Raw genomic sequence first — 72,089 nt, 5'->3', positions numbered from 1 at the left:
GCATCAGCAGCAGGTTGTGTATGTACCTTACCTATTGCTGTCTTTATTTCACGTCTGTCAGGCAAAAAACGTGTGAATGCTGTTAAAAAAATATTCATTTATTATCAACATTTATTATTGCTTTTTACTCCGTTTACCTTTAAATTTGATCTCCTCTTACATATATGACGAATATGAGGAATTCTGGATGTCAGTTTAACTTAATTCCCAATTCTCTACAGCTTTTATAAGAATCTCTGTGAAGTTGCGGACTAAAATCACAGACTTGTTTTAGACATTCTTTCTGCCAAAAGGCTAATGAAAACGTTTTAACAGTAGAGTATAACAATGACCGAGACAGTAAAAATGGCAAAAATGTCATTCTCCCCATTACAGAAGGACAACAATTCGAAAAGATGGACTGGTCTAAATTACCATGGTCTGATTTTGCATAACCATCACCCCCCACGCCCCTTATTAAATGTGCAAATTCCATTTTTGTGTCCCTTTAAGGTGCAGCAACACATGGTTGGTTCCAGGATTTTGCTCTCATCGTGGGCATTTGCATTTATTTGCTATGATGTGGAGTATCAAAGCTGTGCCTTCATTAGCACTGCCGTCAGCCTCATAGAGTCCAGCTTTTGATTGCTGCAAAAAGCCTGAAGGAATTTGTATTGGACTTTGTAGCAGAACAGTCATGCAAGTAAGCGTGCCAAAAGGCAAACCAAAGCCCGTGGCAGTCAGCCATCATTTCTGAAGTTGAAATACAATTCTATGAATTTCCATATGTTCTAGTGATCTCAGCAAGCCTTACGGAAGAGAGTACGAGTAGAGAAGTATAGAAGACGTATTGTATAATAAGTGGAAAACAGAAGTATCTGCAACTCCGTCTGATGGTCAGCGGCTTGTCTGGCTGAAAATGAGACTGTAGTGCGGTAAACAACTCCAGGACCTTTCTAAGAAAGGTCACATTAACACATTTTAATGACAAACGCGTATATTTTTATGTCTCCCTTAAATGAGTTTGATGTTAGATGACAGCTCCCCCACAAATCCTCCACTGTCTCTGAGTTAATGTCTGCTTTTGGAAGATAATGAGGACTTATTGGTTATATGGGCCTGAAAAGCCATGTTTGCTTTATTATAATGACCTGTCAGGTACTGGCAGCCGTGAGCATAACAAATGCCATCGATCTGTGGAGCATTTAAGCAAGAGCGGATTTTGGCTGGGTCATCTAGATAGTAATGACCAAAGACATTTCTTTAATGCTTTTTTTATTGCGTATTTGGTCATAACTGGGTCCCTCTAGATGTGAGAATACATCGATGGGGCGTCACCCAACCTGGTTAGAAGAGCCGACATGATGTTCTCTTGTGAAAAATCCACCGAAAAGTATTAAAAATGATCTCCGTTGTGTTGCCAAGCTTGATTCAATCAGGGAGCTTATTTCCCAGGAGAAATAAAAGGGGGCTGTGGCAGAGCCATGAGACCACCACAAATTCCCACAAGCCTTAAGCATGGGCTAGATAAACGAGCTGGAATGAGTTCTGTATGAAGTCTGTCTCTCTCAGTGTTAACCATGCCGTCCCAAAGAGTGAATGCAACACCTGGCAGGTGACAATAGTAGCCTTCGAGGAACAGCAGTGGGATGCAGCTACTACGGCTGCAACTCATGTTTCCAGAATTGACTAATCGGATTATCGTCCGACTCTCCTGATGATGCTGCGGCATTTTTGTAATCGTAGACATCGCTACTCCTGCTTTTCTTCCTTTTCCGTAAATTACATTAATGTTCCGATCTCATTCTCTGCTGCTGTTGGCTGCTATCCGGTGTCAGCCAGAGGAGGAGGGGTTTAAGTCTTGGCTCTCAAAGTTTCTTCCTATTGCTCTTAGAGAGTTTTGCTCATAGAGGCTTGGATCTGGATTTTTCTGTAAAGCTGCTTTGTAACAACGCCTGTTATAAAGAGTGCTATATAAATAAACCTTGACTTGACTTGTTTATGGCTTTAATTCATTGGAAAGAATTATAACTGGAAAAGAAGTGCAGCCCATAGTCTATCAATAACTCAGTATACAGCACATCACTCTTTCAACATTTCAATCTTCCACCTTTTGCAAAATGCAATTTTAAACAAAACACCTATCATATCAAAATAAAAATAACAATAAACAATAAAAGAACAAGCACATGGACAAATCTTATATACCAAGCGCTATTATGGAGGTAGCTTGATTCTTCAAGAAACTTTGCGCTGCTATCCAGTTTAATGGGATAATAAATGATAAATTCATTAGTCTGTGTGGGCGGCAACATCAAGCGCCAATACTGTCATGCCAGACATTTATAAAGCTCCACTTCAGTGACCGAAAACATTTTCATGCAGTCATGAGGCCAAAATATGCTTTCAAAAATGTTTCTGTATCCATGTGAACAGAGCTGGAAACCAGACAAGGACATGCTGGTTGCAACTGCTGTTTTAAAGTGAAGTGTTCCCATATTTTTTATTTATTTTTATTTACTGCACTGCAGTCTCCATCATTTGTCTTTTCCCTCTTTCAGCCAGGTGATGTAAAGCCCTAGTAGCTGAATTCTTAAGCATTCCTAAATGGATATAGACTTGGCTACATGGTTCTATAAAACCAATACAAAATATAAACCTTAATAAAAAAATAGACCATCCCCCTTCCATCTCCTGTAATCTCTTCAGATTACCAGATTACCGAGATTTACAGATCACGTTGTCTTAGGTGTATCAGACAGACATTTTTCATGTCAAGAACCAGATTAAAACAGGGGCAGCGTATGCATGCACCCTCCGATCAGGGGGTCATGAAGAATCAAAGTGGAGATTTGAACACAAATGATGCCTCAGTGTGTGAAATCACGCGCCAACCTACCAGCACCGCATTTCCATATAATCTGCGAGAAGCACGCCCTTATTTCTGCAGATGTCAAGCATTTGATGGTTCGTGGGCCTGCTCCTAGACGGAGTTTGAGGTCAAGCAGTGAATTCACTGCCCACCTACTGACCAAAATGTATAGTGTTCCAATTATGACCACTGAAAAGAATAAAATGTGAAATAATCGAAACGTCTTAGTGCTGTCAGTAGTATAAAACTAAATCACATGACTGCAGCATTTGTTTATACCAATGCGCATGTGAAATAACTACATACACTTTTGTACTGGATTACTAGGGCCACAGATTTTAGTATTATTGTGTCTTAAACACAAATCATGCAAAACGGAATAATTTACAGATTTATCCTGGCCAATTTTTATTTATTTAATGTAGGAATCGCTGAGTACATATAAACCCTAACACGCAGGTCCTCCCTGTTCAGGCCTGGACGTGGTCTAGGAATCACTGACGTGAGTTCTCTGTAACAACTTCTGTAGAGAGATTGATTGACATTCTTTCGTAGCGACTGTTGCTAGGTTGGACAAACTTAAAAGAGCACTGGTAAAAATCCCATTCAATCTAAGGAGAAACTGCAGAACAGACTCAGTTTGTATCACAAAACCTCAAAACAAATGAAATCAAACCAAATCACGTTTATTGTCATGTCACATTTACTTATAATAAAGTGAGTGGAAATCTTACGTGGGTGAAGAATCATATCCCTTATAGAATTTATACAAAAATACAAAAAATAAATATATATGATATTTATCCACAATCTGTATGTGCAGCTAGTCTGAGAGAGATGATAATGAGATGCAGGTTCTCAGGGACTGAATACTGATATAGAAACTTCCAGATTGTACAGGACATGGACAGATGTCAGTTTACATGTGTGAGTACAGATGTGCTGGATTGAAGGTCCAGAGAATCACAGTGAGTCTGTTGGTGTGGATGAGGTGTGGATTGTCCATGGAGATCATCATGATGGTGATTCAGAGGTGCAGTGACAGGCCTACAGACCAATACACCAGCACTACTGGCCGTTCAGCAGCCTGATGGCCCAGGGAAGAAACCGTCTCAGAACCGGCTGGTTATGGGCTGTATTCTTCTGTACCTCCTCCTGCTCAGCAGCTGTGAGAACAAACAGTGCCTTGTTTACCACCCATGTGATGTGTTCGCTCCACGTCAGTTCCTCATTTGGAGCCGGTTATTCATTCAGCCTAATGAGAAACTGTAGAACGGACTCGGTTTATATCACAATACCTACATTTAGAGTCGGTTATTCATTCAGTCTAATGAGAAACTGTAGAACGGACTCGGTTTATATCGCAATACCTACATTTAGAGTCGGTTATTCATTCAGTCTAATGAGAAACTGTAGAACGGACTCGGTTTATATCGCAATACCTACATTTAGAGTCGCTTATTCATTCAGTCTAATGAGAAACTGTAGAACGGACTCGGTTTATATCACAATACCTACATTTAGAGTCGGTTATTCATTCAGTCTAATGAGAAACTGTAGAACGGACTCGGTTTATATCGCAATACCTACATTTAGAGTCGGTTATTCACCAGATCTGGTTTCCACTATTTTCCATCATTAACATTCCATATAAACTCAGAAGACTCGTGTAGGTTCTCTGGTGGTTCTGGATGGTGAATAAAGTGTCTATATCTGTGTTGTAGTCATGGCGACGCCTGGTTCCCATCACCACCACTGTAAAGACGTCTGAACCAGTTCACACCAATAGACAGACAGAAGAGAAAGACAGAAAGACAGAGACAGAAATAGAAAGACAGATAGATAGACTGAAAAACAGACACACAGACACTTAGACAAAAAGACAGAAAGGGACACACAGATACACAGATAGATAAACAGAGAGACAGACAGGAAGATAGATAAACAGACAGATAGACAGACAGGAAGACAGTGATAGAAAGACAGATAGACATATAGATAGACAGAGAGGCAGACTGATAGAAAGACAGAGAGGCAGACAGTAGACAGACAGACAGACAGACAGACAGACAGACAGACAGAGACACAGTCACTTAAATAGACAAAAAGACAGGGACAGACAGGTAGCTATACAGACAGATAGACAGACAGACACACAGAGAGAGGAAGACAGGGAGAGACAGATGTACAAATAGATAGACAGGCAGACTGATAGATGGGCAGACAGACAAATAGACCTGATTTTTCCTGATGTCAATCATGATATTGAGAGTTTAATTAAGATTCCAAGAGGCAAATTAATTCATCACACTTTTATTCATAAGAGTGCAGTTCAAATTGCCTTACAAAGTGCTAAATAAAAGCCAAACAAAAAGTACAATAAAAAAGGGGGGAAACAAAAAACAAATGAATTGAAAAGAAGTGTAAAGTCGAAACAGAAGGTATGAAAGATGCACAAGATGAAAAGAAGAGTCTGAGTTTAACAATTTAAAGACAAATTAGGGGCAAATCTGAGATCTTCTGGCAGCCAATTCCAGCTTCAAGCAGCAGGCGAGCTGGTTTACAGCAGCCAAAAGGACTTTCATATTTCATTTGCTTGGCTAAAATTATGCTAAATATGGTCAGTGTAAAAAAAAACAGAGGTTTAGGATTAAACAGGTGAAGGCTGACATCCTGCATTGCTTGGGGAATCAGTGGATTATCACGGGATTTAAACAGAATTTTGGACCCAGGTTTCTGACTTGGTCTTTCTATACTGGAGCTCTGAAGCATGCACTGACTTTCGGTCTTTCCTCTTCTCTGCCAACCAATACAACGTCTGTGTTGATTTAGCCTGGAGGAAATGCTGACCGATCCTTTAATACAGTTCAGGATCTGTTTCCACAGCACATTTTACAACAAGCGTCACAAATCAGGTTCAGAGAAAATCCAGGTCTGAGCCCCAAATGAGCAAGCCGAGGGCGACAGTGGCAAGGAAAAACTCCCTAAGAGCAAGAAGAAGAAACCTTGAGAGGAACCAAGACTCAAAAGGGGAACCCATCCTCCTCTGGTTGACTCAGGATTTGCTCTGACACAAAGTATCTATGGGACCCCAGTCATTTGTTGATAGAGTGAAGTAAACCTGGGTGTCGTCAGGATCGACATAAAGTGATTTTGTTTTCTGGCAGGATTCAGCCTAATGGGATCACATAGAGAGAGTATGAAGACATTGGAAGGATAAATAAACTTAAAAGCAAAAAACAGCTTATTTTCTAAAGCAGGAGAACATCTTGCTGAACATGGACGGTTTCCTAGGCTTCTCCTTTTTTGAAGTCGCATTGCTGGATTCACCTGCGCTTTTGAAGATGTTGATTTTTGGCATCTTAAGACGGAAGAAGATGCCCTTGCGCTTCTTTGAGGGTATGTTCTTCACTCCCTCAGTTTCAGGCTCTGCAGTTGAAGCATCTGCACCTAGATGCTTCTGTAGGGCAGTCATCAGGGCCTCATCAAATTCAGAATTTCTGGGTTCAAGGCCTTACCCAGAGAACCTTCCTCCCCAAACCTTTGAAGGAGCTCAACAGATGTAGCATGTAGAACTTCCTCTAGCTTTGCAGCACTAGAGGATGAAGAGAGCTCTCTGAGAATTCTCTCAATCAGTTCTTTTGGATTGTCGGAGCTCGCCTCTTTTGTCAGGTCTGATGAAGTTGGTTCCGACAGCCCCAGAACCCGAAGGACCAGCCAAGATGTGAGGCAGGCACGATGCTGTCTGTCCGACTTAGCCAAGTCAGGTGTCTCTTCATCATTTGAAAGCTCAGCATCCAACTCATAATCGGACAGCTCAGATATTTTGTCCATTATGCTGTTCCCAATGACATCAGAGAACAGATCAATTGTGTCAAAGACCTCCAAAGGGGGTCTTGAGGTCTCAAAACATTCAGGACATGCTCTGAAGGGCGTCAGAGTTGGAAGATTTTCAGTGGCAGCTCGAGGAGCAATGGAAGATCTGAGCAAACGTTTTACTGACTCATCTGCAAATTCACAGATGAATTCAGAAGCAAAGGACTGTTTCAGAAAAGAGTGGTATGAGATTTTCTCACAAAACCTTTGTCAGCATGAGCTGCAGCATTTTGGCGAACCTCTCAGCGGCTGCAGTCGAAAACAGGCCATCCACTCTTTCTGCTGCTGCAGATATGTCCTCTAGAGAGTTCAAATGATCTGAGCTCTGCAAACCCAGGGAGACCATCATGGTGTCCAGGAAAGTGGCCATTGAAACCATCTCTCTCCTCCTCTGTTCGTCAATAAACCAAGCTGATGGTTTGTGAAGGTTTGCCTGAGGAGTAGGACACCCAGGAAGCACAATAGCATGTTCCGGTAACAAAGTGGGATCAAACTTAGGTGCTTTCTGCAGACACACTGCAGAAAAATCCCTTAGGTGTTTCCTCGTCCTGTCGCAAGTAGTACATGCAATGTACCAGAGAATCTCAGCGACATCAACACCTGATTCCATCCAATCCATATTTTTATAGTGTGAATGGAGACGTTCAAAAATTCAATCAGTGACGGAATCGACCAGATCGAATGCCTTAAACAAGCAATCAGATGGAGTTTGTTCCACACAGCAATCTTTAGAGCTAGTGTGAGCTCGCTGTGATTGTAGAGAGCTGGTCCGAATATTCTAATCAGGGCTGGTCTTTGCACTATTCAACTGCCTAGGGCCTCACTAAGCCAAGCGTGCCAAGGAATTTAGATATACTCATGTTAAATAATCTCTTCCACAATATAAATACATCTGCTCATTTGCTATTGTAGCGATTTAATGCTGTGGTCATTTCGACGCAGCCCCAGCCCCCCCCCAGTCATGGGTAAGAGGAGCTATTCCATGTTATGTGATTGCACAAATGCATGAAAGCAGATTATATATGAACAAGGTCATTAAGTGATAATCTATATTTTGGGAGAGGGGTTCTGCGAAGTGTTTTTCTGGGTGTTGAGTTCAAGTTATCCAAGTGCAGCAGAGAAAGGCAAAAGGAGGTCACACCCAGAGCTAACTGTGTTTTCAGTGCAGCACAGGCTCAGCAGACTGTACATAATGCCAGCGTTCATGTTAGTATAGACAACTTCAATGTTGGGCTAATTACTCAAAGTAATCCATTACAAGTTACTAATTACTACTCTTAAGATGTAATGAGATTACATACCTATTACCTATCATCTTACCTATTACTTTCTGGAAAAAGTCATCTCATTATTATAAAAAAAAATAATAAATACTACCTACAACACTCGCTTACACAATAATTACTACATTGTGATTTTTTTAACATTCAACATTGTTGTATGCTATTTTTGTAATCAGATATGGTCAGAAAAGCTTATTGGGTTTATATCAAACCATTACATCACAGCGGTCATCAGGCAGAAGGCAGGATACACCCTGGACAGGTCGCCAGTCCATCGCAAGGCAGACAGACAGACACAGACAGTCACTCACACCCAGGGGCAATGTAACACATCCAACTGGCCTGACTGCATGTCTTTGGATTGTGGGGGGAAACCGGAGAACCCGGAGGAAACCCACGCAGACACGGGGAGAACATGCAAACTCCACCCAGAGAGGACCCCGGTCACCCGGCCGGGGATTCGAACCCAGGCCCTCCTCGCTGTGAAGCATGATAATGATAAATACCATTACACTGCCCATCCCTAATCCAGAGCGCCCCATTCCTGTCTTTCTAGAATGATCAATCTGCCCCAACTCTAATGAGCAGACCTGCTTGACACCACTCTGTCCAACACTCTTAGTCCACTACGCCCTTGAAGCAGAGCTAAGCGCAACGGCATGAGGAGTAATGAGTGAAATGGTCTCCACATAAGCAGCTGGTATTGTAAGCCTCGCTGTCTTCATGGCTCACATTATCCGGCCTTTATTTGGTGATGTCTTAAGGAAAGTGAGGCTCTTTCACTTTTCTGCTGGATGTGCACCCAGGGAACGTTAGCATGGCCAACTGGAAGACAGGTAGGTGGGCAGACAGACAGATGAACTTGCTATATTATATTTCACCTGGTATTCAGCTCAGTAAGTTTCTCTCGAGCAGAGAGTCAAACAGTTTTGTTAACCCTCTACTGCGCGCATTATGATAGCAGTTTAAAAACTGCATTAACCTTTCTTGTATAAAATGGTTCTTAATTATTTAATTATATAAGTATAATAATATATATAATGATTATTAATAACCAGTCCTGATTTAAAAAAAAAAAAAAAAAGTGTGTAGGGGTCCTTTTGGAGTACGTTGCCTTGAGGCAACATTGAGAGACAGTGGGAAATGACATAGCGCCCTGTTCACTGAAGTGGCGAGGCCTCGCTTTTGACTGGCTAAATCAATTCTGTTGTCACAGTGTTGCTTCTAGGCAACAAACAAAAAAATTTATTTCTTTAAGAAAGAGGTCTTAGAGGTGCCCACTAAGAGACAGGATGACAGAGAACATGCTATTTATTGACTAACTCCAACTCTTTCCTTTATAGTTGACCCTATTCTTGTCTTTAAATATGTATAATGTTATTGTAAAGTGAAGAAAATCCGTTTTTTGCCCTGAGGAAACTGTGCAATAGAGGTTTAAAGCTTTGTGGGCAGGACAACCCACATCGCTCTTATGATTGGTACTTATTAAGCTTTACTTCTGCACAGATCTGATAGAATGCAGCAGTCTTTCATTAGATACGGGTATTTTATTCACAGGCCATACTGTGTGTGTATATTGCTTGCTGTTACATCTCCTAGGGGTAAGACGAAGCAAGACCCACCCAGACGCCAGACCAAAACCAACAAAAAAAACTAAATGAATATTCATGATAGTAAACACATCAAATACAGATTTGACAATTTATTCAATTCAGTCATCAAAATTATTCCATGCAGGCCACGAAAACCAAAATACAAAGAAAGCATAACTTCAGGGAGGCCCGAGGCCCAAAATAACAAACAAAAGAGCCTAATAACAATAAAAGCAATCCTACTAACTTAACTAACGAGAGGAAAGAAAAAAATTACAAAAACACTAACAACAGGTCAAACAGAAAGGGCAGGCCACCCCGACGTTTCCTTTCAAGATAGACGCCAAAACTACAATAATGTCTTATTATTATTAGGCTGCAGCCTCCCATCTCTCCAAGACCTGTACGTCTCCAGGACTGTGGGGAGAGCGGAGCGGATTATAGCAGACCCTTCTCACCCCGCACGCGGACTATTTGATCCACTCCCCTCGGGCAGGAGGCTTCGGTCCATTCGGACCAGAACCTCCCGCCACAGGAACAGTTTCTTCCCCTCTGCCATTGGACTCAAGAACAATATATAATCACGTCACTTACCTCTTTATAACCCTGCCTTGGTCACTTTACCTGAATTGCACTACTCCACCTGCACTGTTGTATATAGTACTGTTGTACATGCCTTTTGTATTTTTATTTTTTATTCATTCTATCTATATTTAATATTTGCATAGAGTATTTATTATGTGGACTTAATTTTGCATGCCTATTACTACTTGTTTTTATGTTGCACCTTCATGCCAAAGCAAATTCCTAGTCTGTGAATCCCGTTCATTGACAATGGCAATAAAACTGATTCTGATTTACTGGCCCACAGACACCTGTAGGACAGTAAATGAGCAAAAACCGGTGTTTCGACTGGCGGGCAGCCAGGGGAGCGGAACCACGCGAGGCCGAATAAGAAAACTGCTCCGTATTGCTCCGACATCAAAGGCTTTTCATAACCGGCGCCAACAGGAACAGCCAATCATGCGCCGGGAAAACCGAGACGTCAAAATACTTGGAGAGAGAGAAAAGGAAACATCCAGACCCAGGAGGTAACAGTGCCTACAAGAGCAGAACTTACCACAGTTTTAGGCTCACTGCAAAAGTGCGTTGTATTTTCACTGCATTAAACTTTTAAAAATCTCATTCGCAACAAGTGAAAGGCTTGTTGTGATCTCATGGGCCGTCCGGGGTGTTTCAGCAGGTGATCCAGGCTTTAATCTCTGCTCTAGCTAAGGTTATGCAGCTTTTGTTCTCCCTCATATCTTGTCTCACCAGACAAAACCCTTTCAAACCAAGTGTTCCATAGTTCCACGTTCCCTTTAGGCTGGGCAAGAACGTATAAAGTCTCTATTTGACCTTTTATCAGAAGGTTATCAGTAAAAATACAATCTATGCATGGTTCTCTGTGATCTTCTTACTAGGACGGATACACTGGCATTTCCAAAGCCTCGTTTTTTTTTGCCTTTCCGTACATTTTTTACACTCGCTGCAAGTTCCCACACCTGTTCTTATCTGACCTTCAAAACACTGCACTTCAATTAATCCATTGCACTGAAGAAAGTGAGCTGCCACAGCTTGGGTACAGTGAGCCCTTGCAAGGCAGGAAGCTGGGTTCAAAGAGATAGAAATGACACCAAGGAATGGATTTCTGACAGCCTTCACAAGACCCGGGGGAAGAAAAGATAGACTACATCTACGGCACTGCGCTGTCTTTCTCTGCCCACAATGCTCCTGCTCTATGACATTTACCGACATGATTAATATAATTCCGAGACGGGCAGCCATAAAATCCTAATAACGGCTCAATTAAAGTAGATGGATTCAATGATCAATTGAAAGGTTAAGCCGCCTTAACTTTCTCGTGGCTAGATAATCCTATCGATCTGTTTGCATTTAGACTGACTCCAGGAGTGGCTGGAGGGACCGGAGGAATTTAAAGCCGAGTGTGTGTGCCGGGGCCATGCTAAAGCTCATTGCCCAAATCAACTCCAGCCATACGTCGCACTCTCCTCCTGCGCCTTCCATACTTTCACCTCGCCCTCTGTAGGTGACTGGTTTAAGACCACTACAATCTGATTAGTAGTCTGTCTTCTTGTCAGTTTCTGAAGACCACCGCACACCAGACCGTGTCTTTGTGAACACCCATATAAAATCGTGCTGATTTACCAGAAGACTTATAGAATGTCTTTGGCCTTTGCTGTAGTCTCTGGGTCAAATAGCAAGGTCAGCTATAGGATGTACACTCGCCAGCCACTTTATTAGGTACAGTTGCTTGTTAACACAAACAGCTAATCAGCCAATCACACGCCTGCAGCTCACTGCACTAAGGCATGTAGAGGTGGTCAAGACAACTTGCTGAAGTGCAGACCGAGCATCAGAACGGGGAAGAAAGGGGATTTAAGGGACTTTGAACGTGGCGTGGTTGTTGGTGCCAGACGGGCTGGTCTGAGTATTTCAGAAACTGCGTTTCAATTGGTTGATAGGGAGTTGTTATGGTATCCCAGTCAGTTGCTAGGGTGCTGCAAGGCGGTTGCTCTGGTATCCCATGCAGTTATTAAGTTGTAGCTTGAAAGTTGTCAAGGTATATGGTGTGTTTTAGTCGTTGGTAGGAAATTGCCAAGTGGTATGTGCATTTCAGCTTCATACACAAGCTAACATTTTGATGAGAGAGATTAATTGAGAGAAAGGAAAGCAAAATAACTGAAAACCCGAAGGACACTACACAGGACACACCGGGCCTTGTTGAAACCACTGCTTTTAATGAAGATGCACACAATAACAGAAGAAATAGTGCAAGTTTTATTCCACTGAATATCTACTAGTAGAGCTCAAAATAAACTTGACGGTTTTTTTATTGGCACACTTGCTGCGACACATCCCATTTGGAATAGCTGCTCTTTCAGCTGTGCCTACTGTAACTGCTAAGCCGCACTGCATCAGCAGTGTACAATAGCCTTTACTTTGTTGAGTGACATTGAAGTGTCACATGAAAGAAGTATTTAACAACAGTGTAAACATTCAGTTTTCCTGAGCACATCCTTCAACTGCTGTCCGCTGTATGGTCTCGTCGGATGAATGTTAAGTGGACTTTATGTTCATTTACTACTCTTTGTTGTTGGCAAATGCTTGGCCTTCTCTTGAGAATCATGATATAGTTTGCTTTATGAATAAAATCTCTCTCTCTCTCTCTCTTTCGGATGAGTTAAGAGGATATCATTTCTCATGACGGCAGAAACGTCATGTTGATGCACTTCATCGTTTTCTTCTTGTATTGTTCCTAAAATGTCACGATCAGTGAACTGACATTCTACACAGCGGCAATCGATGAAGTCAGACTTCCTCACCAGCCTAAAACTAGCAAACAAGCCAATAACAAAACATCAGAATGACAATAAATAAATAAATGACAAACACATTTTTCAAAGCATATTCCGGTGGGTCGTTCCCCACCTTAATAATATATGAACAGCTGAAGTGAGCGTGAGTGCAAATGCTCGCTCATCCTTCAAAAAGACATGAGCAACCTCTCGTCCCTTTCATGGGAGCGCACGCATTTATTTGCAATGTCCCATGGGCCCTTCAGCTTGAACTTGTTTAGTATCTCTCTGCCTTGAATCATCAATACTGAGGAAGCTGGAACTCCACTCTACAAAATACTAAGTACACTGCTTCAGCTTTGTTTTTCAGTGTGACCAGGTATGGCAACAGTTTACACTGGGTCCCCTCTTCAGTATAAAGGGCAGGAGTGCATATTCTCACGTATTTTATTAAGCTCCGATAAGAAGCCTCCTCATGACGGATAGGAAACACACAAATTATAGCAAATTCTTCAAAATCTTTTAAGACAGCAGCTGATTTATGAACATTTCATGATGGATGGACCAAAAGCTTTTAATTGTAAGTAAAAGTATTGATGCTATTAACTTTATTAATAAAGTTAAGCAACTTAACTTTAAAGTTCAGACGCTGTGCAAAATGTAAATAAAACCAAAATTCAATGACGTGCAAATCACTTAAACCCTATTTAATTGTGACGGGGCTGGACTGCAGACAGGCCAGTTTAGCACTCTTTCAATACAAAGCCATGCTATTGTGATGCAGGCAGAATGTGGTTTGACATTGCCGTGTTGAAATAAACAAGGCCTTCCCTGAAAAAAAGGATGATATCCAAGAGGAAATTCAAATTTTGATTTGTCGGACCACAGAACACTTTTCCACTTCATCTTAGTCCATTCTAAATGAGCTCCGGCCCAGAGAAGGTGGCAGCATTCTTGGATCCTGTGTCTAAACATTTTCTTCTTTGCTTTTTAGAGTTTTAATTAGCATTTGTGGATGAGGTGTTCAGAGGTGTTTGAGCCCATGCAGTGATTTTCTCCAGAGAATCATATCTGTTTTTAATACAGTGCTGTTTGAGGACCCAAAGATCATGGCCAGCAAATACTGATTTTTGGCCTTATCCCTTGCATACAGAGATTTCTCCCGATTCTCCGAATATATTAGTGTTATTGCATACCGTAGATGATGAAGAGCCAAACTTCTTTACAATTTTATGATGAGAAAGGTGCTTGTTGCACTATTTGATTGTGCAGTCTTTCACAGAGTGGTGAACCACTCATCATCTTTACTTACTTCAGCCTGTCTGAGATGACCAATAATTTTATTGACCTGCTTTTTTTTAAGCATTACAAAACTTTACCAGCCTATTGTTGCCCCCGTCCCAACTTTTTTGCAACGTGTTGCTGGCATCAAATTTAATATGGGCATATATTTAAAAAAAAAACAAAAAAACTCAGTTTAACATTTGATATGTTGTCTTTGAAGCATATTCAGTGGGGTTTTAAATAATGTGCACATTGTTGCATTTCATTTTTATTTACATTTTGCACAGCGTCTCAACTTTTATTATTACTTTTATGTCTAATATTTCCACCCTGTACTTTTCTGAATGATCGATCACAAAACAAATGAATTAACTAATACAATTCATACTAATAATGATTCAACGTTACATTAACACACATTAAAGTTAAGAATTCTTTTTGACAAAGACAAACATTTTCTAAGCCTCTTATCCTTCTGGGTTGCGCGGGGGTGCTGGAGCCTATCCCAGCAATCATTGAGCAGATGGCTTTGTTATAATAACAGCTAAACATCTGAGAGATTAGCTTGTGAAGCACGTTATTCAAAGGGCAATTCACTATAATTCAGTTCAGTCGTCTAAAGCTGCAACAACTAATCAACATTCCTGGCAACACTGATGATAAAAAAGTGTTGGCAACAGATCAAGATATCAGTTAGCTTCATGAAGTTTGCATTCCGTTTGCACCACATGATTGAAGGAGGTAAATGCAGAGTGGTGGACCCTGCAGTGTAGCATCGCACATGACCCAAAAAACCCAACGAAGGCAACGGAAACACTTCACTTTAATGGCACCTACAAAAGAGACGGTTTCCATAGACAATGTATAAAACCGAGGGCAGTGCAAACGTCAGACATGAGTATGAGAGATCATTAACACTGCATCCATGTCAGAAGACTAGCTCAGAGGTTTTAGTGTTTTTCTCCAGGTTTTCACTTCTCGTCCATATGAAAACAGAGATTTAGGCCACTGAGATTTTTTAAAACTCACTATTTCAGTATTTTAGTGTGGACTGAGAAACACGTATATGTGAACATGGCCCAGTAATTGCTGTTTTCCATGTGATGAGCTGCTTTAGGTATCTGACACAGCTCATGACTGGACTGTTAGTGCGTGATCTGTAACATCAAATTTCATTATAAGATGTCATGCACCACACAGAAGCTACTGAAGATATTTAATTTCTTCAACATTAGAGGAGCAATACAGAAAGCAGCGTATCTTGGACTGAACCTACAGCATGTGTGGTGTTCTCTCTGGCTTCATCTCCAAACTGCTCCACCTTCACTGTCCCCCTGATCTGCTCATTTCTAATCTTGTCCATCCTGGTCACTCCCAACGAAAATCTCAGCATCTTCATCTCCGCCACCTCCAGCTCAGCCTCCTGTCTTTTAGACAGAGCCACAGTCTCCAAACCAGACATCATAGCAGGGCGCACTGCTGTCTTGTAGACCTTCCCTTTCACTCTTGCTGCTGTCCTTCTGTCACACATCAGCCCTGACACCCGTCTCCACCCACTCCATCCTGCCTGCACCCTCTTCACCTCTTTTCTACACTGTCCATTGCTCTGGATGGTTGACCCAAGATATTTGAAGTCATCCACCTTTACGACCTCTACTCCTTGCATCTTCACCTTTCCACCTGCCTCCCTCTCATTCACACACATGTATTCCGTCTTGTCTCTACTGACCTTCATTCCTCTCTTCTCCAGTGCAAACCTCCACCTCTCCAGATTCTCTTCCACCTGCTCTCTACTCTCACCACAGATTACAATATCATCTGCAAACATCATGGTCCATGGAGCCTCCTGCCTGACCTCATCTGTCAACCTTTCCATCACAATTGCAAACAAGAAGGGGCTCGAAGCTGATCCCTGATCTAACCCCACCTTCACCTTGAAACCATTGGTCACTCCAACTGCACACCTCACCACTGTCTCACTATCCTCATACATGTCCTCCTGCACCACCCTAACATACTTTTCAGCTACACCTGACTTCCTCATACAGTACCACAGTTCCTGTCTTGGCACCCTATCATCTGCCTTCTCTAGATCCACAAAGACACAATGCAGCTCCTTCTGACCTTCTCTGTACTTCTCTACCAACACTCTCAACGCAAACATTGCATCTGTGGTGCTCTTTCTGGGCATGAAACCAAACTGCTGCTCACTGATCTGAACCTCTCGCCTTCGCCTTGCTTCAACAACTCTTTCCCATACCTTCATGGTGTGGCTCATCAACTTTATACCTCTGTAGTTACTGCAGGTCTGCACATCATCCTTGTTCTTAAAAATCCTCTCACTCTCCAGGATTGTGTTAAATAACCTGGTTAAAAAGTCCACTGCCTCAGATGTTTAAACTATCACAAGTGGCCAGCGTAGGGTTCTCCTTTAGCAGCTGTAATCAGTCAGCAGCCTGTCCATGTTGTCCACCCTCACAGCACACCATGCAGGAGGAGAACAGAGTGAAACGACACGGCACCTCCACACTTTTACTCCCCACAGGTTCACCCCAACACCACATGTGTAACAAATGTGCGGAGGTTTATGGTATGAAGTCACAAAAAATTTATTGTTTTATATGTTCACAGAAAATGAGCAAAGACCTAGGAACCCAAGGTTGAAATAAAAATAAACTGAACAATTTTTTCTTTTGGTAAACATTGAAAAATGGGCCCCACAGACCTGAACATCACAGAAGGCTTAGTGGGAGGTTTTCAGGAGCACCTCAGGTTAGTTGAGTTTTCAGGAGCACCGCAGAAAATCTAGGGTTGGGTTATGGTAAGTAAAAGAAAACATGGATAAAAAGAGAGTAAGTGTTTTATAAAGGAAAAAAAAAAATGATCCTTTTTTTGTCTAAATGAAACATTATTGCTGGACTAATATCTGCAGGTTATTGATTTGCAACCAATTGTAAATATCAGTCATTATGTAACACTTCACCCAAAAAGACGAGGAATTCTGAGGAATTCTACATGTAGTATCTAGTTTTCGCCGGTAAAAGCATGCTTGAAAAAGCATTTCATATTAATTGATAATCATTTTTTCACATTTCTCAGCTTGATAAAACAAAGAAATTCTGTTGAAATAACTGATTTGAAACTTAATTGCTTGCACATTTGTGTTTGTGAGCATTAGAGGAGCTATTTTCTTAATTGAATTTCACGGAAGTCTCATGTCTAAAGTGCTGTTTGGATGGTATTGGTTTTACATTGGTAGGTGAGGTAATGCCAGTTTACCACAGGGCATCTGAAATGTTTATATCCAATTTGTACAGGATACATGAGACGCAGTGTAGTGACAACTCAGTTTCCACAGAATATGGTGGCATGGGATTAATATAACCTGGGGGTTAGGGTTAGGGTTTAGGGTTAGAAGCGCACAGTCCATAAACAACCTGACACAGCAGGCTAATCCCACCCAAATACGCCCGAGAGCATAAGTGACTTCACTCTGCATAGGTAGGATGGGCCTCCCACTCCACCACTCAAAGCAATGCCAGGTAAAGTGTGTTGAACTGTCCAATGATGCTGAGTAGGCATCAGTTTAATAAGATAAAGTGCTGCTTCATGTGCCTCACAGGAAGCCTGTGCTAACCTTCACCCTCCAAGCTTGGTAGCAATGTGACAGAGGAGACGTAACAAGCGGGCGGTATTTACAAATTGAGTAAAGTTTTAGCAGCACACAGGCTTGCTAATATTACCAAAAGTGACATTAGGACCATCTAATCTTAAGAGGTACACACTATAGCAATATTGTTTACAGGATCAATGAAAGCACTTAAATCAGTAGTGCAAATTAGGATGAAGTATAAATTAGAATAAACACTTTTGTACCAAATGCAGCGGTACCGACGTCATCCACCTTGAATTAAGTTCTCTGTTATTGTCAATGGTGGGCGAAGTGCACAAACTATGTACTTAACTATGTACCAAGTTAAAATATTCCTCCAGTAAAAGTTCCTCCCTTTAGGCCTCCACTTGATTAAAGTACAAAAGTATTCACCTTCAAATGTACTTCAGTGTCAAAAGTGAAAGTACTCAAAGGTTAATTATGGCTTTAATGTGTTATTACCATTTTTAACAAGATTGCTCTATATTTAAACAACTGGCTTTAAACTCAGGTTCACAGATGAGTTTCCCTTTACTGCATTTCCTCTATAGGTGTCTGTTCACAAACAAACAAACAAACTAGCAAAAACAAATTTACTATAAAATGAAGAAGTAGTTTGCATGAATTCTGAATAAAGACATGCCAGTCACAGCTGCATGTGTGTACATATTTCTATATTGTGGTCCATTTACACAAAGTTTGGTTAGAGTTAGGAGTTTCTTCCATCATTTATGTAGGAAAGTTTTACGCTGCTGCGCTGACGTTGAACCGCGTGCTGCACTGGGTCGGTATGACCAACAGGTCAAAACCAGCTCTAAACAAAGTGACCGCTGGGCCCTGATTGGTGCTCTGGCTTTGCGCTTCTTTTGTTTTGACATGTGATGTTTTTATACACACAGAAACCAAAAGGAACGACAGATTTCTCAAAATGTAGGAGGAAAAAGTCGGATATTAGACTCTGAAATGTAGTGGAGTGAAAGGAAAAAGTCGCCCAGAACGGAGAAACTTCAGTACAGATACACCAAAAATACTAAAGTACAGAAACTAATTACATTTACTTCGTTATTGGTTACCACTGGTAGCTGTCCTACTGATTTGTACTACACTATATTGCCAAAAGTTTTCACCCCCCCATCCAAATAAATGAATTCAGGTGTTCCAGTCACTTCCGTGGCCACAGGTGTATAAAGCCGAGCCCCTCGGCCTGCAGACTGCTTCTACAGACATTAGTGAAAGAATGGGTCGCTCTCAGGAGCTCAGTGAATTCCAGCGTGGTGCCGTGATCGGACGCCACCTGTGCAGCAAGTCCAGTCGTGAAATTTCCTCACTACTAAATATTCCACAGTCCACTGTCAGTGGGATTATAACAAAGTGGAAGCGATTGGGAACGACAGCAACTCAGCCACGAAGTGGTCGGCCACGTAAAATGACAGAGCGGGGTCAGCGGATGGACGAGTCTTGGTTTGACGGTTGCCAGGAGACGGTACTTGTCTGACTGCATTGTGCCGAGTGTAAAGTTTGGTGGAGGGGGGATCAGGGTGTGGGGCTGTTTTTCAGGCGTTGGTCTCGGCCCCTTAGTTCCAGTGAAAGGAACTCTTAAAGCTTCAGCACCAAGAGATTTTGGACAATTTCACGCTCCCAACTTTGTGGGAAGTTTGTGAGTGCACAAAGCAGGTCCATAAAGATGTGGATGAGCCAGTTTGGTGTGGAAGAACTTGACTGGCCTGCACAGAGTCCTGACCTCAACCCGATAGAACACCTTTGGGATGAATTAGAGCGGAGACTGTGAGCCAGGCCTTCTCGTCCAACAGCATTGTCTGACCTCACAAATGTGCTTCTGGAAGAACGGTCAGAAATTCCCATAAACACTCCTAGCCCTTGTGGAAAGCCTTCCCAGAATAGCTGAAGCTGTCATAGCTGCAAAGGGTGGGCCGAAATCATATTAAACCCTATGGATTAAGAACGGGAGGTCACTCAAGTTCATATGCGTGTGAAGGGAGACGACCGAATACTTTTGGAAATATAGCGTATATCACAATGAGCACACGGCTTGAAACAGGTTAGAGACCTTTAAATGAATGAACACCCAGTTGTGGCTCCTTTGAGAGTTTTAAAGTGCCAAAAGTCAAACAGCCATGAGTCAAAGAACTGAACACAGTGACCAACTACAGCCTCCTCTCCATTACTTTGGGTTCTGTTCCCTCGGCGCCTCCAAAAATACGCAAGAGAACTGACAATGTGTTTCTTATTCAGGCTTGAAAAGCCACCGTCAAAAGCCATTAAACCCTGAGTGGTGGGAGGGTTATATATTTCAGTTCTCTTCAGACCTGGAAATCACATTGTTACGTCACACCCTGCGCTGAGTAGAGCCATGAAGGTGGTTGGGGGAAAAAAAAAACAACAAAAAAAACAAAAAAAAAAAAAAAAAAAAACTGCTGCCTGACTTTCATTCACGGCAAAATCAAGCGTTGCCAGCAATTCAGAGATCAAAGGCTGGAGATGCTGGAGGTTCTTTCTGTGTAAATAAAAAATCTTTTAAAAAAGCAGCAAGTGTGTTTGTCCTTTGATACATTTGATTAATAAAACTAATTACACGCCGTTTGCAAAATCATCCCTCAAATCTGGGCACAGGGTGATGGGGCTGAGTGACGGCAGCAGCCTTTTATCAAAACGGCAAGGCAGACCAGAACACAAGGCCTGCGGTATAGTTTTGCCTTCTGACAAAATGATGAAATTGCGGATTAGGGCCGCTGAAAAGTGTCATGAATGGGAACACGTCAGCTGGGAAGATGATGAAGATGAGCAGCATCGTCTGTGAGAGATCAAAGGATCATATTAGCTTGGAAACAAACAAATGCACAGTTCCAGCTATTGTACCTTGCTCTGGGAGCGAGAGAGTAGAATATATTTTTGTTTAATTTGCAAAACAATGCATGCAAAGGCTTTATAAGTGATTAATTCAGTTGTGCAACAGCTTGCAATTGCTGACATGATCAGCATCATTCAGTCTAGGGAAAGAGATGAGGAAAAAAAACAACAACATGCATAATGTGCAAAAATGTAACCGCATGAAATAGTTTGAGATTTGGAGCATTCAGTCTCTCCAGTTCCCACTAAAGGGTTCAAAATTTATGCTCTGCACATGTGTATTATCTATGCTATATGTTGCGTCACGCCCACTAGAAGTCCACTGAGGTCGAGATCAAAATTCCTCCATCCATCCATCCATCCATCCATCCATCCATCCATCATCTTCCACTTCTCCGGGGTTCGGGTCGTGGGGGCAGCATCCTAAGCAATGAGGCCCAGACCTCCCTTTCCCCAGCCACTTCCACTAGCTCCCCCGGGGGAATTCCGAGGCGCTCCCAGGCCAGCTGGGTGATAGTCACGCCAGCGTGTCCTGGGTCTTCCCCGGGGTCTCCTCCCCGGTGGACTTGCCTGTGACACCTCCCAAGGGAGGCGTCCAGGAGGCATCCTAACCAGATGCCCGAACCACCTCAGCTGGCTCCTCTCGACGTGAAGAAGCAGCGGCTCTACTCCGAGTCCCTCCCGGATGACCGAACTTCTCACCCTATCTCTAAGGGAGAGTCCAGACACCCTGTGGAGGAAACTCATTTCGGCCGCTTGTATTCCCCAAAATACTTTTACGGGGGAAAATGTACTCAAGTAACAAGAGTAAATGTAATTTGTTACTGTCCACCTCAGCTGCTAAGCGTATGCATCCCTTTGCACCCACAGTTTATCTGTCGTCTAACGGCTACTTCCAGCATGATAAATGTGCCTCGTCACAAAAGCACAAGTCATTTCAAACTGGCTCCATAAACAGGACAATGAGTTCAATGGCCTCCCCAGTCACCAGATCTAAATCCAATAAAGCGCCTTTGGAATGTGGTAGAATGGGATGAATGAGCAGCTGACAAATTTTTCTGACAGAAAATGAACCAGAATCTCCACAGAATGTTTCCAGCACCTTGGTGAAACACACAAGGAGCTTAGGCTGTTCTGATGCCTGTTCTGGCCAGAGGTGGACGAAGTACATAAATCATGTACTTGAGTTAAAGTCGAGACCCCCAAGGTAAAATATCACTCCAGTAAAAGTAGAAGTTCCTCCCTTTAGACCTCCACTTGAGTAAAAGTACTAAAGTATTTGCCTTCAAATGTACTTAAGTATAAAGTAAAAGTACTAAAAGAGTAATTCTGGCTCTGATGTCCTGTTATCATTTTTATAACCAGACTGGCTTCATGAACTCATTTCAGGTGAAAGTCCTCCAGCGTCTCTCTTGGTAAACCAGTCTTTTAATAGAACGTCATTAATTAGTGACGCTGACGTCTATTAAAATGATCAGAAGCACAAAACACTGAAGGTAAACAGTTTCCGTCAGGGAGAACCGAGTGGCTCTGAAATCACTTTTTACACACAAGCAAAGTTTCAGTTTCAGATTTATTTACAACTTAGTTCCAAGTTTAAGTTGAATAAAAACTGGCTTTAAACTCAGGATCACAGATGAGCTCCTTTACTATGTTGATCTGTAGGCGTCTGTTCATAAACATAAACCAGCCCAAACTCATTTACTATAAAATGAAATGGTGTTTGTAGAAATTCAGAAAAAAGCCGCGTCAGTCTCGACTGCATATGTGGACATATTTCTATATTGAGCTCTATTTACACAAAGTTAGGTTAGTTCATCATTTATGTTGAACAGACTCTCCCAAAGTTTTACGCTGCTGCGCTGACGTTGAACCGCGTGCTGCACTGGGTCGGTATGACCAACAGGTCAAAACCAGCTCTAAACAAAGTGACCGCTGGGCCCTGATTGGTGCTCTGGCTTTGCGCTTCTTTCGTTTTGACATGTTACGTTTTTATACACACAGAAACCAAAAGGAACGACAGATTTCTCAAAATGTAGGAGGAAAAAGTCGGATATTAGACTCTGAAATGTAGTGGAGTGAAAGGAGAAAGACGCCCAGAACGGAGAAACTTCAGTACAGATACACCAAAAATACTAAAGTACAGAAACTAATTACATTTACTGAGTTACTGTCCACCACTGGTACTGGTACATCAGATGATATTTAAATTAGGATTAATAATGTTAATAAATTAGGACACCTTTGGAATTCATTGAAAGCTGCAAGCCTGGCTTCATCACTGAACATTAGGGTGTGACCTCACTGAAGCTCACTAAAGACTAACTTCCATTGCTACCAGCAAACCAGCATTCAGGAGAAGAAAAAGACATTACAGCTTTGTCACTGAAGGACTGACAGCAACTCCTATGGGGAAACCAATTCTTATCTGCACTTATATACATTTTAGAATACGATATCTAGTCATTCCCAATACTGTAATGAAAGGGTGATGGGTGCTCCCTACTCAACACGTCGTGTCTTACACAAACTTTGGATTGGGATGAGATTTGCTGCCTTCTACCATCAGAGTACGTCCTCAGTAGTCACCTTTCAAGCATTAAGTGACATTTGAAGCCATCATGTACTTAATTTGCCAGTGCCCAGAAAATGTGAAGTCACTACAACATCCAGAGTGCAGGGAAAACTTACTGCTTCAGCCCTCATGAGCAGAAATAAATGCAAGTGTAAATCTCTAACCAACATTAAAACTGAAAGGAAGAAAATGCTGAGTTTCTAAAACATTACGAGACATGGCTGAAGTAGCTTCATGAATTAAGAGAGCACGGCAGACCAATGATATTAGTGCAGATGTCCACAGTACAGTCATTTTAGAATATATGGACTCTAAACTCATTGGTGGTGGACGTAGCTGGAGTCACTACAATACAGCCCGACAATGACTAACCAGCCTTAGACAGCAAAAAGCTATGAAGGAAAGAAATGGAGCTGGAAAAAGTTGAAGCTCAGTGTCCCGATTCATATGTAAATTTGGAAAGATGGGTCTGCTGAAATAAACACAGAAAGACCTCTGCAGGCGTGTTACCATTTTATAGTTTTCCACTAGCATCTGGACGAGTGCTGGATCTAAACGGCTTTTCTCTTTGGGAGAAACGGACGGTGGTTTCGAAAACTCGCCCCTACTACGCTCTGTGGTTAACCAGTGAGTTCCAAAGTCGATATGTTTTTGCCCTACACACATTTTTCCACCAAAATACACAGTCATTTGAAATATAAGGTCACTAAGTAGTTGAAATTGGATCGTTGCAACATGGTAGTATAAAAACTAAACAGTATTGTGTACAACTGGCAAAGTAAACCAGCAAGCTTTACACATGGTAATGAAAATTATTATTTTTTTGTACTTTTAGATAGACAATGATGTAGTATGTTTGCCAAATGTTGGACTAAAAGTCTAGCACTGCCATAGATTTAGTGACCTAGAAGGTTTGAAATCTGATTTATGTCCATTTTTCTGAAGGTCACTGTGGTCTTTGAATTAAGAGGTCATTAAATAGACTTGGTAAATGCAAGCGAACACGGCTGTGCACAGAACTGACATCAGACTAGCAACCTCGCCAACATAGCCCACCAAAAAGAGCTTCATCAAATGTGATTAGGCTGCTTCAGCAGTAGAAACTTGGTTCACAACATCTGATGCCATGTATGGGGTGCAGACAACCTGAAAACAAGTGTTTTTCAAGCTTAAATCAATTTAAAGTTAAGCTATACCATGGTGTATTGACAATGGGCCTCATTCACCAACCATTTTAAGAAGACATTTCGGTAATACTTTATGAAGGTCACGTTTGTAAGAGTCTATAAACACATTCATAACATGTTATGTATTCATAAGGTGTCATAAACATGGACATAAATATTTATAAAAATGCATTACACATTATAGCCATGCTTACTGTGCATTATGCATTGTTAAAGTAATGCATTATAAGTACTGTTCATAGCAAATTATAAGAGCTTATAAGTTGTATTTGTCTGCCCCAAGTAAAGTGAAGCGTACTGGACTAAAGCCTCCTCCAGTGTTAAGAGTGACACTTCAATTTGAAGGATTTACTGAAACACTAAAACACAATAAAGCTCATTACAGGCTTCAAACATCAGATTTTAAACTAGAGCTGCCATCAGAGTTTCACCCAATGTGGGAAAGTCAATGTACATCACAGTTAATGTGCACCACCGTTAGCCTGGCACTGACTTAACACTGCACATCCAATAGAGCGATAGCAGAAATCATCATTACTGTACTGTAGTGTTACACAGTGAAGGGTTCTAGCACTTGACGTTAGAACCAGTGAGGGAACAAATTACAATGACAGCACTCGACTATCAAGTATAACATGTTAACACTACTTTTAACTTACTTTTATATTAACAATTCACATAACATGGCTATAAAGTGTAATTCAGTGCAATTCATTTTTATAAATATTTATAACCATGGTTATAATGCCTTATGAATGCATTATAACATGTGTATAGATGCTTACAAATGTGACATTCATGGAAAGTGTTACTGAAATGTCTTCTTAAAACCCACTTGCATCATTTTTATGAAGATTCTGACATTCACCGGTGTTTTCTTATTTAGGATTTATTTTCAGGTAAGAAAGTTATTGTTGATAAAGAACTTTCTTTTGTGTCATTATTTTACCCAAGTATCAATACTTTTACTTGAGTACTGATTTAGGCCACTCTACTCATCCCTTCTTGTAGACTACAAAATAAAAAAAAAGGTCTATTCGTCTATTTGTTAATCTCATAATTCAAAAGAGTCGTTGAAATGTGTTGGAATAAGGCATGTACAGCAAAATGTAACACTGGACCGTTTCTGTTTACGGCAGAGTGCAATGCTTTTCAAAAACACTTCATTCATTTTTCTCATAGACCGAAACAGCTTATAATTGGAGTCCTTATTTTGTCCTGTCGTTCACTACAAAATGATGCACAACTTCAGAAGTCTGAGACATTATTTTATGACTGTAATGACTTTGAACAGCAGGGAAGGACCAAACAGAAAAACACAGCATTACATCAAAACTATGAGAAACCCAGGCGCAGAAATAGCCCCCCCCCAAAAAGACCATCTGTTTGCCTGATGTTTTTCATCTTTAATGCTCAGTGCTCGGGTATAAAGAAAGATTAACCATTTTTTTGCTTTACTATGCCAGTCCTTTTGCAGGGCGGAACCAGGAGCCAAATGTAAAGAGAAATTCACAAGTACCAGTTTTTATGAAGAGTTAAGAGCATTAAAAGTTTACAAACTGTTAGAGTACCCCTGGCTAATATCTGCAGAGTATGCTTCATTACCACAGACATCATTTCAAGGTTTCCCTATGAATAGACAAAAAAAAAACCTCTGGGGAGTTGCTGAATTCTGTCAGCCTGTCAGTCTGTTTATTGCAAAATACATTTCACACCAACTTCATGAAGGCATTTGAAAATTAAGCTGGAAATCTATGTAAATCTGTTTCAGTGGTGGGTCTAGTTTTCCATAAGAATCTGTGGTAATGTGTTACCAGTGTAGTGATGTGGGTGGAGTTTTCACAGGCTCTTCCCTGAACATCATGCATACTCTCTCTCATTCATACATATATACATATACATATACACATACATAGCCACAGATTCTTATGGAAAACTAGACATAGATATATATGATCAGTATATATTAACAGATCAGTAACACATCAACAGCATACCAGTAGTAGTGAAGCATCTGGATACATTGAAGTAAGTATCTTGATGTTCTGTTGATGCAGTATTTACATTATGTAGATGTATTGTTAATGTTTTACTTCTATTACGTAAAACCTAATCTTACCCGAACTCAACCCCAAACCTGAGAGACTGATGTGCTTGGCTCTTTTACAGTGGTTGGTGTAGCGTAGTGGGTAACACCTCTGCCTTCTGTGCTGTAGGTTGGGGTTCAATCCCCCCATCTGGGAAAGCACTATAACCCTGTGCTATACTAGTAAGTCCTCGGACAGGACTCCTTACACTACTTTTGCCTACCTGTGTAAAATGGTCAAATTGTACGTCACGCTGGACGAAAGCGTCTGCCAAACGGCGTAAAAGGTGCCCACCAGTGCACAAAGCAGGTCCATAAAGACACGGATGAGCCAGTTTGGTGTGGAAGAACTCGACTGGCCTGCACAGAGTCCTGACCTCAACCCCACAGAACACCTTTGGGATGAATTAGAGCGGAGACTGTGAGCCAGGCCTTCTCGTCCATCAGAGTTGAAGCTGTTATAGCTGGATTAAGAATGGAATCTCACTCAATTTCATACGCGTGCGAAGGCAGACGAGCAAATACTTTTGGAAAGTGTATATAGACTAATGACTTCCCAATAACCGCTCATCAATGTTGCTAAATTACTTCAACAGAATACTGTAAATGTACATTGCAGAGAAGCAAAGCGCTTTAAATGTAATGACCCCAGAGACATCTGAACTGAAATTAACAAACTTTTTTTTTCTGTTAAAATCACCACACAAGGGATCACCTACTGGAACACTTCAGAAGATTACTTATGAATACTTTTTAGAAAAATAAAAAATAAATTTATATATATAAAGTGTGTGTGTATTAATGGCATAGGAGTGTTCCTACATCTTAACACTCATGAATGAATCGCTTTTATGAAATTATGAATATGCATGACTATGCAAATTTTAAAAAGCCTGTTTTCAAGCCCCACCACTTCTCCCTGCTACCCTGCTTATCTCTAATGTTGCCTTGAAGTGCTCCTCGGAAGTTCCTCCTCAAGACTTTGGAGACTAAGTATGACTTGATTTGTGTTTGAGTGGTTTTGGTTGGAAACAAGACATACATGCTGGAAATAATGGTTTTAGTTACTTTTTTTGTTATTAAAGAGTCTGTTTATTTTGCACGACTCCAACAAAATAAAGAACAGGAAACGCTTAAGAGAGAAGTAATGTTTTTACCCATTTCAAAGTATCATCACATAACGTGCTTATATTTGTAGTTTCACGTGTGGATGATTTTACCCTGCACTGTTCATGTGTGGCTGCTGAATAGCTAAAATAACCAATTTATAAGTCACTACCATTTTTGGTTGACGTGCCCCTCAACTCTGAAGACTGGGGCTCATCAAAAATCCGTTTCCCACTAGTAAATATGCCATCATGGTGCTGTTCATGTGCGCTCATCTCATAAGCACAATATTTCCAACAAGACTTGAAGGCAGCATATACCACAGGCTGAGCACACAGAGCAGGAACCAAAATAAGCTCCTCTAATAGTCTTTACTCTAATAATCAAAAAATCCATCCATCCATCCATCCATCCATCCATCCATCCTCTCACCAAGCCGCTGGAGCCTATCCCAGCGGTCATCGGGCGGAAGGCAGGATACACCCTGGACAGGTCACTAGTCCATTGCTGGGCAGACAGACAGACACAGACAGTCACTCACACCCAGGGGCAGTTTAGCATGTCCAATTGGCCTGACTTTGGGAGGAAACTGGAGAACCCGGAGGAAACCCACGCAGACACGAGGAGAACATGACCACTCCACACAGAGAGGACCCCGGTCACCCGGCCGGGGAATCGAACCCAGGCCCAAAAAAAAAAAAAACACAAAAAAACATTATTTTCAAAAGTAAAAAAATAATTAAAAAAAAAAAATGTCCTGTGACTCGATTTTCCATGCTCAGATTTGAGTCTTTATCCTCTAAACTCGCCTCAGTACAGAATCAGGAACCAGGAATTGCAGCAGTTTAGCTTACCGCTAAGCTAACGTTAGCCATTGCTAATGGGAATCTGAATTTAAAGTATCGTCACAGCTCCACACACAAAAACAAAGATTGACCTGCTCAGATTTGAGCTTTTATTCTCTAAACTGGTGTCAACGTGCTTTAATAATCTGGATTGAACATCTGTTCTTGTATGCCATGCCTAGGCTTTCTCGCTAAGCTAATCTTAGCTTCAATTGCTAATGAGGATAATGAAGCAAAAGTAGCTCAAGTTAACAGCTACAAACGCAAACACAGCTTTAGCTCTCCGATTTGAATCTTCACCCTTAACCCTCGAGTAAATGAAGCTTCTGTGGGCCGCAATGAACACGTGTGCTATCGTCTGTAAAGCTATAGATAGCAACTGTGGTAGCACGCTATCTGCTATTAGATAGTCCTACTGAATAGACTGTTAGAATTTGTATTATGGCAAGAAAAAAGCAGCCAAGTAAAGAAAAATGAGTGGCCATCATTACTTTAAGAAAAAGATAAGTCAGTCCAAAAAATTGGGAAAACTTTGAAAGTGTCCCCAAGTGCAGTCGAAAAAAAACCATCAAGTGCTACCAAGAAACTGGCTCACATGAGGACTGCCCCAGGAAAGGAAGACCAAGAGTCACTTCTGCTGCGGAGGATAAGTTCATCCGAGTCACCAGCCTCAGAAATCGCAGGTTAACAGCAGCTCAGATTAGAGACCAGGTCAATGCCACACAGAGTTCTAGCAGCAGACATCTCTAGAACAACTGCTAAGAGGAGACTGTGCATCAGGCCTTCATGGTAAAATAGCTGCTAGGAAACCACTGCTAAGGACAGGCATCAAGCAGAAGAGACTTGTTTGGGCTAAAGAACATGAAGAATGGACATTAGACCAGTGGAAATCTGTGCTTTGGTCTGATGAGTCCAAATTTGAGATCTTTGGTTCCAACCACTGTGTCTTTGTGGGACACAGAAAAGGTTCCCACCGTGAAGCATGGAGAAGGAGGTGTGATGGTGTGGGGGTGCTTTGCTGGTGACACTGTTGGGGATTTATTCAAAATTGAAGGCATACTGAACCAGCATGGCTACCACAGCATCTTGCAGCGGCATGCTATTCCATCCGGTTGCCGTTTAGTTGGACCATCATTTATTTTTCAACAGGACAATGACCCCAACCTCACCTCCAGGCTGTGTAAGGGCTATTTGACCAAGAAGGAGAGTGATTGGGTGCTGCGCCAGATGACCTGGCCTCCAGTCACCGGACCTGAACCCAATCGAGATGGTTTGGGGTGAGCTGGACCGCAGAGTGAAGGCAAAAGGGCCAACAAGTGCTAAGCATCTCTGCAAACTCCTTCAAGACTGTTTGAAGACCATTTCAGGTGACTACCTCTTGAAGCTCATCAAGAGAATGCCAAGAGTGTGCGAAGCAGTAATCAAAGCAAAAGATGGCTGCTTTGAAGAACCTAGAAAAAAGACATTTTCAGTTGTTTTACACTTTTTTGTTAAGTATATAATTCCACATCTGTTAATAGTTTTGATGCCTTCAGTGTGAATCTACAGTTTTCATAGTCATGAAAATAAAGAACTCTTTGAATGAGAAGGTGTGTCCAAACCTTCTGTACTGTATACACACACACACACACACACACACACACACAAATATATTGACATTATATAAAGAGTCATCAAAAGTTGATTGCTGATTGCTGATCACCCTCCCATTCAAACTTTTCTTATATAAAACTTTCCCTAACACAAACTGAGTTATTTTATTGCAACAAAAACGGTCCCTGGATCCTGCAACCCAGAACGACAACAGCTGGTCTTGTTCCCTAGCAATATGATCCATGAGTCATGAAGAGTGTGCATGGATGAGAGTTTTGGCATGTTTTCATAGCAGCAGTACATCATCCTCAGCAGCAGCATAAAGGTCAAAGACAAAGAACAATGACACATAACGAGGGGCCCCAGACTTTTCCTGGGACTGGAACAAAAAAGAACTCAACTGAATCATGCAAATGTCACAATCCATGCAAGAAGAACGGCTGTGATGACGTGAACGTCCTCTGTGGGCTCCCAAAATGTCTGATGCCCAGAGTTTTGAAGAATTAATGAACCATTTTCAGTGATTTATGCAACTTCTCCGTGCACGTATGACGTTCGTCTGATGTTTGAGATGCGACATGAATGGCAGAAGGGATTTTATGGGAAATCTGAACGAGTCGGCAGAGGCTGACTGGCTCGGCTATATTTCCCTATGAAGTGATAATGAGCTGTGAATCAATTATAATAAGTCAGTGGCCTACAAACGATTATGAGTTGAGCAATCAGAACCAAGTATCACCTGACAGTCATGGGATAATTAAGGGACAATGTACAGTAAATTCATCATCATGATAAATAAATACATACAATAGAATCCAAGTCTTAAAGTATCCCTAAAGTCATATTTTAAACCACAAAGTGCTTATTTATGCTGAATAATAAAGCATTAAATATGTTTCTGTATTACTGTTATACCCAAGAAAATATTTAAAATGGCATGGTAGCATCCGTAAACTTTAATACTCTAAAAATATGAAGACTTAAGACTATGCGCATTTATGCAAATTGAGAAGAAATCCTTGTATCTCCATTTTTGACTTTTTGCCCGAGTTTCAGTTTTTGACATAATTCAAAAGTGCCTATTGCTCTTTACATTGTATGTAAATTTCAAGATGAATAGACAAAAAGAAATTGCCCGAAATGGCCTGGAAAAAATCCTGGTTCCATTGACTTACATTAAAAAGTAAAGCAAGTTTTTTCCTTCTCCTGTAAAGTTGTCATTTTGGGTTTTGTTCCAACAACAGTGATTACTATGTAGTACTATACACTAATATATAGTTTTAGTATTGGTGAATGGACAATTTCAGGGACTAATACATTTGAAAAGGCCCAGCAGAAACAAAAACATTTAACCAAAAACATTTAAACTACAAATACACAACTTCCAACTGTCTAACAACTAAAGTGTCTAGTGCAGCTGCTTATGCCAACACTGGCTTAGCACGTCAACATGTCAGCACACCGCAGGATGAGTTGGATTCCGTCTTTCCATCACTCCAACACCAGTCACTCAACTTTGACTTTAGAGGATCTGAGCAAGTCACATCAGTCAGCCAGAGAGCCTGTGTTGTGTGAAGATAAGCCAACAGCACTATGTACTGCTAACAAGGTAAATATAGTGGAGCAGGAGTAGCCCAACTACAGTATCATCTCCATATTCAGCACAAGTTCCCTCCCACAAATTTGAATCTTTATCCTCTAATTGCACCAGTGGAGCATTTTGCTGGAATCAATCCTGTGCTGTGTGAAGCTGTTATTTTAGTATGCTAAGCTACCACTGCCTGCTACTAGGACGGTCGATCCCCAACACCAGCCGTTTGACAGTTTAATAGATAGATGTGGAACATAAATTCGACACTTGCAGTTCTAAATACTGCCACCAGACACACATTTTAGGACTACACAGTCCAAACATTTTAAATCAGTGGTCACCAAGTCTCCTCCTGGAGATCCACCTTCCTGCAGTTCTCACCTCCAATTCAAACCTTCAGCTAACCGAGGACTTCTGAAGGCAATAGTTACAGGAATCAGATAGTGAAGCTTAGGGTTGGAGAGGGAGGTAGATCTCCACAAGCATAGCTGGTGTCTTAAACATTAAGGACAGCAAAGGAGAATACAGGTTCCACAGCTAAAGTTTCTGGTTGTCAAGTCAACGTGTGCTGTTGAGCGCTTATACAATGTTAAGTTAAAGTTAAGTGATACTTTTTTTAATCCCACAAACGGGGAAAATCCACCTCCTCATTTAACCCATCTGTGAAGCAAAACACCACATACACACTAGTGAATACACACACACACACACACACACACACACACTAGGGGGCAGTTAGCACACTTGCCCAGAGTGGTGGGCAGCCCTATCCACGGTGCCCGGGGAGCAGTTGGGGGTTAGGTGTCTTGCTCAAGGACACCTCAGTCATGGACTGTCGGCTCTGGGAATCGAACTGGCAACCGTCCGGTCACAGGGCCAGTTCCCTAACCTCCAGCCCATGACTGCCCCCAATTTTTATTTATATGGGAATTCACCAGCAAGGCTCTGCATTTAATACCTATATGGAGTGAATGGGGAAATTGCACTCATTCATATTCTTGTTAATACTTAATAACTTTACTCTCAAATTCTCACTTGAACACCGCTTCTCCCAGTGCTGCCTCCTATTCATAGAAATTATGAAAATTACAGCAAACAAGCATTTTGGTGAACTGTAGTCACATGATTTACCAGGCAGAGTTAGGGCAAATAGCCAGGCTGGGTGAGTTTTCACCTGTGAACAGACCCTGCCAATCATTATATCAGAGATATTTCTTTTGCCTGTAAAGCCCACTTAAACTTTATAAACAAAAAAAAAAAAAAGTGGTGTTTAACATGTTTGGGAATTGAACCTTTTCACATTGGGTACATCTTGCATAAGGGAGGTAAAACAGCTTTCCAAAGCACATCCAGCACAATGATGGAGTCTGCAAGTACAATAATTAATCAGTTTACTTCCCCTTTTTAATTACCTCTTAAGATGCTACAGAAATTAGTCATTTGATTAGTTTCCCTGGCTGCTTGCCAAATACATTTCTGTCGTATGCAAGGTTGCACACTTTATTAATGACTTCTACCATTTCCCAGGTTCGCTACAAATCAAAAGACGGTTCCATTTATGGGAGCAGGACCAGCCAGACAACTTGACTGAAAAGTTACAAACTAAGAGAAACCACAATATAGCAGTTGAGCTATTTGACTGCAAAGGCTGCTACATTTAGAGTTGCCAGTATATTAGGTACATTTTGTACCTACTAATAATTATTAGTGCACTTTGTATACTATATGCCTGTAGGCACCTTGCTTTGTGCACTGGTGTGCAGTCATGTTGGAACAGGAAGGGGCCGTCCCCAAACTGTTCCCACAAAGTTGGGAGAGTTAAATTGTCCGAAATCTCTTGGTGCTGAAGCTTTGAAGGGGCCGAGCCCAACTCCTAAAAAACACTGTGCCAAGTACCATCTCCTGGCAACCGCCAAACCCAGACTCGTCCATTGGATTGCCAGACGGAGAAGCGTGATTGGTCACTCCAGAGAACTCGTCTCCACTGCTCTAGAGTCCAGTGGCGGCGCTTTACACCACTGCATTCCACGCGGTGATGTAAGGCTTGGATGCAGCTGCTCGGCCATGGAAACCCATTCCATGAAGCTCTCTATGCTGTTGAGCTGATCTGAAGGCCACATGAAGTTTGGAGGTCTGTAGTGATCGACTCTGCAGAAAGTCGGTGACCTCTGCGCACTATGCCCCTCAGCATCCGCTGACCGCTCTGTCATTTTACGTGGCCGACCACTTCGTGGCTGAGTTGCTGTCGTTCCCAATCACTTCCACTTTGTTATAATCCCACTGACAGTTGACTGTGGAATATTTAGTAGTGAGGAAATTTCACGACTGGACTTGCTGCCCAGGTGGCGTCCGATCACGGTACCACGCTGGAATTCACTGAGCTCCTGAGAGCGACCCATTCTTTCACTAATGTCTGTAGAAGCAGTCTGCAGGCCGAGGGGCTCGGCTTTATACACCTGTGGCCATGGAAGTGACTGGAACACCTGGATTCAATGATCTGGATGGGTGACTGAATACTTTTGGAAATCATGTATAATGGCTGGCCATACTTCCAGACAGACAGCTTGCGCCCAGTCAGCATGGAGTAGCTCAATTTACAATACATTCAGTAGTATCAAGTAAAACATTGGCAAGATGATAATTTAGTTATGTTTGAGTCTGTGATGTCAAATGAACTATATGTCAGGATGCTCCATCATCTGCAACACTTGCAGCTAAAACCAACATTAACCAACAATCCTATTCGAGCACTATTACATGACCAATAAAAACCAGAATGCAAACTATGACGATGTGTGGATGTTTTCAATGTGAGTCAATGGAACAGTTTTTTTGCCTCAAGTCATTTTGGGTCATTTCTTTTGGTCCATTCATCATGAAATCTATGTATAAAGGAATGATTTAGGGATTGCACCATCTACGGTCCATAACATTAAAGTTTTCAGAGAATCTTTTCTATGCATAAAGGACAAGGCCAGAAACCAGTATTGAATGGCCATGACCCTCAATTCCTCAGGGGGCACTGCATTAACAACCAACATGCTTCTGTTAAGAATATAACCACATGAGCCCGGTAATACTTTGGAAAATCCTCAGTAAACACAGTTTGTCACTGTATCTACAAATGCAAGTTAAACCTTTCTATGCAAAGCAGAAGCCATATATAAACAACCAGAAACACTGCCAACTTCTCTGGGCTCAAGCTTATCCCAGATGGACTTGGAGGGGGAGTGGAAACATGTGCCATGGTCTGACGAGTTCACCTTTCAAATCGGTCTGGGAAATAATGTGTCATGTTCTCCTGGCCAAAGAGGAAAAAGACCATCCTGACCGTTACAAGTTCAAAAGTCAAAGTTTGTCCATGACATCCTGCACATCAGTGTAGGCGAAATTAATACTGATGGGTATATGCACATTTTGCAGCACCATATGCTACCATTTATATCCTTTTCATCTCTGCTGTGTGCATGTGTTCTGCATGTGTTAACAGTGTGGCTTCATAGTAAGAGAGAGCAGGTGCTAGATTGGCCTCTCTGCAGTCCAAACCTGTCTCCTATTAAAAATGTGTCGCATTTCGAAGCACAAAATATGACAGAGACCCCAGATGGCTAATTGGTTGAAGTGTTTTATCAAGTAATAATGAGGAAAAAGTCACAACTACAACAAGTCGTATCCCAAGTTCCCAAAACCATGACAATGTAATTAAAATGCAGTCCACTGTGGAATAAGCAAGTCAAAAATAAATAAATAAAATAGTTGAAAACATTGCATGTCTTGCCTTTATAACTTTTACAGTTGAATACAGGTCAAATGTGGCTGAAAAAAATAGAGCAATAACTTTGTAAAACATGGGTTTACAGATTAATTAAAAATACCCAGCATAACTTCAGTCTTATTTAGGAGAATTCTAATTACATTAGAAACAAACGCTCTTTGAATCTTTAGGCACAGGTTCCGAAACAGTTTAAAATGGACCGTCCCTGCTGATCATCACACGATGGACTGCTTGAATCTGAAATACTGCTGTTTCTGCCCATTGCTATTGGCTACAATCAAATCATTCACCTTTTTTAAAAAATGCACCTCTTAGTTTTTGCCATGGAATAGCACAGTTTTATTTTCATGTTGATTTATATGAATTCAGTCTTTATAAAACATACCCACTATCTAGTTTGATGGGCATAGCAATCTAACTGGGTGGGTTTGACCCTCAGGAGTTGGTTGCAGGCAGGGTATTGATGACATTCTTCCCCCAGTTGAGCTCCCTGCTTTTCTACCATAGACATGTCATTTTTGAGACCGAGTCTGACCCCCAGAGCTAAAAACTACATGACCTGTCATTTTGAAATGACAAATAGATTATCCTGATCACCTGCAGGGTCACTGTCATACTTGCTGTAATCTCCCAAGCCACTTCATTAGTTATTTGAACTGCTCAAGCAGATATATGCACCCTTATTGCAGCCTGATAAAATGCTGAAAGATGAAAGGCATGTGGTTCCTTACACAGACTTGCATCTCATAGAAGTCAACACGATCTTGTGCCATTCTGGATACCAGAGATGAACAAAGTCCATTTTTTTCAAGCCATATTTAGATGGCAGGCCCACCACTTCATTAGCAGAGTGCAGTGAGCCAGCACACTTGTCTTAAACCAAACTGTCTGATTACTGACAGGGAAGAGGATTAGGAAAGTTGTTCAACAAAAACAGAGTCTTTGGGAAGGGAAGGCTTTGGCTGGTCAAGTATACCTGGCTAGCCCTAGAGCCCAAAGGTGTAAATTCAGCCTTGTGCCAATAAGCACATTTCTCTATTTCCCCAAGAAACTGGAGGCGATGTTGAAGCTTAAAAAAAAAAAAAAGGCAAAAATCAATGAAATTGAATATGCAGCATATAACATACATTCTTAGCATGATTTTCAAAAGTGGCACCTCATCCTGGATACTCATTTATTTCCATTTCCTGGAGAAACAATGCAATCACCAATTTGTGACATCATAAGCCTGCGCTCTTGCCATTTTGCAAATTCCCGCTTGTGCAAAATAACTCCACAAATACATTGTTTATGAATTCGTTCCATACTGAAATTAATTAGGATAAAATAACTGGGTACAGTTTCCATGTGATGTTGCTCTCTGGCTGGTTAGGTTATGTTTTGATTTTAAGGATATGTTTAACATTAACAAATACCTCACAGCTCTATTTATAAGATAATGAAAGCTTATCTAGGTAGCATGCTTAGTAGTACTTTGCACAGCGTGATGAGCTGCGTGTCCTAGGTAGCCAGAAGCTGCTGATCCTGGATAGTGAATGAATGACCTTGTTAATCATAGTAATTTAATACTTTTGACAGTATTGATCCTGGAAAGTCATTAATCCTATTAGTGATGGTATTAATCCTTGCAGTCCTGAACTGTATCTCTTCAGGATCAATGCAGCCATGAACAGGATTGAATGACCATCCAGGAGTAATACAGTCATGGAATGGGTTAACTGACTATCCAGGATCAATAGTCATCAACAGGATCAGTGCAGTCTGTAATATGATTAACTGGCTCTCAGAACAATAGTCATGAACTAGTTTAACTGACTCATCAGGATCAATACAGTCATGAACAGGACTGAATGATCATCCAGGATTAATACAGTCATGGAATGGGTTAACTGACTATCCAGGATCAGTCATTAACTGGATTAACTATCCCAGATCAAGTGAAAAAGATTGTGATTCTAGGATCCGTGCATTCAATAAGGGGATTAAAAGGCTATTTTAAATCAACATAGCCATAGACTAGATTAATTGACTATGCAGGACCAGTATAGCCAGATACTGGATTTATTGAGTATCCAGGATCAATGCAGTCATGACCCAGATTAATTGACTGTTAGATCAATAGAACCATTAACTAGACTAGCTATAGATGATCAATACTGTCAGTAGTAGGATTAACTGGCTGTCAGGGATTAATAAAGTCAATAGCAGGATTAATTTGCTAGATCCGAATCGGTCATTAAAAGAATTTCATGCAGGTTCCAGAAGAAATAGTCATGACCAAAGTCCAGTTGACTATCCAGCTTTATTAGCTCCTAAGATGATCGTCAGATTTAGCAACACTACTTGGAAAGATTATGGACTAGCCCACTTAGACTCAACCCGAACCTGAGGCAACCCACCAAGTTCATTCCTGGGGCAAGGCTGAGCCCGTTGTGCCTTGTTGAAGCATGCAATGTACAACACAGACTATGTAGACCAAGAGGCTTCTTAAATAGTCCATCTATGCTCATACCCATCATTATGTACCCCAAAATGTATGACTTCAGAGACCTAAATTACAGCATAAACAAAAACAGACTTTATAGACTGGCCTTGCCTTAACTGGTAGCATCACATTTGCTTTAAAAGTTAAAAATAGATCACTTTCTAAAAGGGTTAACTTTCAAAACTGTTACGATGCTTAAATTGCTTGGCAACAGGGAGTAGGGCAGCTGTCAGAAATGCTCCCTTTAAATTTCATAGATTAAGAATTTCTACATATTTAAATAGTTTTGATGCAAAGTCATTTAGAGTGGTTTAAAGTGAAGAGTATAGAAAACACACTGACGCCTTTACAAAAGGTTGTGAAAGAAATGCAATGTTTACAATCAAAAACACTTATTTACAATCTAAAGAACCAGTGAACCTACCCATCTATTTGGGTATTTTCTTTTAGATGTTATCTCTGGGTACTATTTGGGCATGTAACACCTTGCAAGTACGGTGTAGATCCAGAAGTATGTGGACGCATTTCCATGTGTTTATCTTTATACACCAGTTAATGATGACTGGCTGAAAGTCAAGCATATAACCATGCAATTACTATACTAACATTACAATGAATTTGCCCTGGTCAACTGTAGATGCTATTCTTGTCAATAGTATTTACTATGTAGTACATATAAAACAGGCTGCCACTAGACTCTTATTCAATTTCTGGCAGTCTGATGGACCATTCTGGGCTTGAGGGATACCAGGAGAACACCACCAGACAGTGTCAAGAGTAAAGTTTGGTGGAGGAGGGATAATGGTCATGGGGTTGATTTCCACGGTTTGGGCTCAGCCCCTTAATTCCAGTGGAGGGTAATATTTATGCAAAGACATTAGACAGTCACATATTTCTGACTTATAACCAATAGAGGAAGGACCTTTAATGGTCCAGCATGATTGAGCCCCTGTGAGCGAGGTCCATAAAAACATGGTTAACAAGTCTGGTGCGTGCAGAATCCTGACCTCAACCCTACTGAACACTTCTGGGATGAATCGGAACCTCAACTGTAAGCCAAGCCTTTCGTCCAGCATCAGTGCCGGAATTTAAAAATGCTGTTTTGACTGAATTCCCACTGCCACACTCAAGTCTTGTGGAAAGCCTTCCCAGAAGAGTGGAGCAATGAAGAGCTGCAATGCTGTGCCAACTTCATAATACACATGGTTTTGAAATGGAATGTCCAAGAAGCTTATATAGGTGGGAGGGTAAGGAATTAACATACTTTCGACCATGTAGTATACATCTCTCAAAAAAAAAAAGCTTAGGCCAAAAGCTCATCATAAAACCGTGTCATTCATCAAGTGTAATTGTAACCATTTCACGTAATATTTTGTCAGATAGCAAGTTATTAGACATTAAGTGTTTAAAACGTCTGATTCACTGCCACTGAAGAATTTTGACCCAGTACATTTTCCTAGAACAGAGAATCACATTAAACCACTAAATTACTTTAATGTTTGAACCAGGGAGAAATTGTGAAAAATTGGTGGAATTCCCACGTGTAACACAAGGACCTGGTCAACTCTTCCTTGGCGCTGACTATTCAAGGTTTAATAGCCAGATTTGATAAGCAGAGCTGTCAAATTCAGCCTTTTCTGTAATATACTACCCAAACACACGCGCAGCTTCCAGTTCACACTGAAATTTACACTGTGGCCCTGACCAGTTAACTAGAGCTGTACGTCTTACATAAGCACCAGCCCTATCACGAGTGGATACCAGGAAGACCATGAGAGGACCCGAGTGGAAAAACAGGAGAAACCTGGCAGAGAATAAAAAGCAAGAGAAATATGAGAGAAGTACTGATAATTGGATGTCCCATTCAAATAATCGCCTATGGGTTCCAGTTGGATGATTGATTGCGAGGGCTGGTGGGAACTATGTGGCGCATAATCGAATGTGATTTTCTACCCCAGACTGTAACCATGCACACAGTCATCACCTTGAAAGGCAACCCCAGGACATTAACACCACATTATGAAGATGAAGCTCAGAAGCAGTTCTTGTGACCCCTATTTGAGCTCAGTGAAATCATTGTTATTGCGTATGGTGGCAAGCACACAATACAGAGGACAGAAGAGAGGCTTTTTTAGAGAGGACGCTTTTGTAACTTGACCTTTAATACACATATGTTATGATCAAAAAAGCCTATAAGCACTAGTTCCAGCCACAGCCCACAGAGGTATGTATGGATTGTCTGATATCGAATTATTGAATGCAAGTCTCAAGCCAGACTTCTGCATGTGTCAAAGAATCTAGTGCATGTGGCCAAAAACTGACTACTTTAACAATAAAGGCCATTTGACCATCATGCAGCATAACCAACCACACACACCACTGATTTGGTGTGATGGGAATGTGATGGGGCTGCAATCAAAACAAAACCATGGGTTAAGTTATGAAAACAGTATAGTGAAGTCACAATCTACATACAGACAATATAACTTGGCATCACTTTGCCAACTCAAAGACCTGGCGAACAAGCTAGCTCGTTCTAAATATTCCAAATATTCCAAAGTTGTCAGGTCTGCATGAGCTCAATTCACACTTTCCATATCCACTCCAGGCCATTAACCTTTGTAAATGAGTTAAAAGCTCTTTCCTACCTTGTAGAACCAGACAGAGTAAGGAGGGCAAATGAGATGGAGAAAGATCATTTGTGTTGCTATCGATTTGCAGACTCTTGAAAAAGATTGGTTGAACTGCCCGGAAGCTGCTGGCTCATGCTGTTAGATTTAAGTACTGCACATGCACAATTGAACGCACAGGTGTCGGTGACTAACCATATCAGCGTGACTCTGTAGTGGCCAGAGGTAGACGAAGTACACAACTTCATTACCTGAGTCAAAGTATAGATGCTGCTGGTAATCTATTACTCCAATACAGCTGTTCAGTCAAATTTTCACTTGACTCAAAGTACTGGAATACCTAGTTTTAAAAATGCTTACATTTTCAAAAATGTTCTTTTTAAATGTGAACACATGTTGCCACAGTGTATTTACAGAATTGAATCACCCTGAAACAACCTACGTGATGCACTGGCTTGTAGAACCTGTAAAATAATCTTGTGGAATATGCTGTAGGGCTGAATCAACAAAAGGACAACCATGGCCATTGTGTGTCTGGGTGTTTGTGTGGGTTCCTGCACATGCATGCATCAGGCAGACAGTGATACTGCTGTAGATGCAGCTTCCTCAGAAAATTAAAACAATACAACCTACCTTAAAAAATCCCAGCTCCACACCTCTAGCATTGCACCTGTCCAGCAGCAACACTGCAATAACGTATTGTCTAAAAGAAGTGGACATCTGCAGTCAATGTGGCATGTCACACTTCTACTGTACTGTCCATCTCACAGGTTTCTACAATCCATGGCAAATTATGGAATCACTCTTGGAAGATTTCAATTGTTTAATTTAAAAAAAAAAAAAAAAAAAAAAAAAAAAAAAGAGAACCACAGACACGCCAGAACTTTTCCCCCAAAAGTCCAAGCTTCTGGCATTAACAATAAAAAAATAAATATAATTGTAGTCAGTTACAATTGTGTTTGTAGATCAAGTAGAGCAAAAGGATATGGAATCACTAAATTGAGGAAAATGGAATTGCTCTGTAATTTGCAGTTCTAAAAAAAAAAAAAAAAAAAGTGCAAAAGTGCTCACACCTTGCACAAAGTGGATAGACATGAATCACGGCTCCAACGCGAGAGATGTCAGTAGAAACAAAGGAGAGAATTATAAGAAGGTAAATCACGGAATGTTGCAAAAGATGGTTGTTCCCAGTCAGCTGGGTCTAAAATCTGGACCAAGTACAAACAAGTTGGGAAGGTTGTAAAAGGGAAGCATACAGGTAGACCAAGGAAAACAATGTGTCAAGATAGAAAACAGAGCAAGAGATCCTGAAAACAGAAAATGCACAACAAAACAAATGAGAAACAAGTGGGTGGAAACGGGAGTCAGCGTCTGACGGAACTGCAAGAAATAGCCTGAAAGAAACGGGATTTACATCCAGAAAAGCCAAACAAAAGCCATCACGAACATGTAAACAGAAAAGAACGAGGTCACAGTGGGCTGTGGATGACTGGATGAAAGTAATCTTCAGTGATGAATCGTGAATCTGCACTGGGTGAGGTGGTGATGCTGGAACTTGTTTGGTGCCGGTCCAATAAAATTTATAAAGATGACTGCCTGAAGAAAATGTGTAAATTTCCAGTCATTGATGACCTGGGGCTGCATGTCAGGTAAAGGCACAGGGGAGATGACGGTCATTACATCTTCAATAAATGCCAAAGTCTACACTGAAATTTGACACTTCTTATTCCTTCAGCTAAAAGGAAGTTTGGTGATAACTTCATTTTTCAAGATCATGCATCTTGCTGCAGGGCAAAGGACAAACTTTCCCTCAAGAAAGACAGTCAATGGCATGGCCTGCAAATAGTCCAGATCTCAATCCAGTTGAAATCTCTGGTGGGACTTGAAGAAAATGGTCAATGACAAGGCTCCAACCTGCAAAGCTGATCTGGCAACAGCAATAACAGACAGTTGGAGACGGACTGATGAACACTCAGTTAAGTCCAGGCCTCAGAGAATTCAAGCTGTTATAAAAGTCAGAGGTGGTGCAACAAAGTACTAATGGTGCAGTGTTTCTCATGATTCCATAATATTTCTCAGAGTTTAGTGATTCTGTATTTTTTTTCCTTTACTTGATCTGCAAACACAATTATATTCATTTTTTATTGTTTTCTTAATGCCAGAAGGTTGTGGCATGTCTGATTAACTTTCTCCAAAATTAATCAACTGAAAGATTTTCCTCCAAGAGCGGTGATCCCATCATTTTTGCCATGGGTTGTAGTTGCGACAAGTGAGGAAATTCTCAGTCTGTTCAAAAGAGTCAAACTTGGAGAAGAGCCCCTGTTCAAACTCAATAAACACCGTTTTTCAAAGTGTGAATAAATTCTGCACCTTCTAGGGCTGAGGATCAATCCAGCTGCACTAAAAAGCCTCTCACAGGCAGCAGAGGCAGACAGGGCTGTGTTTAGCTTGCGTGAGAGGGTGGACACAGCTGGCTGAGATGTCCATACCTTCAGCTGGGCACATCAGGTATGCATCCAGGTGTTTGGATGCGTGTACTTTATATTAAAAATAGAAATCAGTAACTAAATGCAACTACAGCCTAAATCAATCTTCATCATCATCAATAAGCAAGGATGTTAGCAAGTTCAGTGTTTAAACAAACCAGAAATAAGAAACTGACCATAGAATATTTAGTGATAGATTTTTCTTACCTAGTTTGAGGACGTCTCCATCGCTGGCCTTGGACGTTTTGAATTATGGATTAAGGATGGCTGTAGAAACAAGCTCTGGGTCAGACAATACTTTCTTCAAACACTCTTGTAGAGCATCAAGCAGCTTGTAGAATCTTCTCAAGCCTGATTTTGAGGGTGGTGATCGTATCGAGCAGCCATCCCATTTGAATGGATTGGATTTTCCCTATATACACACACACACATATACACCCAAAAAGGCAAAGCCTGCTGGACTGTACCAAATGCACAAAAGAAAACGAAACAAAAAGACCCCCCCCCCCCCCCCAATCTCCTATTTAGAACCACTATGCATTCAGCCGTATTTAATCTAACAGTCTAGTTATTATCAGATTACACAGGATGATATGTAATTATTCCTTGTCTTGGGACAAGTCATGTGGAAATTTTCAGAAATAGATAAAGTAGTGTAATCTAACCATTACTAGATCTTCAAAAAGAACTGATTCGTTGGAAATCTCTAGACAGGTTCAGCATAGAGGAACTGCAAGTTAATACTGTAGAAAGCAAAACACACCCAAACAAACATTCACTACCTACATGGGAACGCCGAGTGCAGCACAGGCAGCTCACAGGCCCCTGTCTTTGAACTTGAAGTCTCATGATACTCTCCACAGTCACATAAAAGGAGTTCAGTCATGTTGGGTTAGGCTGTACCAGCTGAAGTTTGCAGTGCTCTTCAGCCACCTCTGCAGCAGTAGGGGACCTTTCAGTCTTATTCCAGAGAAACTGACAGCTTCTTGCAGGCCTCTCTTTGCATGATGCATGAGCAAGTGCACCAATGATGCTTCAGCAGTAGATACTGAAGGCCATCTACTTCAGCCATATGATCGTTGACATTGAGGAACTTCACTTCCATCTTCTCATATCAGGCCCATCATCTTGAATTCCTTCTTCCTTGGTTACCTCTTCAGCCAAGATCCAGCCACCATGCTGTAACTCCAATAAAACTCTTCTTTCACCTGCTCCTTCATCACTGCCTTGGCTTTATTAGTCTTGCACCATACAGGAGTTCAAGATACGTCAGTGCAGCTGGCTGTAGATCTTAGATAAGGCTTTGGAATGATGGCTGTTTGAGAACAGAGAAGGGCCACAGCTTTGAAAAAGTTGAGTACCACGTTGTCAACACTTCTAAAAGACTTGCTGTGTTTCTTGAAGCTTCTTCCATTTGATATTCAAAGAAGATGTCCATTCACTACAGCTCTTCAGCTGACATCCATGCTTCCTCTATGACAAACAGTGCAGAACATCAGTTAAGCAGCCCCTTGGTTAACTCCGATTGGCATAAAAAGGATAAATATGTCATGATGTTGTCGGCTAGATTAATTTTACTTCTGTTACACAGCAAGGCCTGAAAAGTAAAACAGCTGGCCGACTCGTCTTGATCTCTCCTCCCTTGTCTTATTGGGACCAAGTCCTACATAAATCAATAGGATTTTCTGTGAATGTCACTTTTGTAAGCATTTATAACATTGAATGTGTTTATAATGCATTCATTAGGCATCATAAACAGCTATATTTATATTTATGAATATGTTTATAAAAATGCATTACTGCTGCATGACTGACTCTTTGGCACATTAACACTACTTAAAATGCATTATTAGCAATTCATAATGTATAATAAACATGGCAATGAAGTATAATTCAGTCATTTTTATAAAGCCTTGTGAATGCATTAAAGCATGTTATGAATGTATAGATGCTTACAAATGTGACATTCATAGAAACAGTTACTCAAACCTTCTGCTTGTGTGTGACAATAATAGTACTGTGTTCATTTGACAAGATTAAAATGTTTGTGAAAGGACATTTCGTACATGTTCGCAGACTTAACAGCAGCAGTTGTGCTCTGCTGTCAGATTCGTGACACATTCACAAATATATTACTCAAATTTATTACAGCCACCACATTTAACTACTCAAAAAATGCAGCATGCCCTTTGAACTTGACTAACAGCACTGGAGAAGTTTACTGCGATTAGGGTTTTCTCCTGCGATGAAGGCAATTCGGCCCACAGCACTTGAGAAAAGTTCTGCTGACTTTAAAGGTAAGCCTCAGAGTAATGATTGACAAGAACCTTCACAGAAATGTAGGAGTCAAAAGTATTTGTCTTTCAAGTGTAGGAGAGTAATTAAGATAAAAAAACCCTGATACTCAAGTAAAGTACAGATACTTTAAAAATGTACTTAAGTACAGTACTCCAGTAAAATGTACTTTGTTACTGTCCATCATTGACAGTGGCTTATTACCGAAAATGGGAGAGGATGTGGTTTACTACTGACCAACATGGCAGAGTATTGAGTAAACATGCATTTGTTTTTATAGATATTTGTCATTGAGCTGCATTGAATCTAAATGCTCTGAACTTCGATATTGTAGATAAGCAAATTAGCTTATTTAAAAAAGGATTATAACTGATACGGTGCAGCCAGCACATGCAGAGGCTTAACATCATGAGCGTGGGGTTAGGGTGCCATTTGGGAATCAATCCAACAAATCTGGTGCATTCTGCCACCTATTGCAGCCAAGAAACACCCACTCTAACAGGAAACACCATTTAACCACATGAACATCACTCAGTAATGTTCAGAGAACAAAGAAGCTATGAATGGAAACGGATCAGAGAAAAACCTGGGAAGAACTAATAAGAGAAGTCAAAGTAGCTGACTTACAGTGGAGATTGCCTAAAAGAAGAAAAGCCGAAATCCAGAAGGACAAGGAGAGCTAATCTGGAAATTCGAAAGATCTGACAGCAATCTGATCTGACAGTTTCAGAAGATACAGGAGACCAAAAATAATTTAAAGCCACAAGCTTGTATTCCAAGAGAGGTCAATGGACAAACTAAACAAATGAAGTAATAATGAAAAGATGGAAAGAACATAGAGGGCTTTCACAAAAGGATGTCAATTGGTAAGACTCTTGATGTTGACGCCACAGCAGAACTTTTAAACAGGCCCTGAGACAACATAACGGTAAAATAATGACCCTGAAATTGTTCGTTTTTCTACAATTACAGATTATAGTCCATCTGTGTCTCAGCATACTTTATTAGCCCCCTTTTACCCTGTTCTTCAGTGGTCAAGACCACTAGGGACCACCACAGAGCAGGTATTATTTGGGTGATGGATCATTCTCAGCACTGCAGTAACACTGACGTGGTGGTGGTGTGTTAGTGTGTGTTGCGCTGGTCTGAGCGGATCAGACACAGCAGCGGTGCTGGAGTTTCTAAACACCTCACTGTCACTGCTGGACTGAGAATAGTCCACCACCCAAAAATATTCAGACAACAGAATCCTTTGACCACTGATGAAGGACTAGAGGATGACCATCACCCAAACTGTGCAGCAGCAGATGAGCTGTCGTCTCGGAGTTTACATCTACAAGGTGGACCGACAAGGTAGGAGTGTCCAATAGAGTGGACAGTGTTTAAAAACTCCAGCAGCACTAATTCACTCATACCAGCAGAACATACACTAACACAACCACCAGGTCAATGTTACTGTAGTGCACAGAATGATCCAGCACCTAAATAGTACCTGCTCTGTGAGGGTCCATGGGGGTCCCGTCCACTGAAGAACAGGGTAAAAGTGTAGCTGATAAAATGGACAGTGAGTGTAGAAACAAGGTGGTTGTAATGTAATGTTATACCACACTGCTGAACCCATCCATCACATTCTCTGTCAGGGTGCTGGGGCCCATCCCAGCGGTCATTGGGCAGAAGGCAGGATACACCCTGGACAGGCCACCAGTCCATCGCAGGGCAGACAGACAGACAGGCTCTCACACCCAGAGGCAGTTTAGCATGTCCAATTGGCCTGACTGCATGTCTTTGGACTGTGGGAGGAAACCCACGCAGACACGGGGAGAACATGCAAACTCCACACAGAGAGGACCCCGGTCACCTGGCCAGGGAATCGAACCCAGGCCCTCCTCGCTGTGAGGTGACTGCACTACCCACTGTGCCACTGTGCCGCCCAACTGCTGAACCCAGTATGGTAAATTCCATTGAAAGGCTAAAAGAAAATCTTAAGATTGTTTCTTAGTCTTTCAACAAAACCAACAGAAAGACCACAAGTGATCGTTTGAGAAGATGTTGGAGTTTCCTGCTGAGCAACGCTGTACAAGCCCCACCTGCATGGCACTGACCCTCCTGTTGATGCCCCCTACTGAGAAAGACAAGAATTTAACAGGAGGCATTAGAGGAACCTGTGGTTTCATCATTAACGTATTGCTCTTGCCGGTTACTTTAACGAAGTCTGTCAACAGTGAGCATCTTGTCAAATATGCCAGTAGTTAAAGTAGACAACCATAATGTAGGATTTAAAGAGGAGTCAGAAGAGTGGATCATCGTCTGTTCAGGTCAAAATTAAACATTGCTTTACACTCATGTTCACGATGAACCATCAAAGCTTGAACAAGAGCAAAAGATGACAACTTTGCATGACAACTGATTCTCACTCACTAAAACAGTTATACTCTCAGCTTGTTTGCAGCTTATTTTGTAAAAAGCAATATTAAAAATATTTTAAAAAAACACTTTATTCTACACTATAAAAAGTCTAAATAACATTTGAGTACATTAGAAACATACTGGATGTACAGGTGTATTCAAGACAGCCATTACATACAAGTTTATATTTCAATGTCAGAAAAACCAAAAAACGTCTAACAGAAAATTAAACAGCCTCAGCAACTAATTTCTCCGGATTTAGTGCTCCATGCTTTGACTATTACTCCTTCCATTGTTTTCAGGAGATTTTCTGTAAGCATATTTTCCATACCTCCAAAAGTTCTTAAGTTGGTTGCATTTTCTTCCCATGATCCAGCAAATCTCAAACCCTTTCAAAAGCCATTGACATGCAGCCTGATAATCTGTTAATAATCCGACTAATTCCAGTTGGAATAGAATACGTCCATATATCCACCTCAATGGAAGACAAGTCCATTGAGACCATTTGAAATATAGTTACTATACGATTGAATGAGGTTCGTAATCCTGTAAATAACCTGGCAAACAGAAGAGTAAGTCATGTCAATGCCTGTATCTGATTATTCATCATCAGAACATTACGTATGCTTTGCGTACGTGCTCTTGCATCACAACAGAAGTTTGGCGTTCTACATGACGAGAGACTGAAATTGGTCTGCAGAGGAGACGAAGTTTATGCTTTATAATGCATGTTATTGCTTCATCTGCCTTGATCAGGTGTTCCCTGCTTGCCAGCCTTCTGGGCTAATCTGACTACCATGGAGTTTCCTGCTGTGCAACGCAGCACAAACCCCACCTACACTGCACTGACCCTCCTGTTGATGCTGCTGCATTCTCTTAATCAGACATTGCTTCTCTTGCTTTTCCACTTTTTCTGTATGTTATACAGTTATCAAATCTCATTTTCCTCCATTATTGTTGTGCTATCCAATGCTGACCAGAGGATGATGAGTCTTGGTTCCTCAAGGTTTCTTCATCTTGCTCTTAGAGAGTTTTCCTTGCCAATTTCGCCATTGCCGACACCTATGGAGGCTTGGACCTGGATTTTTCTCTAAAGCTCAAACACCTCTTGTAAAAAGTGCTAAATAAATTAACTGACTTGACTTCAAACCTCAAAAGACTTAGAGTTGGGCCGGCCTTAAAGATGAGGGGTGACTAAAGCTCGCAATGACAAGAGAAGGATGAGCACTAGAACAGCAGTGGGTTTACACGAACTACAGAGCGAATTCAAAAGGCCAACTTGTAATTAGAGATGAAACCGTATGAAAGTTTGAATCATAATATAAACTTCGGTATTATCAAGGCATTGTTAAAATGTGCTGACAATGTTGAAAAAGTATTGATAAACACACCGAAACCATTTCACCAATTTTTTTACATTGAAAACCACAAATAAAATTCATTTTGTATAAAATACATTTCCCAATTGCCCCATAAATGTTGCAGCAATTACATTCTGGCACCAGAGACACTATAATGACAGAAGCACCGTTTAAGGTGGAACGGGAAAAGTTGAACAAGAAGTTGGCGAATAGAGAGCGGACTTCAGTCTCAGTTTTAATGCTGGTTGGCTTTTTTGATTAAAATACTAGCCATGTTTACACAGACAATAAATAGTAGACATTCATTTAGAATAATAAAATCTGCAATTAAAAATCTTTCAAAATAATACAGTAATAAGCACAGTACAAAGCATTTGACACCTAGTCAGTTTCTGACCATATGACCTCTATTGATGAGATTAACCACTCAACACTGTCATGGCATAGTAGAACCAAAAACACCCAGCCAGCCAGCGAAAAACATGCCCCTGTTTAAGGGCTAGAGAACAGTTAACTGCCTGCAACTGCACAACAGGTGTGGGGCTGAAAAGCAGGAGGTTCTAATAAAGTGGCTGGGGAGGTGTATAGTTCTGTAAACATCCTTACTTTACCTTGATACACGATACAAACCCTAATTAGAGAGTTCAGTGAGCACATGATTGTTAAATGCCTTACTTGTTTCTGAAGAAAGCCCAGATTTGGAAAGAGGTCAGCTCAGAGGTCACGCCACCTACACCCTGAGCATTTTTTTCTGTGTTAGTCGACTGGATCAAAAGGAAGATCCATGTATGCACAAGATTCAAGTAAAACTACGCTTACCAATGAACCAGTATCACCTGTGTAACGCCAGGGAGCGAGGAGGCGGATGCATGTGCTGAGATAAGCGACTTTCATTGTGGGCAAATCCAGGGTCATGGTCAAGATGGTCCCGGTTCAAATAGCCAACACGGAGAGAATGAAGGTCAGACACGACAAAAGACCACAGAAACCTGAATTCTTCACACCAAACATGATCAAACTACAAACAAAGACCTGCCACCACACAAGGGGCTTAAATACATGAGGGTAAACGAGGGACAGGTGGAAACACAGGTGGAGACAATCAGGGGTGGAGTCATGAAACGAGGGGGCTGGACTAAAACCAAAACAAACGCACATGGGCCGGACTGGGAGGGGCCAATAATGACAGCCTGGTTCATAGCAATACTTGTATGTGCGTAGTAGTTGTATTGCAACGTGCTTCCGTAGCAACGTTTGCTGTAACACTAAAAGTGAAGCATTGTGATAGGATGGTTTAGGGAAACCTCATGCAGCTCTGTGATTGCAGTCAGTTCATCCTTGTAGAACGATTTAACCTCTTGATGTTTTGGATGCTTTCCAACACAGAAATGCTCTCAGACCTTTCTGAACCGTTCTGAAACGTGTTTTGAATGGATGAATGGACTGCGTTACCCAACGTCACCTCAGCTTTTATTGGCAGGCTCATGGCCTTACTGCCAGCTGCAGAATTCTATAGAATTCATACTTCCTTTGACATCTGCATGTATATGCTTCATTTTTTCCCTGATGTATTGAATATTAGTCCATCCATCCGTCCGTCCATCCATCCATCCATCCATCCATCCATCCATCCATCCATCCATCCATCCATGCCGCTTCTCCGTCAGGGTTGCAGGGGGGTGCTGGAGCCTATCCCAGCAGTCTTCGGGCGGAAGGCAGGATACACCCTGGACAGGTCGCCAGTCCATCGCAGGGCAGACAGACAGACAGACACAGACAGTCACTCACACCCAGGGGCGATTCAGCATGTCCAGTCGACCTGACTGCATGTCTTTGGACTGTGGGAGGAAACCGGAGAACCCGGAGGAACCCACGCAGACACAGGGAGAACATGCAAACTCCACACAGAGAGGACCCCGGTCACCCGGCCGGGGAATCGAACCCAGGGCCTCCTCGCTGTGAGGCGACAGCGCTACCCACCACGCCACCGTGCTGCCCCTATTAGTCTATACATTAATTCATTATAATGAAATAATTTGGTATGTATTAATATATGCTTATTTGAGCACCAGTATTGTAAAGTGTTACCGGTATGTCTTCTCGGCCCTGCAGCAAATCATCCCCGATCCAAAGCAAACCGATGCCAGTGTTGTCTGTCTGTCATTAGGGGCTCATTCTGAGATTCGTTCAAATGCTTTGAGTCTGAAAAGAACATTAATGTTCTAAATCAGTAGTGCTTACTTTTAATGCAATGGCATGAAATTCTTTTTTCGCTCAGTCTTTCTGGTGTTGGGAGTTCTGAACACTAAGCTTAACTGAGGCAAGTAAGGCATGAATATCCATGACACTATTACAGGGTACTGCTTCCCACTCCTAGCTGTAGAAGACGCTGATACTGCTCATTAGAGTACTAGCCTTGCAGTCCATGCTACCCAACAGACTTCACAACTGGATTGGGTGAAAACTGTTCTGCGCATTTTGTTACATCTGATTGTTTTTTTAAACTCTACCTCGATCAGTCCACCGTCCAACGGGTGGTAAAGTAACAGTAACGGTTTAATTTTTCTACAGTACTGCTGATCCTAAGCCAGGGTCGCGTTCCCACGCCTAACTAAGTTGTGACCACGCATTAGGATCTCGTTCCCACACGTTATTTTTATTTATACAGGATGTCACCAGCAGGGCTCCGTAGTCCACTTCATTAAGTATTCAGACACACGCTACTAGTAATCAATCCTATTGAGCATAACTCTACCCATGTGATTTAATCTTTCAGTACACAGGGTAGGATGAACAACAGCAGTTCCACGATGTGGTTTGAATGTAATATGACTTTACTGCTGCCGTAGTGAAGTGTTACGTGTGGTGTGTGCTGTGTAAGGGTGGGCTTTTGCCCATGGCTTTTTACATGTTGGGAAGATCCCTATCCTCATTTAAAAAGATTCTCTTTTTAAAGAATTTGACTGACTGTGAACTGATTAATGACTAAAAATCTCTGGATCGCAGCATTTCTGCCTGCTAGCAAATTTGGTCGAGTTAATATAGGACAGGCATTGTCCATGTTTATAATTGCGATGAGTTAATTGGAGTAGCTAATTACATTTTCACATCTGAAGCCAGCATGTATAATTACCATGCACGCTAGACATATGGACGTTCTAAAAAAAAACCTTATCATAGCCTTCACCTACGCATAGCAAAGCAACACCCAAATTCAAGAAATATGGGAAAAATCATCAGAAACATGCAGAAAAAAAAGATATTTCATCTCACCCTAAGTCTTGCATAAGCCTAAAACTGAATGCTTGCGCTCCAGAGGCCAGGAGCTAAGCCAAAAACTTTGATTTAGCAACATATTTAAAATATTTGACATTTCACTAAGACTAAATGCAAATGTTCCTGTGAGAGTGGCTGAGTTAGTTTTGCCTGTCAAATATGAAATACTGTGTAGGATCTACTTGGTCAGGCCTCGCTGCTCTTGCACTTCACTTTCATGACAATAATTTGAAAGATGACATTCGAGTGCTTCTACACTGTTGTTGATTTCTCCTGTTATAAATCAGTACACATGAAGATTTAATGCCTCCACAGAAGTGTCCTCAAGAACCATTACTTATGTTGATTGGCCTAAGCCCCAGGTTTACTTCAGCACAAATTAAACATTGAAAAGAGACTAAAATCAATGGCAAAATCACAGAGTCAAGCAGCTGGTGTCGTCCAGTGGCAAAGAGTGTTTTGTTCTTCAAAAGGTCTTTGGAAGTAGAAGTGCAGAATAGACCAAACAAACCACTGAGCAGAACATTGAGTCAAGACTGTTTGCCAATGGGCCACATGTGGTGCAGCAGTCCAGAAGCTGGTGGCCTAAAAATGACTTACAATTGGAAGAGGAGACCAGGGGTGGTTGTAACACTTTGTCTCAGCCTCTAAAACAGAGTGGAACAACTTTCAGACTTTGCTACAAGATACCCACATTTGCCAAATACCAAGAGTTCTGTTGTTACTGGCTGCACCACTACCAGGGTGGTGGTAACAGTAGGTGGGGAGTATTTTTCCTTTTATTTTTTAATGAATTCTCGGCTGAAAACAAAACACTGAAATGTATGAAATTTATGGTGTACAGAGAACGTATTTGTCTATACCAGCGGTCACTATATTAAGTATGAGCCACAAGCCAGGTGCTCTTCTCCAAGGGGGGCAGTTGGAAAAAATGCATTCAAGCACATCTGAGTTATTATTTATCTACAACAACTACCATTACTAGTAATCATGATAAAACCTCTGATAATTTTAATTAAAACTATTAATATTAGTATGTAAAGTTTCCCTTTATTAACCCCACAACAGGGAAATTTCACCTCCACATTCAATCCATCCATGCAGTGAAACACCACGTACACTCAAGTGAACACACCTGCCCAGAGCAGTGGGCAGCCCTATCCACAGCACCCGGGGGAGCAGTTGGGGGTTAGGTGGCTTGCTCAAGGTCACATACTGTCAGCTCAGGGGATCAAACCGGCGACCTTCCGGTCACGAGGCTGGTTCCCTGACCTTCAGCCCACGACTGCCCCAGTGTTTGTATGTTTCAGTGTTATAAATCAAGTACACTTGGACGTAACAGTAGAATTACATGGGACTCTTATTGTTATAGTGCCTTTGTTCCTGTTTAATGCAAGTGAAGGTAACATTGCGAAGTGTTGGCAAAACAAGCAATTTAATCTGTGTTCTCAGTGGAACACGTTTGATAATTCCACCCACTTCGTAATTCTGACATGCTGTCTGTACCATGTCATAAATGACTCCACAAAGGCAGATTAGGCTATCAGTCTAAATTGGAGCAGTTAAGTAATTAAAAATGCATAGCTGTATTACAACCACACCTGCTCAGTGTGAAGCAGTCATGCTGCGTCAGGTTTTTATTTGAATGATGCTCCTTCAAGCAGCGCTCTAGTTTTGCTTTTAACAGAATAAGCATCAGCCTAAGCTGATTTATGTAGCTTATGTTGTGTAACCAGCCATAGTGTCTGGTGGGTGAAGCAAATCTACCTGTCAGATACATTTAGCCACATTATTTGCAGCCTGGATTTGGGGATAAATTGTGAGTATTTGACACGTCATATAAGTCGCTGGATGTGGGCAGCTGTTGACTTGCTATAGTCAGTGCCTGAGCTTAGTAATGCCATACAGCAGTGAAAAAGAAGTAGTTATTATACAGGAGAAGACTGTATACAGTCAATATATCTGACATGTGCTGAATGAATATTTACCTATAGAGCTACTCATCAATAAGACAACATATACAGTAGGAGTTAACAGAAACAGAAGGTGTTGGAGCCACCGGACCATTTTCAGTGCACTTTGGCATTGATTTGGCAAGTCTCTGGAACTGCACTGAAGGGATGGAACACCATTCCTCCAAAAAGATATTCCCAAAGTTGATGTTTTCATTGTGGTAGGGAGAGCTGTTTAATGCATCGGTCCAAAATCTCCCATTCAATTAGAGATCTGGTGAATATGAAAGCATAGCATATGTTTTTTGCATTAATTTTCATACTCATCAAACCATTCAGTCACTTCTTATGTCCTGTGGAAGGAGACATGGAGACCACTGCCATATGGATAGAAATGTTTCATAAGGTGATGAGCCAGAATACCTTTATTGATTTGCAGTGACTCTTTCCTACCAAGGGGACAAGTGGACCCAAACTATGCCAACAAAACGTCCTGCAGACCATAACAGAGTGTTTGGACTTACTGTAGGGGCCAAGCATTCAGGCCATCCTGTACCAGTGCATGCCATGCGTGCATTCACTCACTTATCAAGAATATGGAGAAGTTTGCCTCATCTCACTATATCACTTATTTGAAACCAGTGCCTATGTATAGTATCCCTGTCTGAGTAGTTGTGGATGGATTATTCTTGCTGATACAGTGTGACCACATCCTGCATTGACATTCTGAGTCACGTGAGGAGCAGTTGCTTTTCTATTTTTCCTTACATACCTCGCTGCACAAGCATCAGAGTGAATGGATGTGCTCTTTTTCACCTTATGTATTGCCTTTGCCATAGATCTAATGTAGAGGTTACTGTAGTCACCACTCCTATTGAAACACTAGTCAGTTGAGCAGTCACTGTGACAGAAGCTCCTGCTACTCATGACCTTTCCAAAGGCTTTTAGATCTTTTCCTTTTGATCCAAAATTGAGGTCAGCTGGGCTTGCTCGTCATTGTTATATATGCCACAGAGTCAAACTCAAAGTCAAATTCATTTATACAGGACTTTTTAAACAGGTGTTGTCACAAAGCAGCTTTACAGGATATCTGGGTCGAAGCCCCCATGAGCAAGCCAATGGCAACAGTGGCAAGGAAAAACCCCTTAAGAGCAAGAGGAAGAAACCTTGAGAGGAGCCAAGACTCAAAAGGGGTGTAACGAAGAGCGATGAGGAGGCGGACGCATGTGAAGACAAGCGAGATTTATTATGGGCAAATCTAAAGTCAGGGTCAACACAGTCCAGGGTCATAGAGCCAACACGGGTAACAGGAGGGACAGACATAACGCAAAATGAACACAGGATAAACAGACCACGGAGGCCGGAAGATACACCAAATGAAACAATTCAAACCATACATCAAACATTTCAAATATCTCCCACAAAGAGCAGCACTAGACTCAGGAAAACACAGGGCTTAAATACAACAGGGATAACGAGGGTTCACAAGACACAGGTGGAAAACACAGGTGGGAACAATCGGGGAGGAGTCAGAAAACAAGGGGGCCGGACTGGGAAGGAATCAAAACAAAGAAAGCACATGGACTAGACCAAAATAAAAAGCACATGGAAGACTGGGAGGGGCCAATCGTGACAAGGGGAACCCATGCTGGATAGCAAAACAAAAACATAAGAGCAAAATGAACAGAAGATGTTATAACTTAGAAATGAATCAATTGAAACATTGAATATAGAGAAAAGGAAAAACGAACCAGGCTGTCGTTGGATAGAAGAATTTATATTAACTGGTGATAACCGATGACTACTGTTAAAAGCCTATCAGAGTAACCATGAGAAACAGATCGCTAAAATCCGTCTTACCAGTGAAAACCAGCAACTACTACTAATCTATTAGTATAAAAAAGAGAATAGCTCAGAGTACTGTGAGGCAGGGGGAGCACTGTCTATGATTAATTAGTTTGAGTCTGTGCATGCAGCAGTATCATCAGTAGGGTCAGTCGCATGCACAGTATTGGATAGCAGGAAGCTCCTTGGTGGTCAAACTGGTCCAGAAGGCTGGTGAGCAGGGGTTCCCGATTAAGAAAGATGAAGCTACAGCCTCAGACCACACCAGATGGGCAGTTGTTCAGCTCAACAAAGTAGCACACAGAGGGTTATTCTGTTAGGAGTGACTGAGAACAGTACACAGTGTTAACAGAGTGCAGCAGTGACTCTGGCAGGTTGAGCTATTACAGCCTAACTAAAAGGGACAGCCAGAAGGGAGCAAAGACATGAGGGCTTCCTGAGATGTCAGGGCCTAGAGCATGGTACAGTGTTAATAGCTCAATTGTTTTATACAGTGCACTTGTCTGGTAATTATTTTTCTCCATTCCTTTAATTTGATGACAGTACTTTAGTATTTTGACTTCTGCTGTCAGCTTCTACAGGAGATAAACTGAACCACAACTTGAAGCACAAGCTTCATTTCCTCTGCAGACCAGTTTCTGGCTCCCACCATGTTGAATGTTATCAGCTTACACTGTGAAGCAAATGCACATGGACCTACTTACTGATCGGTAATGTAAGCAGATTCAGCTGTTTCCATTGCTATTATTCTTTTGTTTAAAGGATTATTTACAGGATTATGTTCAACTGGATACAAACTGGATCGGACTGGATTTTCAGTCGGGAAAGGGTGGAATGCTCTGTCCGGGACGGGAGTGAATTCTTGCCCCAAGTGGAGGAGTTTAAATATCTTGGGATTTTGTTCACGGGTGAAGGAAGGATGGAGCGAGAGGTTGACAGGCGGATTGGTGCGGCGTCTGCAGTAATGCGGACCCTACATCGGTCCATCATTGTGAAGAGAGAGCTGAGCCAGAAGGCGAAGGTGTCAATTTACTGGTCAGTCTACGTTCCGACTCTCACCTGTGGTCACGAGCTTTGGGTAGTGACCAAAAGAACGAGATCGCGGATACAAGCGGCCGAAATGAGCTTTCTCCGCAGGGTCGCCGGACTCTCCCTTAGAGATAGGGTGAGAAGCTCAGCGATTCGGGAGAGGCTCGGAGTAGAGCTGCTGCTCCTCCACGTTGAGAGAAGCCAAAGGCAAACTTGAATTCTCATGCTTTCTTGCTTCACAGCGTTCACAACGAATTAAAGCATCATTGTGAGGGATATCATCAGAGGTGGACAAAGTACACAAATCATGTACATGAGTTAAAGTCGAGACACTCAAGGTAAAATATTCCTCCAGTAAAGTAGAAGTTCCTCCCTTTAGACCTCCACTTGAGTAAAAGTACTAAAGTATTTCCCTTCAAATGTACTTAAGTATAAAGTAAAAGTACTAAAAGAGTAATTCTGGCTCTGATGTCCTGTTATCATTTTTATAACCAGACTGGCTTCATGAACTCATTTCAGGTGAAAGTCCTCCAGCGTCTCTCTTGGTAAACCAGTCTTTTAATAGAACGTCATTAATTAGTGACGCTGACGTCTATTAAAATGATCAGAAGCACAAAACACTGAAGGTAAACAGTTTCCATCAGGGAGAACCGAGTGGCTCTGAAATCACTTTTTACACACAAGTGAAGTTTCAGATTTATTTACAACTTAGTTCCAAGTTTAAGTTGAATAAAAACTGGCTTTAAACTCAGGATCACTGTGGTTGTTGGTGCCAGACGGGCTGGTCTGAATATTTCAGAAAGTGCTGATCTGCTGGGATTTTCACGCACAACCATCTCTAGGGTTTACAGAGAATGGTCCGAAAAAGAGGAAACATCCAGTGAGCGGTCAGTTGTGTGGACGAAAATGCCTTGTTGATGTGAGAGGTCAGAGGAGAATGGGCAGACTGGTTCCAGATGATAGAAAGGCAACAGGAACTCAAATCACCAACCCTAAATCTCCTAGGAACATTTCCAACACCTTGTTGAAAGTCTGCAATGAAGAATTAAGGCAGTTCTGAAGATAAAGGGGGTCCAGCCTTTTACTAGCTAGGCGTACCTAATAAAGTGGCTGGTGAGCGTATAAGCTCACAGTAACCAGTCCAAAAAGGAATTCTCCTGGCTCTCCTGATTACCTCACTCTGGCACTGCTTATTTCACTAAAGTTAGCTGGGTAGTATATTGCTAACAGTACATGCTTTCAAGGAGGCGTCCATGGTTTTCCCACTTTGTGCCAATTTGATTGCTCAGAGGTTGGAAATTACTATGACGTCCTACCTCCAAGCTAATCAGACTGTAAACATCAATATAATTATGAAGTGACAGTGGAATCAACCAATCACATTTTGATGTTCAATAGGTGGGATGGATTTAGGGAAAAACAGTTACTTTAGGTCTTTTGGAAGTCCTAGATGTGAATATCAGTGGCAGCCTAATCAATGGGCACGCAGAAATGTAAAACAGTGGTGGCTCTTGACTGAAAGAGTCACTGTAAGGTTGTATTTTGACCACGGTTTGACATTTCTGGCTCAAATTGAAGGCCTTTCCATAACAATCATGGTTTAGAACTGCTTCATGGAGAGTGTGAAGCTCTACTTTTAAAAGCAAAGAAAAAAAACAAAGTCTATAAGGAGACTTTATATGGGGCAGAATGACTCTGAGTCTTCTTCTTTCAGCTGCTCCCTTTAGGGGTCGCCACAGCGGATCATCTGCCTCCATCTTGCCCTATCCATTGCCTCCTCTACTTTCACACCAACCATCTCCATGTCCACCTTCACTACATCCATAAACCTTCTCTGAGGTCTACCTCTTCTCCTTCTACCCAGCAGCTCCATCTCCAACATTCTTTGCCCAATATCTCCACTATTCCTCCTCAACACATGTCCAAACCATCTCAACCTGGCCTCTCTGGCTTCATCTCCAAACTGCTCCACCTTCACTGTCCCTCTGATCTGCTCATTTCTAATCTTGTCCAGCCTGGTCACTCCCAACGAAAATCTCAGCATCTTCATCTCCGCCACCTCCAGCTCAGCCTCCTGTCTTTTAGACAGAGCCACAGTCTCCAAACCAAACATCATAGCAGGACGCACTGCTGTCTTGTAGACCTTCCCTTTCACTCTTGCTGCTGTCCTTCTGTCACACATCAGCCCTGACACCCGTCTCCACCCACTCCATCCTGCCTGCATCCTCTTCTTCACCACTTTTCTACACTGTCCATTGCTCTGGATGGTTGACCCAAGATATTTGAAGTCATCCACCTTTACGACCTCTACTCCTTGCATCTTCACCTTTCCACCTGCCTCCCTCTCATTCACACAAACGAATGACTCTGAGTAATCTTGTTAAAGTGACTGCATATCTGTTTGCATATTAAGTTTTAATTAAACCCTCGAGTGATTTGTGACTCACATGGGCAGAAATGTGCAACATCATTAGCTGACCTGACGCCGGTGTCAAATATTAACTCTGATTCGGGTTTATTCATCGAGGCATTAATCGTCGGAAGCATCCTCATGAATATTTGAGATGTGTGTTCTGTGCTCTGCTCTAATTGAGAAGAGCGTTCCGTCCTCTAACTGCGTAAATTATTAAATTATTTTTTCAACCATTGATTAGATTTTGTTGTGATCAGTCTCTCCAGTTCACCAGTCCCTTAGGAACGTGCAGCCTAATCCTTAAATGAAGCATGAGACTGAAAGCACGGTTTTATATCATCTAGCATCAAGTGAGTCTTTTTTGTGCAGCAACTCTAAACAAGCTCTCGCAAGAAAATCATCATCAAAAAGACCATGCCTAAATAAAACATCTGGTGTATAGGCGTCTGCCTTCCATGGCATTCTCAGCTATTTACTCCATTCATAAATATTCGAGGCCTGACATTACAGTTCTGCATCAACTCCAGACTGACAGCTTTGATTCATTTCCAAATTCAAACAGGGCCTCTCACATGTTGTCTGACACATTTTCCATGCCAGCTTTGTGCTAGATAAGACCTCGACAGGATCATCAAATATTTACCACAAAAATCCTTGTTACTCAATCACAAATATGCTCCAGACACATGTTCAGTGGCTGCAACAATGCAGAAGCTCATGAACAGAGGCTTCTCAAATGCATCACGGTGTTCTTCTGGGAACAGTGGAATAGTCAGAAATTCTCCTTGATGCTAGAAGACTTTGGGAAGGCCAGCTAGAGTAAACAATTAGAATGGAGCAATTGACAGTGATGACTGGTGAGGTACTCGTTTTTCTTTCAACTGTATTCCATGCGTTCCATGCTGTATTTGTCTTTTTACAGTAAAGTTTTAGAGAGCACTTAGATAATTTGACATTGTGCAGTTAAAGGAGAATTCCACTGAATTTATGCATGAATAAAATGCTAAGATGCTGATAAGAAGCTGCTTCAGAAACGCTGCAAAGGCATTCATAACACAGCCGAAATGTGTCCGGAGGACATACAAAGGGGATGGAGCCATTCAGCATAACTATTATTCACTAATAACAGTAAATGAATGAGAGATAACTCATATAACTGTAAAATTTCAATGACAATAGCAGATATGGCTGATGATTACCTTAGTACAGGTGTGTCCAAACTTATTTCAAAGGGGGCCAGATTGTACTGTCTTAAAATACCTGACATATTTTTCACAAATAATTTTTTATGCGTTCTCAAAATATCAGCGCACAGAATCAGAGCTTTCTGTGAGCTACCGTGTTTTCTGTCACTGTATAAAAGATGAATGAGGCTTGTTTTTATTGTTGAATTGTTCATTCAGAACAGTTTGGATCAGTAAGCGCTGAATTAATAAATAATTTAATTATTTAAGAGTAACAATTTAACATGCTAATACACGAATCCTATTCCTATTCAAGCGTCTACTTGGTGAAATACTTTGAAACAAATTAAACAAAAATCTGCACATTTTTTGGTTTTGTTAGGAAATGTTCTTTTCATATCAAATAGACGCATTTTTGTTTGACCTTACGGGGTTAATATTCGCTGAACGACTTAATTGGCTCTGATAAGAAGTTAAAATCTTGCAAAGATCAGCAGTTTTCAGTGTTTAGTTTGGGCTTTGTGTCTGTGCTCTTGACTAAATGTTGTTTACTAAGTAAAGCTGCAGGTCTGGTCAGCTGCCACTATCAGGTGAAAGGAAGAACTGCGACGTACTGGCTGGCGGACCATCATGAAACAGAAGCCGGGGGCCAGTTAAAATCTGTCTGTGGGCCTCATTTGGCCCTGGGGCCTGGAGGTTGGACAGCCCTGACTTAGTGGAATATGAGCCTCTGTGGTCTTATCAACTTCCATCCACTTTGAGAGTCTTCCGAGTTAAACTTCTGAGTTTCCGAGTCTAAACTGTTGGCAGCATGTTTGTGACATGCGGTTCAAACCTTATAAAAAAAGTTATCACATGAAAGAGTTACAAATATGGTGCGCACCTATTACACAGTAGTTGTTTGTCTCAAAGTTGTTGTTTTTTTTGTGTATGTTATTATTCAGTACTGCTGTACTGAATCAGTGCCCCCACTATATCACCCCTAACACATGTCACTTTATAAATATCTATCTATCTATCTATCTATCTATCTATCTATCTATCTATCTATCTATCTATCTATCTGTCTGTCTGTCTGTCTGTCTGTCTGTCTGTCTGTCTGTCTGTCTGTCTGTCTGTCTGTCTGTCTGTCTGTCTGTCTGTCTATCTATCTATCTATTGAGCCAAAAGAACTCTCAAGCTATGTATAGATATATATGCATTTTAGACATCATGACCCCTGATTCCCTACCGCTGTAAAGAAGTCAGGATTAGTATGTTCTTCTACATTTCATGCCAGATCACTCTGAATGCCTTTGTCTGCATTTTATTAGTTAAAATATGCAAAACAATAGAAAAATGAACCTACAACTTTTAGTTTGGCTGACTTTGTAAATACTTTCCTCTGTAATGCAATTCTCATTGAAAGCTAGTTTGAAGAGTGCAGGTCAGTGAAAATATGAAGTTTAGATATAAAAGTTTTATCACCTCCAAGGTCACGCAGCCTCTTAGTAACAAACCTCTGTGTGATTATGTAGAGCCACCTGCAGCACAGGGGCCCTGACCTTACCTGAAACAAGAAATATGACAGACTCTTTTCAGCAAACTGGAGAGAAACTCATCACTGCAGGTCAGGTCTTTAATGCCAGTGAGCATTCATGGTTAACAAGGGATGCAGATTCCAGAATTTCCAAGTAATGGGAAATGATTGAATTAATTCCAACACAGTAATTTTCTAGACTCTTTATTAGAAAAAGAATCAACATCCTGATCTCTTTCACACATGCACGTTCATGCAGGAATGTAAAGATGAGAGGGAAGGGGAAAGCACGAGACAAGACACGGCAATTTATGAAACCATTTCCAAAAACGCTGTACAGAATGTAAATAAATATAGAATTCAATGATATGCAAATCAGGAAAACCATATTTGTAAAAGAAAATACTGCAGACAACTTTTACTGTTTTTTAAAAAATATATTCCCATTTTGAATTTGATGTCAGGAACATGTTCCAAAAAAGTTGGGACTGGGGCATGTTTACCACTGTGTAAGTGTTTGTGAACTGAGGAGACCACCTGCTGTAGTTTTAAAAGTAAAATATTTTCTCATTCTGGTTTGATATAGAATTTCAGCTGCTCAACAGTTCAGGGTCTCCTTTGCCGTATTTTTTTTTATTTTATAATATGCCAAATGTTTTCAGCGGTGAGAGGTCTGGATTGCAGTCCTTTTTGGACTGGTTACTGTGAGCTTATACGCTTCACAGCCACTAGTAAAAGCTCGGACCCTCTTTTGCCTTCACAACTGTCTTAATTCTTCGTGGCAGACTTTCAACAAGGTGTTGGAAACGTTCCTCAGAGATTCTGGTTGGTTATTTGAGTTCCTGCTGGCTTTCTATCATCTGGAACCAGTCTGCCCGTTCTCCTCTGACCTCTCACATCAACAAGGCATTTTCGTCCACACAACTGACTGCTCACTGGATGTTTCCTCTTTTTCGGACCGTTCTCTGTAAACCCTAGAGATGGTTGTGCGTGAAAATCCCAGCAGATCAGCAGTTTCTGAAATACTCAGACCAGCCCGTCTGGCACCAACAACCACGCCACGTTCAAAGCCCCTTAAATCCCCTTTCTTTCCCGTTCTGCACAGGACACTTTTCTACAATGCCTCAGTCCATTTTAAAGGAGTTCAGGCCCAAAGAAGGTGGCAGCATTACTGGATCCTGTTTTCACAGACACTGTTTTTCTGAAGTGTTTCTGCAGTGATTTCGACTACAGTATCATGTCCATTTTCAAAGCAGTGCCACCTGAGGGCCCAAAGATAATGGCCAGCAAATACTTGTTGTTGGCCTTGCATAAAGAGAGAATGTTTTAATTATATTATGTACCGTAGATGATGAAAAGCAAAAGTTCTTTACTATTTTACGTTATTCTTGATTTGTTGCACTATTTGCCTGTGCAGTCTTTCACAGAGTGGTGAACTCCTCCCCATCTTTACTTCTGAAAGTCTCAGCCTCTCTGGGATACTTTTTTATACCCAATCATGTTACTGACCTGTTGCCAATCAACCAGCAGGTGTTTTTTTTTAGCATTACGCAACTTTAACAGCCTTTTGTTGCCCCTGTCCCAGATTTTTTGGGATATGTTGCTGGCACCAAATGAAATAAAACAGTAAAATTACTCAGTTCTAACATTTGATATGTTTCTTTGTATTATTTTCAATGAAGTATAGTGTTCTGATAATTTGCACATTGCATTTTGTTTTTGTTTACATTTTGCCCAGCATCCCAGCTTTTTTAGAAATGGGGTTGTGCTATTTTCAATAAATAGGGTTTAAATAATTTGCATATCATTGCATTTACTGCCACAGTAATTTACTGTGAGAACAGAAGCTGATACTTTACCAAGAAAGCAATGATGTCTCAATGGCTGACGTTTCTGTGACACTGTTATTTTCATGATGTGGAGTTTTGAAGTTTTGTGACTGTATAATTTTGTTCAAATTCCAAAATATTTGGGACGCCGTGCAAAAGGTAGATACTGTATAATGTACTAATGATTTAAACCCTGTATTTAATTGAAAGTACTACAAAGATAATGTATCAAATGTTATTGTTTTTTGAAAAATATCTGGAAATTGATGCCAGCGTGAACGAAACACAAAAGTACTGCTAAAAAAACACCTGCTGGTTAATAGGCAGCAGGTCAGTAACACGATTGGCTGTAAAAAGAACATCTGAGAGAGGCCAAGTCTTTCAGAAGCAAAGGTGAGGAGGCCTTCAGCACTTTCTAAAAGACTACACAGGCAAATAGTGCAACAATTAAAGAACAACATTTCTCAGCCTAAAACAGCAAAGAACTTAATGATTTCATCATCTACAGTACAGAATGTCAGAAAACGATTCTGGAGAAGAATCTGAAGAAATCTCTATATGCGAGGGACAAGGCCAAAAACCAATACACACTGGCTGTGCCCTTGGACGGCACTGCATCAACAACAGCAAATCGCTTGCCTCAGGAACACTTTCAAAAATCTTTGTATTTGATCATTTGTAAAGCACTTTGAATGACCGCCGTGTATGAAAGGAGCTGTATAAATAAACCTGCCTTGCCTTTTACTGCTAAAGCAAAAGAGACTTCAGCAAAAAAAAAGGTTAAAAATTTTTTTAAAAAAACTGAATTATTGTATCTTCCTCAAGTGTGAATCAAGAGATGGATTGTGCATGTGATTTAAGATTTACTTGTGTTTTGAGAAGATCTAACATTTGACTTTCAGCTGGTCACAGACCTTGTTGTTTTGGTCAGTTCAGAATGAGTGTATTTTACAATCTAAATTTAGATCAATTTAGTGGATATATCATAGTTCATATCAGCTACCAGGACAGTCGTGGGCTGGAGGTCAGGGATCTGGCCCTGTGACCGGAAGGTCGCCGGTTCAATCCCCAGTGCTGACAGTCCATGACTGAGGTGTCCTTGAGCAAGACACCTAACCCCCAACTGCTCCCCAAGTGCTGTGGATAGGGCTGCCCACCGCTCCGGGCAAGTGTGCTCACTGCCCCTTAGTGTGTGTGTGTATTCACTAGTGTCTATGTGGTGTTTCACTGCATGGATGGGCTAAATGTGGAGGTGGGATTAAAAAAGCAACACTTAATGCTAAAGTGAGAGGCTGAAACTGGCTTCCTTTTCGCTATTTAAGGTGAAACAGAATAACAAGCTAATTTCAGCTTCCACAACCTTGACCAACAATGGCTTTTGGAAATCGCTGAATGGCAACAGTGGTGAGTGCACTTAAAAACAATTAAAAACAATACCAGATAAGAGAAGTGTGTCTCCAGCTGTTAGAGTCATGCTTCTGTCTTTTATGTGTGCATATTGTATGCATGTATATATTCAGTGGAGCTTTGTCTGTAGATATCACCAGCACTCATACGTAATGAGTATTAATAATCATCAGCCACATAAAGGAAAAGCTGAAGCTTAAACATAGCCAAGGAACAGTCAATGATAGCTAAACAATGATTATTGTGTTTAGATTTTATATGACACCATGTGGGGGCAGCACGGTGGCGTGGTGGGTAGCGCTGTCGCCTCGCAGCGAGGAGGGCCTGGGTTCGATTCCCCGGCCGGGCGGCCAGGGTCCTCTCTGTGTGGAGTTTGCATGTTCTCCCCGTGTCTGCGTGGGTTTCCTCCACAGTCCAAAGACATGCAGTCAGGCCAATTAGACGTGCTAAATTGCCCCTAGGTGTCTGTGTCTGTTTGTCTGTCATGGATGGATGGATGGATGGATGGATGGATGGATGGACGGACGACACCATGTGCACTTCTGTAACTTTCACTAGCGAAGAAGTTGTTGAACTATGACTGACGCTGTGCTTACTACTGCCTTTACCTGTACTTGAAGATTCAGCAACAGTGCTTATTAAGAACAGCCTGTCAAAGGGAAAAATACAATACAAGGAAAGTGCAGGACGTGGGCCCTTTAAGGGTGTAGAGATCACCTTTGAGTCTACACGAGCACTGATGATCAGAGCTGAAACATCTGCCCTATGTAGGTTTTTTTTTTTGCATTATTCACAATTAAACAAAAAAATCACATTGAAACTGTTTCTTTCACTTTGTAACGTGTGTTCAACACTTTTTTTGTATTGCACACCTACAGCAATGTACAGGGTATGAAAAAAACTTTTCTTTTTCTGTGCCCACAAAACTGTGCCTAGTTACCAACTCCCTGTGCCCTGGGGCAACAATGTGTCCACTAATTAAAACAAAAAGGACAAAAAGGGCTCCAAGGCTCCCAGGCTACTGAGACATCTAGGCCTCTCTAATCAATCTGCTACGTTGTAATGAGACGTCCTCCTACGACGTAATTGAGACATCCTCTCAAATATATTGGAATGGATTTTTCTTGTGCCTCTCATTGGCCTTAAATCACAGCACAAAAGAAGAAATGAATGAAGCTAAATACCAATGTTGCTTAATGCATGAATCAATGCAGTATTTATCATAGATACAGCAACAGTCCTCACTGAGCCAGGGCCCCTCATAGTTGAGGATGCCATGGCTTCTTGACTAGAGCTGAAAAACAAATGATAAGCAGTCCGATGCACCGCCTTGAAAAACACAAGATTCTAAGCAACTGATTTTTAAACCTCAGAGGTCAAATTTTTGACTGGCAAAAGCAAAACATACAAATTTAATAAAAAAAATCATTCTCCTTGATTTAAAGAAGCAGAAAAAAGCAGTAAAACATTTGAATTCGAAACTTTTATTGACACCACATTTGTGCTTTTAAGTACTCGACTCGAGTCATATGACTTGGATTAATTGAATTAATACAAAGTTCTTAATTTTTTTATTAAGTTAGTATTTGGAGAATTTTCATGTGTAACTGCGCTGTTGTGCATACAATATCTGTCGCTGTTATGTGTGTACTATGGGTTTATAAAGTGTTTGGAAGGTAAAAATATCGTATGCAAATTGTGGATGTGTGTTTTAACAAGCTTCAGCTGGTCCAGAACGCTGCAGCCAGAGTCTCACAAGAACCAGAAAGTTTGACCATATCAGCCCAGTTTGATCAGCCCTGCACTGGTTACCAGTTAAATTTCACACTGATTATAAAATCCTATTACTGACCTATAAAGCTCTAAACGGACTCGCCCCTCAGTACCTGAGTGACCTTCTCTCCCACTATGAACCATCACGCCTACTTAGATCACAAGGTGCTGCTCACTACTGGTACCTAGAACTAATAAAGCTCCATCAGGGGGGAGAGCTTCTCATACAGAGCCCCCCAGCTCTGGAATAACCTTCCTGTTAATGTTCGGGACTCAGACTCAGCCTCAGTCTTTAAGTCTAGGCTAAAAACTTACTTGTACAGTGGAGCCTTTGGTGATTAGTCTCCCTGTCAGGTCTAGACCTGCTGGAGCCTCTGCTGCTCTGTTATACTGTAATCTGTGGTCAGCCTCTCTTTACAGAACTGATCGCATCTTTCCTTTCTTTGCTGAGTTGATCAGCTGCCCATCTTGTTCGTCTGATGCTGTTGCCTCTTCTGCCTTGATCGGGCACCACTGCTCACCAGCCTTCTGGACTGGCTTGACCACCACTGAGCTTCTTGCTGTACAGGGCTGTGCAGTCCTCACACTCAGATGTTGCCGCTGCTGCATAATCATAAATGAATCAAGTTGATTGCTGCTTTTCTTTTTCCCACTTTGTACTATAAAACTTTATACTAATAATGTTTGCTATCCGGTGTCGACCAGAGGAGGATGGGTTCCCCTTCTGAGTCTTGGTTCCTCTCAAGGTTTCTTCCTCTTTAGGGAGTTTTTCCTCGCCACCGCTGCCGCTGGCGACGCTCATGGGGGCTCGGAACCGGATTTTCTTTTCTTTTCTTTTCTTTTCTTTTCTTTCTGTAATACTGATTGTCCTGTAAAGCTGCTTTGTGACAACATCTGTTGTAAAAAGCACCACATAAATCAATTTTGCTTGCTTGCTTGTGTATATATTATCATTAAAAGGCTATATTACCATTAATGTCACCAAAGTTTAGGACTCTGGACTTGACTTGGGACTTGTGGTAAAGACTCTTTTCCTGTTTCTGAGCATAAATGGCAAACACTGTGTAACGCTGCACAAGCACAAGAAGATGCTCACGGATCTTAAAAACAAAAGCCTGTTTAATGAGAAGGTTGTCAGATAGAACGACCGTCTGAGGGTAAATCCAAGATCAGAATCCCAAAACCAGGCAGGTGTATCCTGCCTTCCACCCAATGACTGTGGGGATAGGCTCCAGCGCCCACCATGACCCAGAAGGATAAGCAGCCAAGTGTATAAGTGGATAAGTAGAAGATGTATGTGTGTGTGTGTGTGTGTGTGTGTGTGTGTGTACTATGACTCAGCAACAAACGCTGCGTATAAGTACACTGTACCAATTAAACTGTTGACCATCAGCAGCGATTTAAGTGTAAATTTTAAGCCAGTTTAAATCTTAAGATGATCATATGTACTAGCTGGCATTCCGTAGATTGCGGAATCACTGGTCTTATGTCAAACTCAAACAAATGATCAGTGGGCAAAGCCAGATTGACTTTCGCTGCTGTGGTGATTGCAGGAAGAAAACTACAACATTTGTAAAAACCATCAAGTCACCCCGTCCCATCGGTGTCTTCACACAGTTTACTGTACGTGAAGGACCTGCATGTGCAGGATTCAAGGGAGTAGCACAGCAAAGAAAAGAGCCTCTGACTATCTTGCCACTCCCCCTTCCATGAGCTTGAGAGGGGCTTTTAAACTCAAACATGGTTAGGTATAGGAATGAAGATATAGGATAGGCTAAGCTGGGAGTCTTTAACTAACACAAACATAATAAATAATTATCTAGATCACAATTGCTTGTTCAGTCAAACAAAACAGCTACTCAGCAATGCATCGTTTAGGAGGGTGTGATAAATACATGATCAGTGATAGAGAGTTAGTCTACAACATGTATGCAAACACTACTGATTAAAGCATTGTGTCTGAATTCATATTCCTTTAGGAGGATAATTGTAAGGCATGACCGCTCACAACACAGGCGTAGTGCAAAAAAGATGAGACATGAAGAAAAATGAGTCCAGACATTTATTGTCAACATTGTCACACAGTTCAGAGCATTTCATACAATCAGTCAAGGACTAAAACTTCAATTTCAAAAGGTCCCAGTAGAGTTTTTAAGACTTTCCTTTAAATGTAAAATATGCCAACCAGGCAGCACTGCTGTGTCTGATCCACTCAGACCAGGGCAACACACACTATCACACCAGAATAATCCACCACCCACATAGTTCCTGCTCTGTGAGGGTCCGTGGGGGTCCTGACCACTGAAGAACAGGGTAAAAAGGGGCTAACAAAAGCATGCAGAGAAACAGATGGACTACAGTCTGTAGTTCTACAATTACAACGTTTGGATAAACATTGTGTTCCTAATTGTTTTGGGTGGACTTGTAGCCTACACTGGAAAAACTGTCCAGGGGCTTGTTAAAGGTGGTCGGCCCTGGAACAGGAAATATGTTCTGGTCCTTGCTGTACCACTTTTTGACAGCAGCTGCAATGACAGAGTAATGGACCATGACATAGGGTGCAGGTAAGTAACTAGCCTGAGCTACGGCTTCTTACATGCAATGCAGACAATTAGGATTATTAACAGCCTATTAAGATGGTACTTGTGACTACCCACACTCAAATGCTCTTAAAGTTGATGCGGATTGGAAATTAAAACACATTTTTCTTTCTTAACGTAAGATATTTCTGAGTGAAACAGTCTAATCGGGCAGGACATAACTGGGAAACGGTTGTAATTTCTGAAATTCTGATTCGAAAGCTTTATTTTAAGGTTTTTTTTTTCTTTCATATACATTTAGTTAAGATTTTCATGACTAAAGCAAAAGAAAAAAAACTTGAGGAGAAAGATGTCAAGTTAAACAATTCCATATATGAGTGCAATCGCCTAACATTTGAGCAAAAGATGGACTGTGTGTGTGTGTAATTGTGCATGTCAGTCCTTTACCAGCTCATTTACATATTTATATCACCAGCTAAAATATACAAACATGTTTATATATTTCATGTTCACTGATATACATCACATATCACAAGAATGGGCCCCCACATGCCACTGTATTGAAAATTTCCCAAAAAAAGACATTTTCAAGCAAAGCTGTTCAGGTTTGTTATCTTGTGGGCCTTCCTGCTTTCTTGTGATAAACAGACGGGCCTCGAGGTGGACAAGGTTGAGAACCTCCCGCATTATAATACTTAAAGTAATGTATTCAGAAAACATTTGGAATACATATACATAAGATTATCTGAGAAAACCTCTGCAGTAGTTTTTATTTCTTGCTCTTACTGGTTGGCAGCAGATGTAATTCTTATGTTAATGTATCATTAAAAACATCTAATTATTCAAATGAATTATTCAATTGTTTTGACTCTCTTGGCCCGTTTCAGTCCGCTGTCGCTCTTATAATCTTGCTACCCTTTCACCAAAAATTTGCTATGTCCCAATAACCAAATCTATTGTGTTGCTAATTTGACAGTAAAGTGCGTAGCTGTATGATGTTTAGTTAAACGGTGTATGTGACTTGCGGCCAATCGCATGCAGACGTCCAGTATAACACTAATGCTAACGTCCTATCATAGAAATATAAATGAGAACACATGATTAATTTGCTCTGCTTTAAACTTGGTTCTCTCACATCTCTGGCAGGAAGGTTTTCCTCAAAAGGAATAGTTTATGTAAAATGTCTCTAAACATTTTATTTTTTTAATGAGGCTGAAGTCGAAGGCTGATGGGTTGATGATGTAAAGGATCCTAATGGTTTAACACTAGAATGACTAAAGCTATGAAAATTTTCGTAAGGGAGACGAGCCCCCCTGTAGCCCACTCCCCTGCCTATTGTCTTGGTAATGATAAGGAGTGTGTTGGAAGCCCATAGAAGCTGAGCGTCTATTCGCTTCAGTGGGACCGCATGGAGCGGATTAGGACCGCCCCGAAACTCGCCGCTCATTTGATAAACGCCATGATTTTGTCCCGCTCCCGGACGCCGAGCGTCTCTGGGGGTGAATGGAGCTGTGAGTGGGCGGGTCTGGATGCAGAGCTTCTGCAAGATGATTGGAGGATCAGTCGAAAGGCTGAATCCCGTTTTGATCGACAGCTATTTTGACCTTCTTGGTGAAGTTGGCGCATTTCCACTGTTCACTGTGTAAATAAAACACACTCATAATATTTCCCTGTTTCAGTTTAACATCATTTCAACATTTGCTTGTTGGAGTTTAATTTCGTTTCGTTAGTTCGTTCAGTCAGTCGTTCACTGCTGGCTCGGTCGGAGTGAACCAGCCAGCCAGCAAGGTTCACGCGACGGCAGACAATGCTGATACTCTCGACCTGATCTTGGCAAATTTAAGATAAAGATTAAGAGACCCTTATTAGTCCCACAACGGGGAAATTTCACCTCCGGATTTAACCCATCTGGGCAGTGAAACACCACATACACACTAGGGGGAAGCGAGCACACTCACCCAGAGCGGTGGGCAGCCCTATCCGCAGCACCCGGGGAGCAGTTGGGGGACACTTTTTTAAACCCACCTCTGCATTTAACCCATCCATGAAGTGAAACACCACATACACACTAGTGAATACACACACACACTAGGGGGCAGAGAGGACACTTGCCTGGAGCAGTGGGCAGCCCTATC

At 41.4% G+C, this 72,089-nt stretch overlaps 1 long non-coding RNA gene across 2 annotated transcripts; it reads right to left on the bottom strand.

The window, feature by feature from the left end:
- Nucleotides 1–35,358: 35,358 nt before the first annotated feature.
- LOC108437424 lies at nt 35,359–50,190 on the bottom strand. Of its 2 annotated transcripts, none has more exons than XR_001858624.1 (6): nt 50,007–50,190; nt 43,912–44,598; nt 43,333–43,537; nt 43,010–43,176; nt 41,273–41,342; nt 35,359–36,593 (listed from the first exon to the last, which is right to left on the bottom strand). It is a non-coding gene; the product is annotated as an uncharacterized LOC108437424 (long non-coding RNA). The 2 variants fall into 2 exon arrangements; XR_001858623.1 differs by having other exon boundaries at nt 43,333–43,392.
- Between the last annotated feature and the right edge of the window lie 21,899 nt (nt 50,191–72,089).

This window comes from Pygocentrus nattereri, chromosome 13 (assembly GCF_015220715.1).
Source record: "Pygocentrus nattereri isolate fPygNat1 chromosome 13, fPygNat1.pri, whole genome shotgun sequence".
NCBI classification, from domain to species: Eukaryota; Metazoa; Chordata; class Actinopteri; order Characiformes; family Serrasalmidae; genus Pygocentrus; species Pygocentrus nattereri.
Note: the sequence above shows the minus strand (reverse complement) of the source record. Positions and strands in the feature narration are given on the sequence as shown.